This window comes from Lactuca sativa, chromosome 4, assembly GCF_002870075.4.
Source record: "Lactuca sativa cultivar Salinas chromosome 4, Lsat_Salinas_v11, whole genome shotgun sequence".
In the NCBI taxonomy this organism is placed as follows: Eukaryota; Viridiplantae; Streptophyta; class Magnoliopsida; order Asterales; family Asteraceae; genus Lactuca; species Lactuca sativa.
Genome location: NC_056626.2, coordinates 226,854,171 through 226,926,259, shown reverse-complemented (window position 1 = coordinate 226,926,259; position 72,089 = coordinate 226,854,171). Strand labels below are relative to the sequence as shown.

At 35.7% G+C, this 72,089-nt stretch overlaps 2 protein-coding genes across 3 annotated transcripts; one reads left to right on the top strand and one right to left on the bottom strand.

Annotated features, from left to right (window-relative positions):
• The first annotated feature begins 54,493 nt into the window (after positions 1 to 54,493).
• On the top strand, positions 54,494 to 60,485 carry LOC111890312 (uncharacterized). Its single transcript, XM_023886455.3, has 2 exons — positions 54,494 to 54,998; positions 59,801 to 60,485. The coding sequence occupies exons 1-2, from the start codon at positions 54,626 to 54,628 to the stop codon at positions 60,415 to 60,417; spliced, it is 990 nt and encodes a 329-aa protein (XP_023742223.1). The 5' UTR covers positions 54,494 to 54,625; the 3' UTR covers positions 60,418 to 60,485.
• A 644-nt stretch (positions 60,486 to 61,129) lies between these two features.
• Positions 61,130 to 63,116, bottom strand: LOC111890314 (uncharacterized). 2 transcript variants are annotated; one of them, XM_023886457.3, is made up of 6 exons: positions 62,741 to 63,116; positions 62,536 to 62,643; positions 62,315 to 62,439; positions 62,016 to 62,116; positions 61,801 to 61,860; positions 61,130 to 61,326 (listed from the first exon to the last, which is right to left on the bottom strand). In XM_023886457.3, the coding sequence occupies exons 1-6, from the start codon at positions 62,982 to 62,984 to the stop codon at positions 61,242 to 61,244; spliced, it is 723 nt and encodes a 240-aa protein (XP_023742225.1). In that variant the 5' UTR covers positions 62,985 to 63,116; the 3' UTR covers positions 61,130 to 61,241. The 2 variants fall into 2 exon arrangements, with proteins under 2 accessions (XP_023742225.1, XP_023742224.1); XM_023886456.3 differs by having other exon boundaries at positions 62,315 to 62,442; positions 62,741 to 63,114.
• Between the last annotated feature and the right edge of the window lie 8,973 nt (positions 63,117 to 72,089).

Genomic DNA, 72,089 nt, shown 5'->3' with positions numbered 1-72,089 from the left:
CACAAATCTTAGTATAAAAACAGATTTACGTGTTAAAATGTTCGTTTGTTCTAGTATATGAAAGTGACTTCTTGAAAATTGTGTTTCTAGTATGTAAAAGTTAGCAAAATTCTCGTAAAGCTATACCTATTATAGCTTTCTTAAAAGTGTGTCTCATTTGTTTTGAAATCCCTAGAAAATGAATCACTTGATGTGAAAGTATAGATTTTTATAGTGTCTAAGATAGACACGTATACATATAATCTAAGCAAAATGTTTAGTTTATACATGCATTACAACAATTTATATTTCAAAAGATAGAATGCTATTGTAATATATTTTATATACGAGAGTTCCCTATAAAGTTTATAAATCACATATGATTCTATTTAATAAAAGTGTATAATAAAACTTTATATATAACACCCGGTAATAATCGTGTGTTTTACTTGTATTTCCCCCCCCCCCCCCCCTGAAAGCATATAAAAGCATTTAGAATATTTAAAAGGGTTGATTAAGGGGTATGAACTCACTTGAAAGTTTGAAGAAAGCGAGATGGAAACTGAGCAGAATTTCGTCTCGGGAAACGGATTTTTCTCGGGATTCTCGGGAATCTCGGGAGTAAAAACGATCTTCGGGACTTGAGCAAAATGACCAAGGCTTCGGGTTAGCACGGGCACGGAACACGAGGCAAGAACGCAAAAGAAATGAGAGAAATGGAGCCCTTGCTTTGGAACCCTCGCATCCCTTTTATAGGGGCTGAGAACCGCCTCGGTACGCGGGGCGTACGCGTACGCCATGCATGACCGAGTCCTCGACTGCCTCGGACTTCGGATGGGACAAGGCTAGTTTCGCATAGACCAGGGCGTGGATGATCCGAGGCCTTGGCTTTGAGTACGTGTGGCGTATGAGGGTACACAGGGCGTACTTCGGCCCTATCTGCTGACTTCTCTTCGGATATTACCAAGAGTTTATAATTAAATTTATATTTAATTTAATTAATAAACTTCTAAAATTCATATCTTCTTCATACGAATTCCGTTTTCGATGGTCTTTATATCCACGCGTAGGTGAGACTACGTTCTACAACTTTCGTTTAGATTCCATCGGCAAATTTTGAAATTATTTTTATTATTTATTTTTAAAAGGTCGTGTTTAAGGAATTTCTTTAGAAATTCATAACTTCTTTATCTGACGTCGGTTTTTGCCAGACTTTTTACTGCTGAATTACCATTGTCGAGACCTTCAATTCTCGTTTAGGTCATTCCGGCCAAAAGTCGTTCGATCTTCGATTCGAGTTTTTAGCTGTCTGCTGCTAAGCCGAACTTGGAAAAATCATAACTTCAATATACGAAGTCGGATTTGGGCGTTCTTTTTACGAACGATCACGGTTTAATGACATCTATCATAGTAGGTAATTAAATAGAAACTTTGTGGACATTTTATTTTCGAAGTTAATTTCATTATCACAAAAGTGGTTACAATAATTGACGTTTTAGGTCATTACATAGAGTTGAAATATCAGGTTGTCACATCATCCCCCCGTTAGAGGGAATTTCGTCCCGAAATTTAAAGTAGTAAGGATACTAGTGAATATGAAAAAGGTGAGGGTACTTTTGTTTCATCTGATCTTCGCGTTCCCATGTGAATTCAGGTCCCCGCTTGGCGTTCCAACGAACCTTCACGATGGGTATGCGACTTTGTTTTGTTTGTTTGACCTCTCGGTCCATGATTTCTACCGGTTCTTCCACAAAGTTGAGGCTCTCGTTGATCTCGATCTCGTCGAGTGGAATAACAAGAGTCTCATCGGACAGACACTTTTTCAAATTCGAGACATGGAAGGTTGGATGTATGTTACTAAGTTCACGCGGTAGGTTAAGTTTGTAAACCACAGGGCCGATTCTAGCAAGAATCTCGAAAGGCCCTATGTATCTTGGATTTAGTTTCCCACGCTTCCCAAAGCGTATTAAACCCTTCCTCGGTGAGACCTTCAATAAAACGTGGTCTCCTACTTGGAATTCCAAAGGTTTCCTCCTTTGGTCAGCGTAGCTTTTCTGTCGGTCTCTGGAGGCTTTCAACCGTTCACGAATCTGAACGATCTTCTCTGTCGTTTCCCGTATGATTTTCGGACCAGTGAGAGTGCTTTCAGGAACTCGTCCTCTAGCTAACTGGGTATCGCCAAATAACTTACAAAAAAAAGTGAGGGTATTTTCGTCCTTTGCCGATAGATTTTTTTTGTCCTGTACTGTTTTGTACTTTGTAGTGGTTAAGAAACAGGAAGATATGATTACGTAAGTATGTGTTAAGAACTACTTTGATTGCAACAACATGGTGGATTGGTTAAAAAAGAGAGCTGGCTACCCAAGGGTCATGTCACAATTGGTGTCACATCTAGTGCATATATCCTTGACAAGGTAAAATAAAACGCTTAGGGCTGGTTTATTCATTTGTCTTTATCAACCGCAATTTTAAGAATATCAATGATCCGGATCCATAAGTTGTGAATCTAAAGTAAAAACTGATGTGTTATTCAACTCAACAAAGGATACAATCAAATTACACTTTGACTGGAATTTAAAGAAAGGATATTGCAAAAAATAGGAACTACCAGCTACTTGCTAAAGTATAAGGGTTCTTCGTCAATTGTAGGGCTGAATAAAAGGACTAAAAAAGGGTAAATTGACATATGATGCATTGTTTCCTCATGTTACACATTCAATACACAGACATACCTCCTCTCACAGATCCATTACAATTTTCCTTTCATACATTACCTCAAAGTATTGAAAAACATATTTCCAAGAATGCATGCACCGATTTCATACCCCTAAAATTTACCATTCTATTGAATTTCTTCATATTTGATACATCCTTTTCATAGAGAAAATATACTTATATCAGGAAAAAGAAAAGTAGAATGCCTTAATTGGTAATTTTTTCAAATTTTATTGCAAATATATTGCTAATAAAACTCTTTAAAAACATAATTGTTTCCTTCTTTTACACCATGAATAGACACACATATGCCACACATATATTAAAAGAAGATTAGTCTAATTACAATCATAACCCAAAAAGCAGTTTGTACATAAGATAGAGATTAGCAGTGAAAAGAAACCAAGAATAATCAATGTTTGAATACTGAACACCACGAAGAGCAATACTGCCAAAGAGAATCCAAAAAAAAAAAGCAAATTCAAAAATATTGTTGATTCAAAAAGGACAATCTGAAATCACTTTTCAAGCTTTGGTATTAATAGACTTGTGTTTCCATCCACCTTGGAAATCAATCGAGGTACTTTCGTCGACGAATTCACATTATCATACTCATCAAAATCATTGGTATCTCTAACGTTTCATTTTTTTACCATTGGTGGCGAATTAAACTTGAACGGACTTGTAGCTTCAGATTTGTCAGGCATGGAAGGGGTCAAATTATCACCAGTCTGTGAGATCGCGTCCTTAAAGAAAAAACATGAAATAGCTTTAGTATTAAAATATTAACAAAAAATAATTTTTAAAAGACATTTATATAAAATTAAATAATGTAGGTTTATAATATAACTTTTAACGACTTCGTTTCGTGAGATGCGATTTCTGTATCATCAGCATTTCCAGAATTACCTGCCTGCTTCAGAAGTTTAAAGATTTATATAATTTGTGAGATTAAGTTTTTGTTCCATCAAGATTTACAATTAATTAGTGAAGATCGTTAAATAAAAGTATGCATCATAAAAAGTAATATTTAAAAAACAAATAAAAAAAATATATAAATACCTCAAGAGCTAACTTTTTTCCAAAGCATTGATGATGTTACTATCAAGCGTATAGCCAAGTATCCCAAACCTATTGTAGTTATTGGATACGTTAAAACTATTAACATCTACCTTGAATGCCATATTTTATGCTCCAGACATTTGAGGTTATAAGGATACAATCTTGGATTATCCCCAGCCTGAAAAAAATGTGTTAGATAATATTGTTATGGTTAAAAGCACATTAATATAAACAAAATCCAATAAATAATAGAAATTAATAAAACAAATATTATAATTATGTTATACCTGGTTGATTTTCTCTATAAGATCACTTGCACGTTTTTTTGACGAGTTTATAAGCATCTCTATCAAACATAGTTAGTGTGATTGTTCCAGAATCATCTTGGACACGAATAGGTATTTTATACCTATAAAAATATCCCACATAAATAAATATTAAATATGTTAATGTTTAATAATGTATTTAATTTCTCCGGTTGAACTTTTGTTAAATGTAAAAAACCTTGGAACAGAAGATATCTCCTTATTTTTACACTTATCATTATAGCATTCAACAACCGCACCTGCATCACCACTATCTGGACCGCTAAACACATTTCTTGGATCAACTTTCTTTCCACAGTTTGAACACGCATCATAATACTAATCAATATCTTGTTGGATACCATAAATGGTCCCAACAATGATAAATTTCCCAACCTAAAAATATAAAATACAAAAGGATCATCAAAAAACAATACAATTATAATATACGTCAAATAGAAAACAAACTCACATTAAGACGACTAAATTATTCACATACCTCTTGTGGTTCTAGCAAATCAACAACATTTTTAACATTGTTATTATTCAAAAAGTCATCATATTCATTGTATGATTGAGAGCTATCAGTAGTCAAAGAAGAAGAAGGGTTTTAAAGTCCTCGTAATCCAACCAAGCTATTTTTTATTTGGGATATTAATTATAAAATTAGTAAAATTATTAAAAAGAAACAAAAAAACAATGAATTATTAAAATACTTTGTTACCTATCTGTGAAGGTAACGATATCAGCAAGATCAACATTTATGAACATCCGTGTTTGTTCAAAATAACTGTTAACGGAAGGTATTCATAATGAAACAAAAAAAAAATAGTCAAAAGAAAGAGTAATATAAAAGCCTAAAATAAGGAAGGTTGCCTTGTATAAAAAATGTGCCGTTATAGACATTAAGTCTTGAAAACTGCAAAAGAACAATCACACGACCAACTTGTTTATGAGCTTCAAGATAAGAGATCAATTGGTATGCAATATCTCCAAACAACGTCACGTTAACTTGCAAACCTCTGCAAAAATAGTAATGGTTAAATGAATATATATAATAATAAAATAACACATGGTAGTTGTAAACTAATGAATATAATATATAATATATAATAATATAAGATATAATATATAGAAAGGTTATTGTTACTCTAGGTTTCTGATTTGTAAAGTTAGCCTATGTCGAGATTTGTTGTCATCACGGGAATCAAACTTTCCTAATGAAACAATTCACCAATAACATCTACAAAATGAGAATACAATATGTCAAAATGATGTAAAATTAAAGAATTAAATATAATATACAATCAAATAGGGGGAAAATTACCAATTGAGTCATTAGATGTAGTTGTTGCAGAGATAATGCTTTCAAACAAAACACAACAAACCCATATGTTGTTTTGGATTGAAGTTGTAGACACTCATTCACAGTTGTTCGTCCATACAAGTTTAACTTGGAGGTTACATCACTTATTTTAAAATTGTATCTGTTAGGAACGATAGTGGGGGATCGAATGTAAACAGCTTGATCTTCTTTCAGTTTCGACTCAAACCTTTGGAAATCTCTTGGATAGACACTTGCTCGGATTTTATTACACTATTCACATAGGATAAGAATATTATATATTGTTAAACAATTGTATTTTAAAAAATATAAATTGGTCAACATTAAATCAGTTATTCGACCATGAATGATTTTGAATAATATTATTGGAAAGAGCAAATACACAAAACAATGATTTTGAATAATGTTATTGGAATAACATATTTTACCATCTCATCCATCAATATCATCTCTACTGATTTGACAATAGTAGGGTTAACATTTGAAATTGATCTCCATAGCCAGATGATAGACACTTTTAGTGTGTAATCATCCCTCATATTGTCCAAGTCTTTAATCAAAGTGATGTTTCTATTTCCATTGTCACTATAACAGAAAGACAGATACAATAATAAGAAAGAAAATGGAAGAAAATTACACAAAGAAAATATAAACACAAAAATAATTACCATTATGTCCCTAGAGTACTAATAACTTAAAAAGAAACTCAATAATCCAATAAAGTATATTAAAACATTTAAACAAAGATAACAAAACAGAAAGACACAAAAAAACACAAACTATATACCCCTGTACAGAAAATTACCATTATGTCCCTGTACAGAAAAGTACCATTATGTCCCTGGACTATTTTAATGGTATTTAAGTTTATAAATAAATTCAAAAAGTAAAGGTTTTTTGTAATATAAATCAAAAGTAACATGAATTATTACATTTAAACTATAGTTATACAGATAGATTAACTAAAAATATATACCATACATTGTTGGGGCAAGAGCAAGGATGAAAGTCAGTGAACTTCCAAATTTGACCTTGATGAGCTTCCACCTGTTAATCAAAAAATACACATGACGATTAGCATCAAAAAATTGGGAAATGAAGATCATGATCATAGTCTTTCAATTGCGATGCCACCAAGTAATGAAACATAGTTATACAGATAGATTAACTAAAAAGATATAAACTCAAACTTGATTTACTAAATCATATGCATATATAAATGGATGTAACGATTATGTGAATGTTGATCATGTAGGGTTGTCGGAGCAGTCGTGATATTTGTTGGGCTATCGTTAGTGATATTGGGCAAGAGCGAGGATGAAAGTCAGTCAAATTCCAAATTCAACCCTGATGAGCTTCCTCTTATTAATCAACAAATACCCATGACGTACTAAATCATATGCATATATAAATGGATGTAACAGTTATGTGAATGTTGATTATGTAGGGTTGTCGGAACAGTAGTGATTGTTGTTGGGATATACTTAGTGATATGGGGGCAAGAGCAAGGATGAAAGTCAGTCAAATTCCAAATTTGACCTTGATGAGCTTCCAGTTGTTAATCATAGCCTTTCAATTGCAATGCCACCAAGTAATGAAACATTTGACAAAATTAATGGAAAACAGAATGATTAATTAACAGGTTAATTATTGATGAGGGAAAAATACGACACAAGTTGGTTGTAACACTAATTTTTCTATCGAATATATTGCAAATAAATTATGTATACGTATGAATCAAAGATAAATAGCAACAGCAGCAGCAAGGGAGCAACACTGGCAACAACAACGGAGCAACACTGGGAAATATGGGCTTAAAAAATACAATTTCATTCATAGAGATAAATAGAAACAACAAGGGAGAAACATTGGCATGGGTATATCAAGAAAATAAATACATATAGACATGAACATAAACACTTAAGCAGTCACACACACGCATGCACATTGAGAATCAGAAACTGATGTGAAGAAAACAACACACACATTTATTAACAGGTTAATTGTTGATGAGGGAAAAATACGACACAAGTTGGTTGTAGCACTAATTTTTCTATTGAATATATTGCAAATAAATTATGTATACATATGAATCAAAGATAAATAGCAATAGCAACAGCAAGGGAGCAACACTGGCGTGGGTATATCAAGAAAATAAATACATATATACATGAACATAATGAGTTAAGTAGTCATACACATGCATACACATTGAGAATCAGGAACTGCTGTGAAGAAAACAACACACATTAAAAAAACACAAGAAACAAAAGACAAACAAACAAAAACAAAGTAGGTTGTTTATAAACTTACCAAAAGAATTTTACTATTGAATATCCGATTTTCAAGTGTGATGATTCAAAACCTTGGAAACACGATGATGTAAAGAACGATCAGTATCATCTGTTTCAAGTATATATTGAGCAGAATACGATCAAATTGACCTTAATAATTAAAATTATATGTAATTGATAGCATTGATATCATACCTTATATACCAAATCGAATACCATAATAACATTCTAGTAATCGGGTAAGTATTGAAATGAGTTAATATGTACAACTGTTATGACCGAGTCAAAATTGAAAGTGAATAGGGCGTTATATTGATACGTGGATAGGATATCGAATTGTATGTGAAACAAAGAAGGGGTATAATAAGCATTTAACTTAGGCCGATCTTAGATGTTTTGAAGGGACACGTGGACATTTGGTTTTGTTTATATATATATATATATATATATATATATATATATATATATATATATATATATATTAAATGGTCAATATACTAGAATTTCTTATACATCCAACCCCTGTTAGATTTTGGAATGATTATTTGTTGTGTCAAGTTTAGGTTTCGGACCAGTATGTTGGTTTAAAGGTTGTTCGGTTTGCAATTGTATCTAGATTAGTTCTGTTATGATTTCAGAGTCATTGTATTGTGATTTGGTATGTTTCGATTTCAGAGTCGCTACTTGTTCCCATAGGTTGCAATATCGGAACTAGGTGTGTAACATCCTATTTTTACAGTTCCGTAGGATTCAATATAAACTATTGTTTATAAAATTCGAAATAGAAATATATTAATCTTTAGCCCAAGTAATCATCATAAACACATATGAAGCTTTGATACGATTTTCGTAGATATATAGAATGCGTAAATGCGACTTCGTATGAAGAAGTTATGCTTCTTCGAAGTTTTGCGATTAAACCGATACAATTCATCGTATTGTAAAAGTGAATTTTTGATAAATCACTTTTTAGCCTAAGAGATCTAAACAAAATTCATAATAGTTGTTAAACCGAGAGCGTGCATATAAAGAACATCCAAGTCGGACTTCATGAGAGGAAGTTATGATTTTTCGAAGTTTCAACGTGGAACGCGAGCACATAAATCGAATCATAGATCGATAGATTCTTTGGAAAGAGAATCTAAATGAGAATTAAAGACTTTGTCAATATGATTTTGTTAATACAAAGACAGTAGGAAACAGAGTCCGTATATAGGAGTTATGCTTCCTGCATCGATCTCTAACAGTCTAAGCCTATCAAAAATATAATTTTCTGATAGAGTGAGAATTAGCTATTGGGGTCAAAAGGAAAGTTGCAGATCTTGTCAAGAGCTTTACGAAAATATAAAAAACGTCAAAAACAGAGTTTGTATGAAAAAGTTAAGCCATTTTGAAAATCTGGAAAATAAAGCACGTGGCGTGCGTGATGGGGTAACACCACGAGAGAGAGCCACGTGACCACGTCGGGGGAAGCCCCTTTCCTCCGAGATGTAGTGGCGTGGCTCCATGAGATTTATACATGTGGAACCATAGGAACGTGACATGTGGAAAACTTTTAGAAGAGTCGATGTGGACGAACCCAAAAGCAACATGTGGCAGAAGAAGGCTGGAGCCAACACCCCTATAGTGTGTGGCGCGCCCGTAAATGTGTGTGACACGCTTCACTTTTCTTAGCTATATATGGAGCTGTCTGTATATCCTCTTCACCCATTGCCTCCACATCCCTTCTCTCTAAGATCTCCTTCTTGTAGTTTATTTTTTCGTTCGTTTCTGGCTTGCGGCGAAGCCTTGTGACACCATTGCATGCTCAGTTAGTTGTAATCTTCGAGTAGGAGATCCCAAGTCAGAGTTCTGCTCGCTTAGTTCCTGATTCTCACCTAGAGTACTCTGTAAGTGATATATACTTACTTTGCTTCCACGTAATTTATGATTATATCCATAAGTCGTTACTATGAACTTATAATTAAGATATATCAGTGATTCCAACTCGTAATACTGATTGTTCTACTTACGAGAGAGGTATCTAGAATGGTCACCTTGGCTTGGTTGTTGGATTTCAGAAAGCCTATATGCCGAAATGGTCCCGCCTCCCAATTGTCCAGCCTGACTAATCCTTATTTGATAGAAATATCTGATATGATTACGAAAGGCAGACACTTAAGTTCGATGTCGGGTCCTGATTACGAATGTGAGAGCTCTGAAAAGGCTGTTGGATGCAAAAGGGTTGTGAGAAGAATGATGGTTACGATTGGATGTGACTGGTTGCGAACGATCGCAAGCCATCACAGTCTTTTGGTTGCGATTCTCCAAGTGTGATCCGTTGCGAACTTTGCAAGGCTATCATATGCGAAATTCGAAAACTTTAGTTGCGATTCTTGGAATGATACTTGGATGCGATTCTCTCAATGAGTCCAATTGTGATGCGAACCTCGAAACCTATTGAGCTCGCATTAGTTCTGCTGCTAGTGCTGACATGTTGGTTCCAATGGGCTGATGCAAGTTGTTAGGTGTGAAGGCTATTTGGGATCAATAGTACGATGGATTTGCATGGTTAATTATGTAGGCTAGAGCTGGAAGATTCTAGAGACGCTTTAAGTTACTTTTAGCCTTTATTTAATAGTTTCCTCTTTATTTAATAGGTTCCTTTTATTTATTAGTTTCCTTTTATTTTGTAATCATTGATAGGCTATAAATAGCCCCTTTCTCAAACATTTTTGAAGTATGATTGAATGAACTGAAATTTGAAGAAATTTGTTCTGTTGAGTTACGTACTCGCCCCTTTGTCAATTCTAAGACGTGTATAATAGGTTGATTCAAATTCAAATCAATAGCTCTTGATTTGTCTTCAGTGATACTCAATCTATAGGTCTAGATTGTTTATCAAATCTATCATTTTCTTGTTTTCTTTTCGAGCAAGTTATCATTGTTCTTATATTTATATCGTTGTTCTTATCTTCGGTTGCGTCCATAAAATCAGAAAACCCAAAACGAAATCAACCTCCCCCCCTGATACACATATCATATGTGGTATCAGAGCTCAGTTTTGATCGACCAGTTCGTGAGTTTGTTTAATTTCATTCGTTGTAAAGAATTGTTGTATTTTTGAAATCGATTTGGTGTTACGGTTGTTTTATTGTTACTTTTGTGTAACATCCTAAAAATCATGACCAAAAATTTCTGTAAAAAACATTACTAAACCATAACATTAAATCATTTCAAACATACTAAAAAGGGTTATATGACAAATCAGAGTATTTTTCCCAAAACACATATTCATTTTATCAGAGTAAACATCCCAGGCTAAACTTCTTGGTGTGTACCATGCGATTATCCCGAGCTCTTCTTTCCGCTATCGCAAGTACCTGAAACAAAAACTGAAAACCGTAAGCATGAAGCTTAGTGAGTTCCCCAACCTACCACATACCATACATATCTACTGATCCAAACATGCCATATACATCTATGAGCGCATAATCACATACTGGGCCCCCGCCCGCTGCATTGGGTCTCACCTGCCATCAGACCCCGTCCGTCATCAGGCCCCACCTGGCATCGAGCCCCGCTCGGTACACAAATATGTTTCCTTTAGGCCCCGCCTGTCTATGGGCCTCGCCCGCCATACTCATACATACGACCAAATAACATACTAAAATATACATAAACATTCCCTAACCATACCTGGATCTAAGGCTTCACCTAACTTGGGCCCCGCCCCTGGTCTGCTACTGAAGTAGTGGAACCCCGTCCATACTCCTACTAGTAATGAGATACGGGCCCTCGCCCACCCTCACATCCTTCCTATCACGGGCCTCGCCCCTGTAATTCAAGAGTACGCCCAGCGTACTTAGGTGCAGGGTCGAGTCCCATCGGCTGCAAGCTCTACGACTAGCTAGACCCGAGTCCTAAGCCATGACGCAAAGTTACGCCCAGCGTAACCGAAGTACGCCCAGCGTACTCCGGTGGTACGCCCAGCGTACTCGCGCCTTCAGCCCTATAAATAGAAGGCATAAACTCCAGATTTTGGCACATCTCTCTCAAACTTTCACTCACTCTCACACACTCTTACGCACCAAAGGCCATCCTGACACCCTCGGTTCCACACTCGAGCCCCCGACGAAGGTTCTACACTACCGAGATCCCCGAGAAGCTCGAAGACGCAGCTTTCCACAGGTGAAGTTCTGCCCGACTCTAGCCTCACTCTCTTCAAACTGAACAAGTGAGTTCATACCCCTACTATTCAAGTGTTTTCATGTTTTAGGGGGGGATACAAGTACAATACAAGAAAACATATCACTTTATAAATGCAACATCTATTTTATTGTTATTTCGATACCAACATCTTACTTCATCAAGTTTAGTATTTCACCAAGTTATCTTCCCCAAATGGAACAAACTTTTAGAAAAACTATAATGGGTATAGTTTGCGAATTATTCATATATTCTTACGTATACATCTTGAAAAACGAATTACTTTCATCTAAAGTGAAATAGAGTCTTTCTTATCGTAAATCTATTTATACTAAGTGATGTGAGATAATCAACTTCAACGTACTTTAAGTATGCATTTCAAGTCCTGTATTATAAGCCATAACCTCTTGGAAGGAGAACGTGATACTTGTGTATAGATCTATACGGGATTGACAACCCCGCACCTAAACCGTTAGCTACAGTTAGACCGGCAGGTCTGGGGTGACAATTGTCATAACACTACAACACCTGAAGAATGTTGTTACAGGCAGTCTGTGTCAATAGTATGGTTATAAGACTCACATGAAAGTATAAAAAAAGCTTGATTTACAAGATTCATACATGCATTCAGTATTTACATTATTTTGAGTACAAAACTTATCTTTATCATTTAAATACGAAAGATACTAACGCCCTCCAACCTTGGGAACTTTTCAAACTATATGTGGAAAATATTGGATTTTCTGAAAACCACGTTCATCGATTTTCTTCCAAAAAGACATAATTTTTCAGTACAAAACACTTATGAACTCACCAACTTTATTGTTGACACTTTTTCGAAACCACTTGTATTTCTCAGGGAATCAGTAATACAGGTAACTACGAGCTTTTGAAGAAGGAACGCTAAAGGCGTTTATTATCAAACATTTTAAATCATCATATTGTAATATTCTTTTGGAAACATGTATAATGCAACAATGTACATTTTTATTATATATATGATGGTTGTGTTACTTTCTTTACGATATTCAATTGTTATGGTACTACGTGAAGTCATCCACCCCCGAATGCTTCCGCCATTCTGGTTTGGGGGTGTGACAGATTGGTATCAGAGCATTGTTTATAGTGAACTAAGTATATCGAACCACATAAGATATACAAACTATAAATGAAAAAGGGACCAAAAACCCTCTGACAAAACGTTTTCGTAAACAATATATTTTCTTTTAAAAATATACATTTTTACACGCATGCATCGGTCTCGTATCATAACAAAGTTTTCTAAAAAGTATTAATACAAGTTGCAACACTACGATTGGACCACGAAGTATGTAATCAAATCGAGAATAAATATAGCCTGATCAACTATATTTGTCCTGGATTTGACCAACGTACGTCGAGGAATGGTCGTAGTGGACAACAAGTCAAAAACTTACCAAATAAAATTTCTAGACTCGCAAATTTGAAATACTATCGGAGTATTGTTATAAAATAATAGGACAATGAAAAACCTGCACACCATAAGATATAGTTAAACTTAGGATGCCGTTAAATAGAAATTTCTTTTCTTATAAAATTCTTATACCTCTATCCCAGTACAGACAAAATGGACGGATTCCATATACCGGGAGATCCCTACTACCCAAACCAAGGTAACGGTGGATGGATAGAAGAAGATCCAGAAGAAGACCTGGAGGAAATCAAAGAGGAAGTCGAAGAGGAATTCGAAGTCGAAGAGGAATTCGGAGAGGAATTCAAAGTCGATGAAGAAGTCGAGGGGGAAGAAGATATTACGGATGGAACAGACTCCGAGCCGGAAGTAATCAACCCTCCCGCTCCCCGTCCTCCCGAAGTCAGAATAGGTTACCAAGGTCCCATTCCCATTTGGGAAAGCCATCTTTACCATTGGAGCTATCAACTAGGTGTACGCCCTCCCTTTGGCATGTGTCGGGAGTTTTACAATGGCAGTGGGGGAGGCTCAGCTGATCGAGCACTTCCCGTTATTGTGGGCATAATAGCCACCCAGAACTACCAGTCGGACATGCAAGCGGCCAGAATTCGTGATATCAATGCTGCTACACAGGGTAACGCCGCAAACATCCGTCGTCTGGACGGACTACACGAAGTTACCCAACTCCACACAGGGACGCTTCAAAGCCAAATGGTGACAGCACTTGCATAAATAAGAGAGATGAAGGAACAACAAGCAGTTCTTGAAAGGCGCTTAATGGGGGTCAAGCAATCGGATGCCGAGTCTAGCTCCAAACGCACAACACGCCGCAAGTAGGACTTTCCCAACTCCAACAATTTTGATATAGAATAGGACCTCGGATAAAGTTTTTCTTATCTTCTTTGAACTTGTAATCGGAGACCTCTAGATAGGTCAAAGTTTTCCTAAACACGAAGCATAATGTAACGCACCGTATGTGTGACATATATATATATATATATATATATATATATATATATATATATATATATATATATATATATATATATATATATGAAGTACTTCTTTACATACGTCTCGAAACTATTAGGATTATCTAAATTGCTATATCTACTTTGAAACCATAAACTAAAGTCAAAACAAATTACAAGATACAACTAACCCTCTAGTGCACGATTGTCAAATCATTAGAAACTTATAGTGTTCATTATTATTTCTCTACCAGAACATGCCTCCTCATAGATCATCACACAGAAACTCAGCTCCAACACCACCTCCACCACCCCCTCCAACTATGGATGCAGCTATGTTCCAAACTGTTGTAACAGCCGCTGTAAACGCAGTAATGGCACAAATGAGTAACAACGGGTCAGGAGGAGGAATAAACAGCTTTACAAATGGCCAAAGCCAAGGTCGTTCTGGGGTATGTACTTACAAAGACTTCACCAACGGAAAACCTATTCCTTTTATGGGACTGGGGGAGTGATGGCTCTATCCCAATGGATAGAAAAAATGGAAGTTGTGTTCGAAATTTGCGCATGCCTTGAAGAAAGCAAAGTAAAATTTGCCGCCTTTACTTTCTCCGAATGAGCCCTGACGTGGTGGAACGGCCACGTCAAGACACTAACCCTAGTGGTGGCGAACTCCATGGGTTGGGAAAACCTGAAACGAATGCTCCTATGAGAGTACTGCCCAAGAGGCGAGATTCAGAAGCTCGAACAGGAACTGTAGGGCCTTACAATGGTAGGCTCGGACATCACAGGCTATACCAACAGATTCAGTGACTTGATAATACTTTGCCCAGGAATGTTGAACCTAGAAAGCCAAAAGGTGGAAAGGTATATCTGGGGACTATCACCCCAACTTCGAGGGAGTGTGTTAGCCTCCAAACCCATGACATTCGACAGCGCCAAGGAACTGGCGCAATCTCTCGTTGATCATGGTGTTTATCAAGGCGTCACGACCGTCTTCGCTAAACTAACCAAAGGGAGCAACAACAACGACAATAATGCCAACAACAATAGCAAGAAGAAGTTCTGGAACAAGAGAAAGGGGCAAACTTCGCAAGAACCTTCAAAGAAACAAATGGTGGCGGTTCATGCCGCTACTGTTCCCACTACAACTCCTGCTACCCATGCGCCAACGAAACAATATGTTGGGAACCTGCCAAAGTGCAACAAATGCAACTAACATCACCACGGTAATTGCCGCGATATGCACTGTAAAAACTGCGACAGGAAAGGGCACACTGCCCATTTCTGTAAGGCACCGGCGCGACCAATCACTCAAATTCCTGGTACTGGAATAAGTCAGGCATGTTATGGGTGTGGAGAAACTTGGCACTTCAAGAAGGATTGCCCCAAGGCAAAGAATGTTGGCGGTGTTGGGAGAGTGCTGGTGATAGGACAAAATGAAGCAATAGCTGACCCCATGGTGGTTACGGGTACGTTTCTCCTCGACAACATTTATGCATGCATACTCTTTGACTGCGGTGCGGAGAGAAGTTTTGTGAGTCATAAATTCAAACACCTACTTAATCAAAAACCCCAACCACTCAATAAAATATTCACTGTAGAAATGGCAAACGGTAAAACGGAAAGCGCAAGCGATATGTACATCGGGTGCACATTAAATTTAAACGAGCACTTATTTCAAATCAATCTTATGCCCATTTCGATAAGAAGTTTTGATGTCATCATCGGTATGGACTAGTTAAGCCTTCACCATGCCGATATACTTTGTCACGAAAGGGTCGTTCGCCTCAATCTGCCAAACGGCGAAACTCTTGTCGTTTATGGTGACAAACCTATTACAAATTTACAAATCATCTTTTATGTTAAAGCACAAAAATATCTCCGCAAGGAATATCATGCCTTTCTAGCCCACGTAGTAGACCAGAAACAAGAATCGAAAAACATTAAAGACATTCCGAAAGTCTGCAACTTCCCAGACATCTTCCCAGAAGATCTTCCAGGGATCCCACCAGAACGCCAAGTCGAGTTCAGAATCGACTTAATTCCCGGAGCTACTCCAGTAGCAAAGTCGCCTTACCATCTAGCCCCAGCCGAGATGCAGGAACTGTCCAGTCAATTGAATGAGCTGCTGAGCAAGGGCTTCATCAGACCGAGCTTCTCACCATGGGGAGCACCGGTCCTATTTGTGAAGAAGAAGGACGGATCTTTTCGCATGTACATCGATTACCGGGAGCTGAACAAACTCACGATCAAGAACCGATATCCCCTATCACGCATAGACGATTTGTTCGACCAACTACAGGGAGCAAGCTACTTCTCAAAAATCGATCAAAGATTTGGTTATCACCAACTGCGAGTGCTGGAAGGAGACATCCCCAAAACGGCATTCCAAACACATTATGGTCACTACGAGTTTGTAGTGATGCCCTTTGGATTGACAAATGCACCAGCAGTGTTCATGGACTTGATGAACCGAGTATGTTGTCCCTTCCTGGATAAATTTGTGATCGTATTCATAGATGATATACTCAGCTATTCAAGAAGCAAGGAAGAACACAACCAACACCTCTGCCAAGTCTTGGAAACATTGAGGGCAGAAAAACTATACGCAAAATTTTCGAAGTGTGAGTTTTGGATTCAGGAAGTAGATTTCCTAGGTCACGTAGTAAGCAAAGAGGGGATACACGTGGATCCTTCTAAGATCAAGGCAATAGAGAATTGGACGATCCCAAGAACCCAAACAGAAATCCGACAATTTTTGGGACTCGCCGGGTATTACCGAAGGTTCATACAAAACTTTTCGAAGATTGCTAAGCTACTTACCACCTTAACTCAGAAGAGTGTGACCTTCGACTGGGGAGAAAAACAAGACATTGTGTTTCAAACACTAAAGCAAGCCTTATGTAGTGCGCCCATCCTAACCTTACCAGAAGGAACGGAGGACTTCGTGGTCTATTGTGATGCGTAAAACCAAGGTCTTGGGTGTGTCCTGATGCAACAAGGGAAGGTCATCGCCTACGCCTCAAGGAAACTAAAGACGCACGAAGTAAACTACACAACGCACGATCTCGAGCTAGGAGCAGTCATTTTCGCTTTAAATATATGGAGACACTATCTCTACAACAGAAAATGTACAATCTTCACCGATCATAAAAGCCTCCAGCATATCCTCAACCAGAAAGAACTCAACATGAGACAAAGACGGTGGGTAGAACTACTAAATGATTACGAATGCGAAATTCGATATCATCCCGGAAAGGCTAACGTGGTGGCCGATGCACTCAGCCGGAAGGAATACTCGGGCCGCAGAGTGAAATCTCTAACTATGACAATCCATTCACACCTGTCCACACAAATAAAGGAAGCCCAAATAGAAGCTTTAAAATCTGAAAATGTGGCAGTTGAAGCCTTAAGGGGAATGAATAAGAAGCTTGAAGTCAAGAATGATGGAGTTCGTTACTTCATGGATCGGATTTGGACATTGAAGTTTGGCGGATTCAGAGAAGCCGTCATGAACGAAGCCCATAAGACACGATACTTCATACATCCCGGTTCTGATAAGATGTATCTCGACCACAAGAAACTGTACTGCTGGCCGAACATGAAAGCCGAAATTTCTACCTACATAAGCAAATGTCTGACGTGCACCAAAGTCAAGGTGGAATACCAAAAGCCCTCGGGATTGTTACAATAACCAAAAATACCCGAATGGAAGTGGGAGCAGATAACCATGGATTTCATAACCAAATTACCCAAGACGGCAAGCGGACTCGACACCATCTTGGTGATCGTCGACAGGTTAACTAAATCATCGCACTTCCTACCAATCAAAGAAACGGATAAATTGGAGAAACTAACTAGAGCATACCTCAGAGAGATTGTACGGCTGCATGGTGTGCCCATATCCATTATCTCAGACCGAGATAGTAGATTCACATCAAGGTTCTGGCAGTCGCTGCAAAAATCTCTAGGAACAAGACTAGACATGAGTACTGCTTATCACCCACAAACTGACGGCCAGAGTGAGAGAACCATACAAACCCTAGAAGATATGTTGAGATCTTGCGTAATTGATTTTGGCAAAGCATGGGACACCCATCTACCATTGGTTGAGTTTTTGTACAACAACAACTACCACACTAGCATCAAGGCTGCCCCGTTTGAAGCCCTCTATGGCCGTAAATGCATATCACCTTTGTGCTGGGCTGAAGTGGGTGACACACAACTAGAAAAAGGACAAGCAACATACAACACGCTTGCTGGGCCAGTAATCATAAGGGAAACTACGGAGAAGATTGTTCAGATCCGGGAATGACTGAAGACATCAAGGGACAGACAAAAGAGTTATGCGGATAAAAGACGGAAACCCTTGGAATTCCAGGTAGGAGACCGTGTCCTACTAAAAGTCTCGCCCTGGAAAGGATTAATACGTTTTGGAAAGCGTGGGAAACTGAACCCAAGATACATTGGACCATTCGAGATCCTTGCCAGGATTGGTCCGATGGCATACAAACTTCGATTACCTCAGGAACTGCTCAACGTACACCCTACCCTTCACGTATCAAACCTAAAGAAGTGCTTGTCCGATGAGACCCTTGTCATCCCTCTGGACGAAATCGCAATAAATGAGAATCTCCAATTCGTAGAAGAACCAGTAGAGATCATGGATCGGGAAATTAAAAGAACTAAACAAAGACGCATACCTATTGTAAAGGTCCGCTGGAACGCCAAGCGAGGACCTGAATATACCTGGGAACGCGAGGATCAGATGAAACAAAAGTACCCGTATCTCTTTCCTAACCCGTAAACTCAGTCTTAGATTAAATTTCGGGACGAAATTCCTCTAACGAGGGGATGATGTGACAACCCTATATTTTTCCAAAAGCAATGTAACACTCAAAAGTCAAATACAACGAAAACTATTTGGAATCAACGAACTTAGCCTCAAAAGTAAAGTGTTCAAATATCTAAATTGGGATGCATCAAATGTTAGATATCATGCCAAGGTTTCCAAAAACATAAAGAACATTCGAAACCGGGTTATATTGAATAAACTATGACCACTCAAATATTCACGACACTCCCGATAAAACATTATTTAACGTAAAAAGTGAAATTCCAATAAAATGCATTTTAGCCTTAAGTATCTAAACAAAAGTTGTAGAGTTCGTTAAACTGTACACGTACATAAAAAGATCGCCCAAATTGGACCTCGTATGAAGAAGTTACGAATTTTCTAAGTTTCGTAACAGCGGTAGAGAGCTAAAAACTCGAATTAAAGATCGATCGATATTTAGCTAACGCAGCCTAAATGAGAACTGAATGTCTCCACAATAGGAGTAAGATGATAAAAAGACAAACGAAAACAGACGTCGGATAAAGAAGTTATGAATTTTTAACGGACTTTAGCAGTCCCGACCTATTAAAAACATAGCATTAAAAATAAAGTCAAAAATAGCCGACGGAGTCTAAACGAAAGTTGTAGAGCATAATCTCACCTACGCGTGGATATAAAGAACGCAAAAAACGGAGCACGTACGCAAAAGTTACGGAATTTAGAAGACGGAAGCCAGAATTACGCCCAACGTAATTCAAGAGTACGCCCAGCATACTCAGGTGCAGGGTCGAGTCCCATCGGCTGCAAGCTCTACGACTAGCTAGACCCGAGTCCTAAGCCATGATGCAAAGTTACGCCCAGCGTACTCCGGTGGTTTGCCCAGCGTTCTCGCGCCTTCAGCCCTATAAATAGAAGGCATAAACTCCGGATTTTGGCACATCTCTCTCAAACTTTCACTCACTCTCACACACTCTTACGCACCAGAGGCCATCCTGACACCCTCGGTTCCACACTCGAGCCCCCGAGAAGCTCGAAGACGCAGCTTTCCACAGTTGAAGTTCTGCCCGACTCTAGCCTCACTCTCTTCAAACCGAACAAGTGAGTTCATACCCCTACTTTTCAAGTCTTTTCATGTTTAGGGAGGGAATACAAGTACAATACAAGAAAACATATCACTTTATAAATGCAACATCTATTTTATTGTTATTTCGATACCAACATCTTACTTCATAAAGTTTAGTATTTCACCAAGTTATCTTCCCCAAATGGAACAAACTTTTAGAAAAACTATAATGGGTATAGTTTGCGAATTATTCATATATTCTTACGTATACATCTTGAAAAACGAATTACTTTCATCTAAAGTGAAATAGAGTCTTTCTTATCGTAAATCTATTTATACTGAGTGATGTGAGATAATCAACTTCAACGTACTTTAAGTATGCATTTCAAGTCCTGTATTATAAGCCATAACCTCTTGGAAGGAGAACGTGATACTTGTGTATAGATCTATATGGGATTGACAACCCCGCACCTAAACCGTTAGCTACAGTTAGACCGGCAGGTCTGGGGTGACAATTGTCATAACACTACAACACCTGAAGAATGTTGTTACAGGCAGTCTGTGTCAATAGTATGGTTATAAGACTCACACGAAAGTATAAACAAAGCTTGATTTACAAGATTCATACATGCATTCAGTATTTACATTATTTTGAGTACAAAACTTATCTTTATCATTTAAATACGAAAGATACTAACACCCTCCAACCTTGGGAACTTTTCAAACTATATGTGGAAAATATTGGATTTTCTGAAAACCACGTTCATCGATTTTCTTCCAAAAAGACATAATTTTTCAGTACAAAACACTTATGAACTCACCAACTTTATTGTTGACACTTTTTCGAAACCACTTGTATTTCTCAGGGAATCAGTAATACAGGTAACTACGAGCTTTTGAAGAAGGAACGCTAAAGGCGTTTATTATCAAACATTTTAAATCATCATATTGTAATATTCTTTTGGAAACATGTATAACGCAACAATGTATGTTTTTATTATATATATGATGGTTGTGTTACTTTCTTTACGATATTCAATTGTTATGGTACTACGTGAAGTCATCCACCCCCGAATGTTTCCGCCATTCTGGTTTGGAGGTGTGACAGATATGGGCCCCCGCCCACACTCCGCTAACTAAGCTGCTAATGAATGCTACGGCTTAACCGCAGACTTACATCACTTCCATCACTGACTCGCTGCTGGGGAATGTTGCGACTACCCCCACAGCCTTATATCCCGACTAAACTCGCACCTGCCAAAGGCTCTCCGACCTAGTTTTCCCGAACTAACCGTCAACTATTCGCGAAGACGCGAACTCAAGGTTGGAAAGTTTCCCCAACTTCCAATCTAAATGCTCCTCAATCCAAACAGCCACTTGAGCTGCTTCCTTCCTCACCAAGACTGCGGAACCACCCCAGTCTTGCACTTACTTCTGTCTCTGGCCCCACAAGTGGCTCTCCCCCACTTCGATTCGTCTAGCTCCTCATAGATTACTGATGAATCAATGAATCGAGTAAGAAATGAATCAGAGTCAAAATTGAAGAAAATATGTGAGATTGAACAAAGGATGTAAATAAGATCTCATTTCAGCTCTATTACGCTTTCGTGTTTTCAGAGTACAATAGACACGTGTGTGAAAACCCTTATCTAACTCTAGTAAATGATCCTTTTTATAGGATACAGAAAGCGTACAAAAAATATACTAAACATACTTTGACTAATTGCAACAAAATCAATCCTTACAATCTCCTCCTTTGTAATCATAGTCGAAGACTTCAATTAGTAAGAAGCTGGATTGAATACAGCATCACTCTTCGTATCTCGATATACCAGGATATGATCTTCTTAATCTCATTCTTATCTCCTTCGTTGTTCTTCTTACAATGATTCATACGAACAATTAAGTTCGTATATTGTGATGTAGAATACCTCTCCACTTCACTTGCCTGGAATAAAAACCGTTTAGAATTTCCAGCTTTGTCTTTTCCTGCGAAGACCAACCCAAAAGGCTACAAACAGATCTCCCCATTTGCATACTTCTTTAGTTCAGCCTGGGTCTTCGTAGGTGCCATTGGTGCTTTAATTTCCATACCCTTAGTAGTTGCTAACTCCACATCAGTTAGTGCCAAGCACTCATAGTAATTTTCAATGAAAATCTTGATGTGAGCAACTCCAAGCTTGAATTCTTCTGTATTGGTATTTTGAAGATAAGAAAAAGATCTATCTTTCAAAAGCAATGCAACTTGTATAAGGTCATACAAGTTCATTAATGGAAAATCTGCAATAGTGAAATCACAAATATTTCCATTCGACCTGGCCACAACATATTTGACATTATGCACAACATTCTCAAATACCAAATCTTTCTTGATACTGGTGACCTTGTTGATCTTCATCAGTGACCACACTTCTTTAGGAGATTTTGCAAGAACAGCATGAAAACGAATTTTCATGTGCGTACCTTCATCTTTTTCTTTAAAATTTCCTTTAGCTTTAAATTGAGGCATGATAAGCATAATCTCATTCATCGGAAAATCCAATTGGCTTGCATCTGTATTTGTTACTATGTAACTCTACTTTGGCTTCTTTTTGAATGAATACATATGATTGAATGCAACCTTGGCCTCGATAGTTTCATAGTTATAATGCTTTGCTGGATCACCTTTATTCAGACCTGGAGGATCACTTTCTCGTTGTGTCATTATACTTTGAATTATTCTCATCCTTTCCTGTTCATCTTTAGCCTTATCTTTCTTTTCCTCCTTCGACTTCTCAACCAAGATAGTTTTTCCTTTGTCTTTCGAAGCTGAATCTTCTATCACTACATTTGTTTTCAAACCACTTCCACCAATATCAGCAGATTTACCAATCACAACACCTTTCAAAATTGGTCTTGTAACTGGCACAGTTGTTACAACTGTTGAAGTAATCAGCCCAGCAGTTGCTATGATTGGTTTTGTCCTTAGGATCTTTGAGGAAAACACCTTTTCCACAACCTTCACATCTTCACCACCAGCCTTCATATCTTCACCCTTCCTTTCTCCCCCTTACACTCTTGTATAAACAGGCGGGTCATCTGTTGTTGGAAGAAGGCTGGATATGCAAGAAAGAGGAGCCAATTGTTTGAGGAGTAGATCTTCGAATTGAGAAAATTTTTGTGATAGAAATTCTGAAGTTATTTGAGAAGATGAGACTGGCTTGGTAGATAGTTATTTGAGCTCCGTTAACAAAGTAATCACCTCCATAAAATTTTTATTTTCGGTTGTAGAGAGTTGAGTAAGTTGAGGACTCAAACTTTCGTACAACTTTACGAATTTCGTTACTGCATCACAAATGATGTCAATCTTCTGATTGAGCGATGCATAGTCCTGTCGAACCCAAGCAATCTATTTTTCCATGTCTTGACGAAGCTGTTGAATCTTCAAGTTGACATCCTCACGAACCTTCTTGACATCTTGAATAAACCACACATGTCGTTCCTTGGTCATAGTTCTCAATTCCTTCAAGTCTCCCTCAAATATCGACTTTTGAGAATTAACCCTCAACTCATTATTTTGATCACAAAGATCCACCTTCTCTAAAATTCGAGCCTCAAAATCTCGAATCATTCTAGATACTTTCGAACTAATTCTTCCTTCAACCAATTTTAACAACCCATCAACCTCTAAACTTGAAATAGAATGACCTTCCCCAAGATCTTCTTGAGATTGAATAATAGAATTCAACTTTGTATTCAAGATTTTAGACTGCTTCATCGTCATAAGCGTATGATCTGGAAAATCAGCTTCGTCTTCATCAAACACCAAATTTTCAAAAGTTCCTCCAAAACCTTCATTTTCATTATCGGTCTGCATAGATTGATGAACAGGTGAAGTGGTTTTTGGTGGATCAGTGGATTAAGAAGTGAAAATAGAAGTAATGGGTCGATTAAGGATGTTCTCAAATATGGATGAGTCTGTGGTTGAAGTTCTTGGTGTGATTTGCGGAGGTAATGAAATAAACGAATCAGTGTTACCTTTAGCTTCTTTCTTCGAATTGTCAACACCCATACTGACATTTATACCCGCATTAGATATGTTTATATTGATGTCTGAAGTTTGTACCTCCTCAGAAACTGATTTGGTTATCGAGACTTCGGGTGCAATGACAATTGTCTGCTCAGGAATGGAACTATCTGTGTTAAGATTTGCTTCAGGGGTTTCTAGAATCCGTTCATTGTCATCATCTGTGGATTCAGTAGAAATTTCCATCTTTCTTGTCTTTTTCTTCTTCTTTGAAAGATGTTTAGCCATATCTTCAGCCCTTCGTTACTTTGAAGATGGAGAAACAGGCACTGGTATTTCACGAATTAGTACACCCTGATGAGTAACTTGCGGCTTTCGAACCACATTAGTTATTCGAGACTTGCTTTTATGCTTCAACTTCATTTTGATTCTTCGAAAAACACCAGTCTTCGAAGGAATAATCTCTTGCTCTTGAGTTTCTTCATCAACATGCTTAATTATTTTTGTGGTAGCAACAGAAACGTCATGTAGCACTACTTCTTCAACTGTAATTGGCTTCTTCTTTGGAGACTATGTAGACTTAGACTCCTTAATTGGCTTTTCAGAAGAACTAGATTTATTCGTCTTCGAACGTCTTGACTTAGTCTCGTCACTTGGCAATAGAATCCTAGTTTCAACAGTAGTATCAATAGTTGTCAAGTAAGCCACCAATACTGAATTCGTAGGATCAACTCGTTTTAGCATCACATCAGGGATACGAGCTACGATAGGATACTCCTTAGCATCACCTGTTGCATCCTTCAGACAGATGTAAATGTGAAAAACAGCTTTTTCCACATCATGGGGTACCAAGATCCCCTCATTTTCATAGAAGTACTGCGAAATCAAGCTCCAATATCTTGCACACGAAATGCCATGAAGAGCATTCATGTTTTCTATGCTCTTTTGAAATTCTTTCCATAATTGGGTAGAATAATCCACCTGCAGATCATAGTATAGCCCAGCAACCATGGCATATGCCTCCATTCGACCCTTGTCAAGCCCAACAATTCTTCCAGTTAAACACCTCAAGAAAATACTAAATAAAAGATTCCAAACTCTGAGAAGACCATTCTTCTTGAAGTCACTAATCTTTGATAGTTGAGGTTGATGGCCCATCTCATTGAACATATGAACAATTTGAGGGAATGAAAAATCGACATACGGTGGTGAATTAGGGATTTCCAAAATTTGACAGAAAAGTTTCTTGGACAGTCTGACCTTTTTATCATTCACCAGATTAAAAGTAACTGCATCAAAAACTTTGGCGTATGTAGCATTTGATCATGCTTGAGAAAACCATGAAAGTGGAACAAAAAATGAACTGAACATAGCTTTTGACAGTACAGAACTCTTCAAAGCAATAACTAGCATCTTGAGTTCTTCAAGGTATTGAGAAACATCAGCCTCCACTTGATAATTAGTACCTTGAATCTTCATAATAGGTAAATAAGTAACATCATCAGTGGTGTGAGAAGGATTAGCATTGTGATGAACAAAAGTCACCATTGTTAGGGTTTTAAAGCTTTGTGAAGAACAAAGAGTATTTGGGAATTTTTGTGTTTGAAAGTGTAAACTGATGATTGACCCTTGAATCCCCTTTTATATGTAATGCTGATTTTTGAATTTGAAGCGGGATGTGCATTAATTGAATCCTATGTGGCACCTTGAAACTCGCGCCATGATGACGATAAATTTACCATGCGTGAAAAAGTAATCGTCACGTCTCCTCAAAACCTGGACAGAATACAAAACGTCCCCTCAAACAGGCTGGTTTGTTTGCCCCAATGGAATATAACCGTCGGAACCCTTCGTATGGAAGTAAGGCTCTTTTACTTTTGGGTTTTAAAGTAAAGTCATTTTCCAGATGTTCAAAATCATCATCCTGAGTTGGTGTTACTCAGAACCTCAAGGATTTCATGTGTGCAGTGTTCCAAAAAATTTAGATGAGAAGCAATAAAAAGAAAAAATTGGGATTCTGTGATGTCAAAGTTTCAATTTGACACGAAGGCAATTGAAACCTCGGGCAAAGGTTGCTTTGTTAATCATCAGGAGAGATGATCAACATCTTGTGTTTGTTCCCGTGAAGTACAATCAAATACTTGTAGAGAAGTATCGAACGGCTTCTTTTTAAAAGGCTTCATAGGTGGCTTAATGAATTTTGTTACATATCAACCTAAACATAAGGTGAGTAATTGTAACAGAAATTACTTGTTTGACCAGTGTAGTCAGTGAAAATTTTTCTTTGGAAAACTTTTAAATGACTTTAAATTTTGAGTAAAACTCACACGAAAATCATATTCATGAAAAAAAATGTGTGTTGGATCCTGTTGGGTAATAAACATCGTTGGTTTCAAATGTTTGATCATGACCACTCATAAAAAATGAATATGATTTGGAGTTTCGAATGTAAGTACAAAAACAAATGTTTCGTTAAAATCTGGAACATAGTTCCCCATCAATTCCTTAAATGTTTAGAGATGTGGGTTTCACTTTCATCACGATCTCATGATGTCAGATCATAAACACAGATTTTTGATATGTCTAGGGTTCGATTGGTTTGATCAGATACCTCTTGGACATATGTCTTCGTGTGTGATTGTGTAAGAATTTTGAGATGAAAAAGATTGGTAGTAGACACAAAATGTACCTCTATTATATTTGGACCAAACAGTCAACTCTTAACTCATGTGAGAAGAGTCAGGTAGCACATGAGACTAATGTGAATACAAGCCTGATTGGGAAGAAATCTTCGTATGAAAATTTTCATTAAGTCTTTTGAACACACACATTGAGTCAGTGGAGGCTTTGGTCAACATGTTGCAGCATGCTTCTAGGGACATCTTAACTAGTTCAAAGTATTCGAAAATACACGTGACCCTAGAAGTGAAATCATTACACCATATGAATCAGCATGTAAATCTGAAACAAATTACGAAAAAGAAAAGAGAAACAAAATATTTTTGTCGTTTTTGGATTTTTTTCAAAAATAAAATGATCAATTGAAATGTACTTGTTGCAAACATAAGAAATTTAATCAATCCCTGAAAAATGACAAATTTACGAATTTGAAGGGGTCGAAGAGTTAACTATGAACAGTAACCTCTTAATACTGAATGACATTCCTTTTTCTTTTATTTAGTGCCTCTAAACCATTCTTGGTTAACCATCATTCTCCTTTTTCGCATGGAAGGAGTTTCCATCGATCATCCCAAGTCCTAAAATTCTTACAAACGACTTTTCATCTAAAGGTTTTGTGAAAATATCAGCTAACTGATTTGTTGTTTTCACAAAATGCACTTCAATATTTCCATCTTCCACATGATCCTTGATGAAATGATAACGAAGAGCTATATGTTTAGTCTTCGAATGTTGCACAGGATTATGGCAAATTCTTATGGCACTTTGAGAATCACAATATAATGGAATCCTTTTCATATTAATTGAATAATCATGCAATTGACTTTGGATCCAAATTATTTATGATGTACAGGCAGCAGCAGCCATATATTCTACTTTAGCAGTTGAAATTGATACACACGTTTGCTTTTTCGATTGCCAACTCACCAATTTACCATCAACCAACTGACAACCACCACTTGTGCTTTTTCTATCAAGATTACAACCACCCAAGTCTGCATCCGAATAATCTTGAACAAAGAACCCAGTTTTTGAAGGATACTGCAATCCTAACGAAATTGTTCCCTTAAGACAACCAAATATATTCTTCACAGCAGTGAGATGTGGTTCTCATGGATTTGATTGATACCTAGCACAATTACACACAGAAAACATGATATCAGGTCGAGTAGCAATAAGATAAAGCAATGAACCAATCATGATTCGGTAAAGAGTTAGTTCAACTGCAGGTTTATCTAACGAAGGAGTCAGCTTTATGCTGGTTGCCATAGGAACTCGTAATTTCGTGCTATTCGTCAATCCAAACTTCTCTAGTAGATTCTTCGTATATTTTTCTTGATTGATAAAAATACCTTCTCTGTTTTGACGAATATTCAACCCAAGAAAATTATTGATTTTTCCCACATGCTCATTTCAAACTTGCTTTTCATCAAAATTTTGAATTCACTAGACAAAGCAGGGTCAGTTGAGCCAAAAATTATATCTCAACATAAATTTCAACAAGCATTAGATGATTCCCAACTTTCTTTCGAAATAATGTGGGATCAACTCATCCTTGTTTAAATTTAGATTGTTTTAAAAATGAAGTAAGTGTTGCATACCATGCTCATGATGCTTGTTTTAAGTCATAAACTGCCTTACTAAGATATAAACATGATCAGGATGTTCTTCGTTAATAAAACCTGGGGGTTGTTCCATTTAAATAGTTTCTTCAAGCTCCCCATTTAAAAATGCACACTACACATCCATTTGATAAACATCAAAGTCTTTGTGAGCTGCATAAGCCAGAAATATACGAACAGCCTCCAGTCTTGCGACAGGGGCAAAAGTTTCTTCGTAATCTTTTCCTTCTTGTTGTGAATAACCTTTAAGGATTCTAGTCTCTAGCATGGGAACCCAATGGGTTGGTATAATATCAGGGAAGGAAGATTGATGTATCGGAGTGGACCAGATTTCAAGAGTACTCTTCAAGATTTCAGAGGATGAGCGATCTTAGGGTAGAATGGTAATCGATCATTAGCACTGGTAAGCGCTGGTCGTCAGCAATTAGATTTCATAAGGTAAGAAGGATTGGGAATCCTTCAATTCTCACATGCCATAAAGACTTAGTCGAATCTAAATGGGGGAGAATCAATCAGGTATTCCGGAGCAGAAATAGGTATGGAACTAGGATGGGTTTCGCATCCTTATCAGAGAGGGAGGAGGTCGAGTGGCTGTCTAGGTTGAGGATTGGGTGAGTTGAGAGTTCAGAACACGTTCCAACATGTGGTCTACGTTTTCCCTTAGCATCAGATAGCAGGCATTGGGAAAATGGTTAGGGGTCCAGTTAGGACTCGAGTTAAGTTGAGAGTTAGGTCGAGTACGTGTTCAACTTAAGATGAGTATATATGGATTGGTGGTAGGATCAAGGTTGGCAGATAGTGCTAGAGTTTTGTAAGTCTATGGGTATAGCCGTAGCGTTCACGAGGTTAACAGATAGTGCTAGAGTGTTGTAAGTCAGCGGGTGTAGTCGTAGCATTCACGAGGTTGGCAGATAGTGGTAGAGTGTTGTAAGTCTGCGGGTGTAGTCGTAGCATTCACAGGGTTGGCAGATAGTTTTAGAGTGTTGTAAGTCTGCGGGTGTAGCCATAGCATTCATAAGGTATTCAAATAGTGTTGGAAGTGTTGTAAGACTGCGGGTGTAGCCGTAGCATTCACAAGGTTGTCAGACAGTGAGTGTTGTAAGTCTGCGGGGGTAGCCGTAGCTTTCACTAGGTTGGTAGATAGTATGTGATTGATGTTAGATCATGGGAAGAACCATAGCACCCACTAGTTCTGGTACACCTGTGAGGGAGTGGCAAGTCCATGGATCGGTTTACGGATTTCCCATAGGAATTAGACCTGGATGAGCCAGTGATAAGACCATGGGAACACCACATTAGTCATGGGATCAAGGAAGCGGTGGACCGTATAAGGTCGTTTGTGATATAAGGCTATAATTGGTCTTGTATCATTCACTTTTAGCCTTGGGTATGGTGATGTCAGGATTCGACATATGGAGCCGATCAGTTAGATCAGAATGTCGTTATAGCCACAGTGGCAAGATGACTAGTGGCAACTACAGACAAATGAGGATTTCGTTCGGAAGTCGCAAGGGGAGAATGTATGGGAGCCTTCAGCTTAGTAACCAGGTAGGGACCCGGTATTTCAGATGTCTGGAAAAATGAATTGAGACCAGGAAGGTCTCAGTGGATTTTGGAAAGCAGCCAGGAAGTAGCATGGTGTGTAAGGCAGTTCAGTGTTTCAAGAAATTTAGTGTTTCAGGCAAATCAACATTTTAGGCAGTTCCAATGTTTCGGGCTATATTGGTATTTTAGGATTTCATGAACGGATGGTGTAACTGATTGATTTTGGAAATGATAATTCACTTGCAATGGGATTAAATAATCGAAGAGTAGTTGGTTTGACTCTGTTGCGCAACTCTCGTATGAGTCTAACCGTTGCAGGGATGAATCTTCTACTCAATGGATTATATGAGCCTTCTGTCATGTATAAGTGTTCAGTAGTTGTGTATAGACAGTGACTTGGTTCCCTTTTCAGCAGTAGTGTAATGGGTGACAGTTCGGTCTGAGGGATCTGACAGGGAGCCATACCACTGAGACCTTAGGGTTCAGATTCCATGGAAAGTAGGATCGGTTTTACTTGAGAGATCGAGGAGTCATTCTTCACCGAGTTTGAAGAATTACTCTAAGGATGGTTCTAGTAGATTGGGATAGGCTGATAAAAGAACAGAGTTGGAAGGGTTGTGACTGTTCTGCTAGCAGTTGAGGGATTGACGGAGAGTTGTTTCTGGTTGTTTCAGCATGGGCGAGCTATCAGGAAGCCATGTTATGATAGGTTTCAGGTCTCAGAAGGTAGAAGATGCTTGAAAGGGTTGAAGGTTCGAGTGATATCTCCATGAAAGAAGTTTCAGTTGCCTTGGGAAGGCCATTGATCGCGCGGGGTGATGCTTGTACCCTCAGGATGGCAGGTGTCAGTTCTCGTAAGAAACATCAGTTGGTTCATGGCAATTGTTGGGAGCTGCGAGCTTATCATGTGAGCCATTTTCGGAATAGGTGATTGTGGTAGACTTCGAGGACGAAGTCTAGTTTAATTTGGGGAGAGTTGTAACATCCGGAATCTAGAAGACTTATAAAAGAAAAAAAATAAACTTCATTAGAAAGGGTAACTCGTCGAGTTCGGGGAGGAAAACTCGACTAGTAGGAATCATTTGGGACGCGAGATTAGAAACCAACTCGACGAGTCAGGGAGGACCAACTCGACGAGTTGCACTGGGTTTGGGAAACCCTAAATCCAGGATTTTGCACCCAATTAAAACAACTTAACTCTAGGTTGTTGGCCTCATTTCCAGCCTCCAAGCCCCAAACCCTAAATCTTAAAAGCCTAACGCACTGTGAGAGTGTGTGAGCCATTTTTTAGTGAGTTTGTGTGCATTGAAGCTTTTGGAAGAAGGAGAAGCTTGGGGATTTAAGAAGAGGCTCTTAGATCCAGAAACAACTTCCCATTCGCAACATTTTCAGGTAAGCAAGTCCCAACTTGCTCAATGATTTCTTAGATCTCTTCTAGTTTGATTTATGGGTCTTTTGACCCCATTCTGGGAAAATGATACCCTCCATGGATTGTATGTTAAGGATTCCCACTTTTCAGTAATATTTGGCCCTTAGAATCATAAAAAGGGTATTAAACCCATTTTTGTCCAAGAAAAGGGCCATGTTCATGGAAGTAGATTGCTATATCCTGAGTTTGGGTCCATTTGAGGCGTGAAAAGCGATCAAGTTGTCAACTTTACAAAAATAGGTTATGGAAATAATATGGATCTGTATTATGGAACCTTAGATCTAAGGAAAAAGCTGTATAGTCTAGGAATGCAAGGGACTCAACGAGTTCATAGAGGAACTCGACGAGTTCGGTAGAATATTCCCGATTCTGTTCATGGAATTCGGCGAGTCCATATGGGAGCTCGGCGAGTTGAGTAGTTATGTCCCGATTAAGTTTAAGGTGGAACTCGACGTGTCTGTAAAGGGAATCGACAAGTTGACTCACTTTATCGTTGATATGGGCATATTTAGTCATATAATTCAAGCATTATCTTAATACTTTGTGTTGTTGTTGTCTCATTTACTGAACAAAAGGTGCTTAATTAGTTTATAATTTCATTTTTCAGCAACAATTACATGCTCGGATGGAAAAGGAAGCGGAACTAGCGATTGGAAGCTTGGATCTTGGATTTTGAAGAAAGAAGGATGTTGCTCGACTGCTTGACCCCTCGTCATTGTTTTGGCCATATCTCATGAACTGTAACTCCGATTAACAAGATTCAAAATGTTCTGAAAACTAGACACAATTTTGGACGACTTTCATGTTTTGAGAAAATGTTGATTCCAAACAGACTTGACGAGCAGGCCATAAACTTGACGAGTCACTTCGAACTTTCGTGATTCTTGACGCGCTGACTTGCCGTACACTTTTAAGTGACGGACTCGCCGAGTAGGTCACTGGACTCGACGGGTCACCTTTTTTTGTGAAAATCTATATAAAGGGACTTTCAGATCGATACCCTAGCATATAGATGAACCCTTGGAGGCCAATTGTCGACTAAAGGTGCTGCTGGAGCGTGGGAAGCTAAGGAATCAACACTACATTCAACTTTAAGGAGAATCAAGTCAAAATCAAGTTTAATCTTACCTCATCTCTTGTTTGAACTATGTTTTTACCAATTGATTTCGTTTTTGAGATTGTTTCTGCTGTAATCATGAGCTAAAACTCATAACTTCTGTTTAGGTAGATGAATTTGGGAACATGGATTGATTATTTGATTAGGATTAATTTTAATTGGTGATTATGTTTTATTAAGCTTGTTAAAGAACCTTATGTGTTAACAATAACTATTCTTCTGTTAATAAATCAGTAATTAAGTTGTAAGATCATCTCTTATTTATTAATTTCATATGATTTATTGTGACCACATAGTTGTATGCCTAGGAATAGCGAATGTGAAACCAGAATTAACTAGAAGATAGGTAAGTTAATGTGTGAGCTTGTTTGATGAACATCGGCAAGAGGTTAATTGAAGGGCCAATTTAATTAACCATTACAAGTCTTATTTAACCCGAATAATAACTAGGAAATCCGTTAATTTAGACAACTAGCCACTGCTTGAGTTAATTTGTTTCCTAAGGATTAGTAATAGCGAACGTGAAACTAATCATATTAGTCAGTAGCCAATGAAGAATTAATCTGATACATTGAAATCATCCATGGGAACAAATGAGTCGAACCTAAACAGAAGTCCTCTTTATTATTGAATTTAGTTGATTTTTATTTGCTTAGCTCTTAGTTTCTTAGTTTAAGTTTTAGTTAATTGTTTAAGTTTCTAGTCTTGCAAAACTAGAGAAACTCCCTTTCTATTACTTGTTTTATTTAGATAATATTAGCATTTCTTTTAATTGTTTACCGTTCCCTATGTTCGATACCCTACTTACCTGAACTAAACTGCTAATCGATAGGTACACTGCCTTTCGTGTGTTCGTCTTTGTGTTTAAGTTAGTAGGATTAAAACTAGTTCGTTTCACACACATCAAGTTTTTGGCGCCGTTGCCGGGGAACGGTTCAAATAGTTAATTTTATTTGCTAATTGTTATAGTTTTTATTTTATTGATTAGTTTTTTTATTTTTATTTTTATTTTTATTTATTATGTATTTTCCAAATCTCAATGCTTTTGATGCTTTTCTATAGGAAGTAGTGCAGGAAATTGAGCAGGAAGATAAGGATTATGACTCAGATGATGATTTGAAGAAATTTGGAAGATTGTTAGATAACTTCTTGTCTAACGATCAAGAACAATTTGAGTCACAAGAGCTAAAGTTACAAGATGAAGAATTTAATCCAGAAAGAGATTTGGAGGAGCTGGAAAGGTTGCTAGTAGAGAGGTCGGATGAAGAACAAGAACAGGCTGAATTGCAGGAACCAAGTTGTGGTTTAACCATTACCACGACATGGCCCCCTGTAATTTCAGTTTGTGTTTCAAAGCATGGGGTGACGATTCCAACTTTGGAGAAAGTTCTGAAGCGCGACCCATTTCTGATTAGTATCCAACCGGTTCCAACCCTTGTCAATATTCTTGGGTTTTATGAATTCAAGCTCGTTTGGCCAATTTTTGAATCAAAGAGCCAAATTTTACAATTTTGTCCAAAGAAAATATTAAATGCAATGGATGGATGGGCATCAAATTTATTAGAAGTTTATTAAGTTGGGAGTCCAGCTAATGACTCGCACAGAAAGAAGCGCTTGCGAGAGGCAACCCGTCATTAGAGTTGGCTTTTCTTTTTCTTTCTAAACTTCTAGTATTTAGGGATAATTTAGGATTTTTATTTTGATGTTTTTTTAGTACTTGGTATTTGTTTTTGATCTTTTCATAATATAGGGTGAGGGATAGAATGAACGAATAAAGCGTGAGGAAATAAAGTGAGGGGTCGAGTCGTAGACGAGAAGATTAGAAGATTTGAGTGATTTTATAAGTCCGATGGTTTTAACGGTTAAAAAGGAGTTTCGTCATTGAAGAATATAAGGAGGTGTATTACCTTAATACCCTATTTCACCTCAAAAACAGACCTGAAGCAAAAAGAAGAATTTGAACGATCAGAGCCGAAAACCCGTCGAGTGCACCCTTATAACTCAACGAGTTCCAGCGAAATTTCACGATTTCTGCCCATATGACAATTCAACTCGACGAGTCTCCACATAAAACTTGACGAGTTGCTCATTCTTTTATCTTTGAGTTGACGATTTGATTCAATTCAAGGCGGCAATTGGCTATATTTTTGAAGACCATTTCTAGGCGATTCCAAGATGCTTTTTCCAACATATTTAGAGTTGTCAACCCCACGAGATTTGACGCCCAAGGCATGGATGAGCTGTTCATATGCCTAAAGTCAGCTGAAGATAGAGCTAAATTGAAGATCACCCTCGTCACTACTATCCCAGAGGAGTTTGTTCCAATTCTCTTTTTACTTTTATGTTATTTAATTGTTTTAATATGTAATAGAGACATTGCATAAATTAAGTGTGGGGTAGGGGGTTGGTTACATTAGTTAAAATTTTAGTTAAATTTTGAAATTTTTGCACTAAAATTGCTAGGGCTAATTTAGAAAATTTTGGTAAAGCAATTAGGATTATATGCTAGTGTTAAGTTTGATGATTGCATGAACACCCAAATGTTTAATTGAGCCTATATACGTTACAATACATTTGTGGCTTCCCTTATTCTAGTGAAATCATGGGACAAAAACACGACCCTGCTTAGTTTGAAGGATGCGATAAGTTTAGCATCGTGTACCAGAAATATATCCAGGAAAATTATTATCTTTAGCCAATATAGGTTGAAGTTGAGCGCCCTTGCTTAAGCATGTAGGTTTTGAGTAAAAAAAAAGTGAGGTGCATGTAAAAGAAAGGAGAATTACAAGAAAAGTTGTAAGAATTTTGGAGCAGTCAAAGTGAAGATCAAAAGATCAAAATTCCGAAGATTTAAAAAGTTGAAGATACCAAAAATCAAAAAACAAGGTGGTGAATTCAAAGAAATCAAAGATCAAATAACAAAGAAGTGAAGAATTCCAATAGCTCCATAGTGGTATCGAAAAGTTGTAATTTTCTAGATTATGTATGTTTGGGTTGCTTGACCAAAAATACCTTGAGGTTAAAAAGTTTTTTGGGGATGGATTCGGAGGGATGCATAAAATGAGCGTTGTTCAAAGGAAGTGGGCGAGTGTTTATGAGGATTGTAAGTATTTAGAATTGAGGGGGGTCCTTAGGAAAAATTTTAGACACAAATGCATGCGTTGCGGTCCTGACATAATGGATGGGTTCAGTTGGGATTATCATATGTGATATTGGTGTGCTAAAATTCAGTTTTGCTTGGGGGCAAGCAAAGGTCAAGTGTGGGGTATTTTGATATGGGCATATTTAGTCATATAATTCATGCATTATCTTAATACTTTGTGTTGTTGTTGCCTCATTTACTGAACAAAAGGTGCTTAATTAGTTTATAATTTCATTTTTCAGCAACAATTACATGCTCGGATGGAAAAGGAAGCGGAACTAGCGATTGGAAGCTTGGATCTTGGATTTTGAAGAAGGAAGGATGTTGCTCGACAGCTTGACCCCTCGTCATTGTTTTGGCCGTATCTCATGAACTATAACTATGATTGATGAGATTCAAAATTTTCTGAAAACTAGACACAATTTCGGATGACTTTTGTGTTTTGAGAAAATGCTGATTCCAAACGAACTCGACGAGTAGGCCATAAACTCGACGAGCCACTTCGAACTTTCGCGATTCTGGATGCACCGACTTGCCGTACACGGGTTTTAAGAGACGGACTCGCCGAGTAGGTCACTGGACTCGACGAGTCGCCTTTGTTTTGTGAAAATCTATATAAAGGGACTTTCAGATCGATACCCTAGCATATAGATGAACCCTTGGAGGCCAATTGTCGACTAAAGGTGTTGCTGGAGCGTGGGAAGCAAAGGAATCAACCCTACATTCAATTTTAAGGAGAATCAAGTCAAAATCAAGTTTACTCTTACCTAATCTCTTGTTTGAACTATGTTTTTACCAATTGATTTCGCTTTTGAGCATGTTTCTGCTGTAATCATGAGCTAAAACTCATAACTTCTGTTTAGGTAGATGAATTTGTGAACATGGATTGATTATTTGATTAAGATTAATTTTAATTGGTGATTATGTTTTATTAAGCTTGTTAAAGAACCTTATGTGTTAACAATAACTATTCTTCTGTTAATAAATCGGTAATTAAGTTGTATGAACATCTCTTAGTTATTAATTTCATAATATATATTGTGACCACATAGTTGTATGTCTAGGAATAGCGAATGCGAAACTAGAATTAACTAGAAGATAGGTAAGTTAATGTGTGAGCTTGTTTGATGAACATCAGCAAGAGGTTAATTGAAGGGCCAATTTAATTAACCATTACAAGTCTTATTTAACCCGAATTAATAACTAGGAAATCTGTTATTTTAGACAACTGGCCACTGCTTGAGTTAATTTGTTTCCTAAGGATTAGTAATAGTGAACGTGAAACTAATCATCTTAGTCGGTAGCCAATGAAGAATTAATCTGATACATTGAAATCATCCATGGGAACAAATGAGTCGAACCTAAACAGAAGTCCTCTTTATTATTGAATTTAGTTGATTTTTATTTGCTTAGCTCTTAGTTTCTTAGTTTAAGTTTTAGTTAATTGTTTAAGTTTCTAGTCTTGCAAAACTAGAGAAACCCCATTTCTATTACTTGTTTTATTTAGATAATATTAGCATTTCTTTTAATTGTTTACCGTTCCCTGTGTTCGATACCCTACTTACTTGAACTAAACTGCTAATCGATAGGTACACTGCCTTTCGTGTGTTCGTCTTTGTGTTTAAGTAGTAGGATTAAAACTAGTTTGTTTCACACACATCAATCGCGACCATGAGTAGCCAAGGAACTCGGCGATTCAGGGGGTGACTCGACGAGTTGGATCGCGATTCACGGATTCTGATTCATGGAACTCGACGAGTTGATGGACTAACTCGGTGAGTTGAGTAAACCAAGATGTTGACTTTGACTAGAATGTTGACTTTGATGTGGACCTTGACCAAAGTTGACCCTTGGAGGGTTATGGAGTACGAAATGGATTCTAAAGGGTAGTCATATGTAAGAATTTGGGCCTAATTTGGAAAATTGGACTATTAATGGGCTTTCATGGATTATATCGTATGGACCTCGATGGGTCGGGGGTGAAACGATCATTTCACCCCAAGTAAGGGTTTTGGATCATGGTTTGAGACCAAATTGCTAATTAGGTGATATTTTGTGTATTGATAGCTCGAAGAGTCCCCAAGGCAGCAGCTAAGGAACTCTTGCAATGGATTTCGGCAATATGAGATGATTGTCTTTGTGGTAATTGTTTGGTATTCCACTATCTGTTATGGTTTATGTGCTAGTATGTTATGATATTATGTGATAGTGGTAGGGGGTCGGTTAGACCTCATAGTTGGCTAAGATAAACCGGAGGGTAGGTCAGGCACCTAGATATGTCTGACATTATGTTATGCTATGTTATTATGTGGTAGTGGTAGGGAGTGAAATAGTCCCTGTAACCGGTTGAAATAAACCGGAGGGTAGGTCGAGCAACTAGATATGTCTGGCAGGGTAGGTCGAGAACCCAGATGTGCTTGACAGGGGTAGGTCGGGCACCCCGGTATGCCTGAAAATGGTAGGTTGAGCACCCAGATATGCTTAGCAGGGTAGGCCGGGCACCCATATATGTCTGGCAGTATGTTTATTGTATGGTATGTGGTATGATGGGGGAACTCACTATGCTTCATGCTTATAGTTTACAGTTTTGGTTTCAGGTACGTCGTTTTAAAAAAAAAAAAGAGTTGTCACGATCGCAGCGCATCACACTATGTTTTCCGCACATGAGATCTTTGGGATTATACTCTGATATTGTTTTATGATGACATGTTTTGATTATTGATATAGTTATTTGACATGGGATGATATTATGAATGATTTTATACTATTGGTATTTATAACAACTTATTTAAAAATGAAATTTTTGGTCATAAATTTTCGGATGTTACAAGTTGGTATCAGAGCCTTGGTTTAAAGGATTCAGACACACCTTTAGGGTGTTTGGACTCAAATCGAGGGTTTGAGAGATTTTTACAAGAACAATAATTTTTCAAAAAAATTAAAACTAAGGGTTTTAATAAAGAACAAGGAGTGTAATGCGTGCAATCAGCCGAGCTCAAGTAAGTTTTCCCCAAGATACTCATACATGTTATGTTATGTTATTATATGAATTGAGAATATGTGAACTGCATGCTAGATTAGGGGTAAGGATCTAGGAGGGATGCATTATATTCCTATTATATGTGCTTGTAGACCTTCATGCTAGTACTGATCAGTCAGTGATAAGATGGCCTGTTGTAACAGCTCAAATTTTCAAATAAATTTTTCGTTAAAAACAAAACATCATTATTCGACAAAAGGGTTTATTCCAAGTTTGTTTCAAAATATAATTAATAAATCTCCAGGATCTTCAACAGTGGCAGTGTGTACGTGTCACGCCGGCGCCTTTCCACGGTCATCACTAGTACCTGAAAAACATAAACACAACTAGTAAGCATAAATGCTTAGTGAGTTCCCCAGTATACGACTTACCCACATACGCCTTCCGGCCCGGACCTTTCGGTCCACATAACATTGCCTTCCGGCCCGGACCTTTCGGTCCACATAACATTGCCTTCCGGCCCGGACCTTTCGGTCCACATAACATTGCCTTCCGGCCCGGACCTTTCGGTCCACATAACATTTTGCCTTCCGGCCCATGATAGTATAAAACATAACACATGTAACATAATACTCATAACACATAAATCATACATCATACCGTTCTTTCTATCACATAAAGTCTCGCTTTCCGGCCCGTATAAGCATACATCACATATAAGCACACATCGCATATAAAGCATCTACCTCTCTAGACATAGCATGAATATAACACACACGACCTTCCGGTCTAACAGTCAAACCCTTCCGGGTGAAGTATAGTGAGAAGACTCACCTCGTAGTACGCAGGCTATAACCTCTTCGAGCTACTCGCACACAATCCGCTAGTCCGCAGGTTCCCTATAATACCACAGCCTTAGTTAATGATCTTATCAAACAAAACAACCGACCCCTCTAAGATATATACAGGTCAACGGTCAATCTTGACCGGACTCGTCGAGTGCAAAGGGTAACTCGACGAGTATAGACATCCTGACACCACTCGCCGAGTCTGAAGAACGACTCGACGAGTTCCAGTAGATCTTCAAGCTACTCGCCGAGTCTGAAGAACCACTCGACGAGTCCTAGTGAACCTTCAAGCTACTCGCCGAGTCTGAAGAACAACTCGGCGAGTTCTAGTGAATCTTCAAGCTACTCGCCGAGTCTGATCATTGGACTCGGCGAGTCCTCGCCATGCAGTCAATCCGCTGCCTCCTGTATTTCGCATGATTTCGAAGTATATAGCTATAGGGCTTCCTGGACTTTCACATATACTATTACAGGGGTTTTTTTTAACACTTATAACAACAATATAATCTAACTAACCCTTATTTGGGTTTCCTAAACCCTAAACTCGCATACAACGTAAAAGTTACAGATTTCGATCCGAAGATTACCTGGAAACGTGTTCCCTGTGTCTCCAAACCTCCAGTACTCGATTCCTTTGATCACCACCTTGCTCCTCCTTGTCTAACAATCTCTTCAAGCCTTCTCAAGTCCTCTCTCTTGCTTCAGATGCTCACTCACTCCCAGGGGATCTTCAACCGGCCAAAAGACGCGACATGATGGCCATAAGATCGTTATATACGATCAGAAATGAAACGGCTAGGGTTCAGCTGAACGGCGTCGACTCGCCGAGTCCCTTATTGGACTCGTCGAGTCCAGTCGCGCGTCTGCGACCAAGACCATGGCCCTACTCGGCGAGTCGTGCACCAACTCGCCGAGTCCCCTCCTAAATGTGCCCCAAAAATAATTTAAAGAAATACCTGAAATTCCGGGCTGTTACACCTGTTTAGGTTGTGCTTGATTGTATGATATTATGTGATAGTGGTAAGGGGTCGGTTAGACCCCGTAGTCAGCTAAGATAAACCGGAGGGTAGGTCGGGCACCCAGATATGCCTGACAGTATGTTATGCTATGTTATTATGTGGTAGTGGTAGGGGTGAAATAGTCCCCGTAACAGGTTGAAATAAACAAGAGGGTAGGTCGGTCACCTAGATATGCCTTGCAGGGTAGGTCGAGCACCCATATGTGCTTGACAGGGGTAGGTCGGGCACCCTGGTATGCCTGAAAAGAGTAGGTTAAGCACCCATATATGCTTAACATGGTAGGTGGGGCACCCAGATATGTCTGTCAGTATGTTTATTGTATGGTATGTGGTATGATCAGGGAACTAAGCTTTGTGCTTACGATTTACAGTTTTGGTTTCAAGTACTTCATTTTCAAAGAAAAGGAGTTGGCACGATCGCAGCTCATCACACTATGTTTTCCGCACATGAGATCTTTGGGATTATACTATGATATTTTTTTATGATGACGTGTTTTGATTATTTATATTTTGATTTGACATGGGATGATATTATGAATGTTTTTATATTATTGGTCTTTATAAAAAATTATTTAAAAATGAAATTTTTGGTCATAAATTTTGGGATGCTACACCGCAACAGCCAAGGAAGGTTGAGGACGTCAATGTGAAAGAGTTACCTAAGTTCGTTGGAGGATTCGATCCACAAAGTTATTTGGATTAGGAGGAGAAGATTGAAAGAATTTAAAGTTCTAAGGGTTGGATGATAAGATGAGCTGCAAGTATGTGATTCTGAGGTTTAAGGGAGTGGCGTCCATTTGGTATAAAGGACTGAAGGCCAAAAGAACTCGTAAAGGAAAGGAGAATGTCATGGGAATCCTTAAAACGAAAACTTAGAAGAAGGTATGTTCTAGCAAATCACCCAATCACAACTTATCACAAAGCTTCTGAATCAATATAAAGAAAATTGGATGTGATCGATATTGATGAATCATTGGGAGAAACCGTTTTGATTGAAGAGTCTACCATTAAAGAATCTACTTTTGTGGTTGGGAAGTATGTGAAGACGAAAAAGTAGACGATAACACCTACATCTACAACGTTTCACTCTAGTACGAACCCTAAAAAGGCATTGACAAGATTTCAATCTCCAATGCTGAAACAGAAGAAGAAGATGAGTCCCCGAAGTAGGTTGTTGTTGATACATCAGTGGGAAAGAAGAACTTATTGAAAAATCTACTTTCATGGTCAAAGAAGAAACTGTCGAAGCAATTGTGGAAAAGGAGGCAGATGAAGAATCTGAACCTGTCTATGACACCGAAGATGAATGCTAGATGTTTGATGAAGAAATTGGTAAAGCAATTACGAAAACAATCAATCTTGCTGATGTGAACGAAATTGTTGAAGACTCTACCCCTATCTACGATACCGATGGGGAAGAGAAAAGTGAACAGGAAGAAATTAATTTCTTGACTAGAGACGAAATTATTGAAACAATGATGGAAGTAATCGATTTTGCTAAAGAAACCGAAAAGGAAATCAATTTTGTGCTTGATGACGAAATTGTTGAAGCAATGGTGGAAGGACTTAATTTTAGTTAATACGAACAAAATTTTTGACAATAAGGTTGAAAAGGTTAAAGAAGTGGAGAAGATGGTACGACAAGAAGACCCAAAGGTGAATTTGCTCAAGGAGTATCATGGTGCGACTTTGTCTGATAAGGTTGCATGTAACTGCGATCCGGAGGAAGCCAAGAAGTTGCGAAAGCAAATTGGTGAATCCTTCAAGATGGGTAGTGATCATGAAAGTTCTAGCACATATGTTGTTCCAAGTCCCAAGTATTCACGTGTGAAGGAGTTTATGATGTTTGAACTCATATTCTTTTAGTGTGCTTTAAATTGGGAAGCTTTGATAATGGGACATGTTGTTCATCACTTTACAAATACGAACCATGATTTGTTCTTTCAAAAGGCTGTTATTTACTATATAGATTGTTACAAGGTTAATTTGTAGGTTTCTAGTCTTATTCATGGGAATATACAAAGATGGTTTTTGATCCACAAACAAAATGCACGATCAACAAGCTCTTTGAGTTATTTGAAGAAGAGCAGGTGTATGTGGAGGAGAAACTTATTGGAGAATGAGTTAACATTGTTGCAATCAGAAAGAAGTCCACATCGTTGCGATTGGTTACATTGTTGCGATTAGATGCGTCGTTTCAATCATGTTACTTGTGTCGTTGCAACTAGGACAGTTGCATCGTTACGATCCAAGGGAACTCACTATCATTGCGATTGGCTAGATATGAAGTTGTTTGGAGTGAATAAAAGGAGTATGGTTACTGATCCTACGTTATTATATTTCAAGTTCAAGAACGTTGATTGTAGGATGATCCTTTTGTACAACACCATATTTCATGCAGATGCTCGTTATGTCCATTATTAGCACTTTTCACATGTGTTGAAATTATTTTTGAGCAGGTATGTGATGATATATTTGAGCGATGTTTTCGTGTATAGTCGAAGTGAAGATGAGTATTTGTAACAAGTGTTTGAAGCCCTTAGAACAGAACTTAATATTTTCATTTTACTTACTTCTTTTTATAGTTTATTTTAGCATATTTCATTCATAATTTAGATAATCATCATGCATATTTTCCTTTTTATTATTTTATGACTATTTCAGGTACTTTCTAGTTTATTGAGCATAATTGCAGATTTTAAGGAAACTAGTAGTTTGGGAATGTTTGCGGCCTTTGGGAAGCAATTGGAATTGGAGGACAACAAGGATTATGGGCTTGATAACTACTGGAGATGATGTGTGGAGTGGGCTTGTGATCATGGAACACTAAAGAAGATGAGCTTGTGCTTAAAAGAAAAGTGGAGGAACATCTGTGCATTCGGAATTAAAATGATCGGAAGAGTACACGAGCTATAGATGACTTGGAGAAAGTGAAATGGGCTAAAATTAAAGAAATCTTAAAGAAAAATGACTAAAAATAGATTGGACTCGTTCTGGGCTAGTGCGCTATATCATTGGAAGCCCAAATCATAAAGGAGCCCAAATCAACAGCGCGCGGGCTACCCGCGCAACAGCATGCGTATCGCACACAACGCTGAAAGGACAATTTTGGGAATTCATATTTTGTTATATATGGGGAAGGTTTTATGTATATTTTGCACACTTCTACATATCCAAATTTTGGTCAATTCTCTGGAGATTTGGGAGGTTTTGGAGCACTTGAAGAAGATCAAATCATCATCTTTTTGCTCTTGATTCTTACTACATGTTGGGTACTTTTAACTTTTATTTTGTTATCTTGAGTTTAGCCATGCTAGGCTAAACTAATATTGGTTGATTTTGGTGAAATCATAGATGCTTAGTTATTTAAAGACTATTATGAACTTGTGGTGATTTTTATGAAAGTGTTTTGCATTTAAACATCTTACCATATATATATATATATATATATATATATATATATATATATATATATATATATATATATATATATATATATATATATATATCATTATTCATGAGTTTAGATGTATGTTTGGTAATTAGTTGGCAAATTTCTTGATTAATAGATCCTCAAATTAGCAAGCAACAAATGATTCTTGTGTTAGTTTTCACTACACACAATCATAAAAACACTTTCTCCAACGTGGTAGTGAAAGCATATTGACTCCTCTTGGATTTGGTGACTTTTTAGTCCTTAATGCTAGTTAATTTTCATTAAGTACATGCTTTATGGAAATTGTGACTTTAACTAAGGAAATATGTTATGAGCTTCTCTAGCTATTTTACTAACTAAGAAAAGTGTAGGTGACCTCAAGCTGCTTGGGTTGTTATAGCCAAGTTAAAATGAAATCACAAGTCTTGCACCATAATGTCTAATGATAATCAACTAATTGTCCATGTGATTAAAGCCAAGTTCAACCATCATTCTCTTATTGATTTTACATCCAACTCTTTTTTTGTTGAATTGTCTCTTTAAATCTTAGTTCAACTCTAATTTTCTTTTAAACATTTGAAAAGACCAAAAAACCATTTTTTTATTTTTATTGTCATTTTACAAGTATTTTTACAATGAGGTTTACATTGAGTAACAAATTGAACCAATCACCGTGGATTCGACCCCTTTACTACTATACACTATTTTAGTGTACAAGATTTAGGTTTATTTATTTTTTGGCCTCGATAACCACCAAAACTCTATGGTGAGAAAGTTATTTTTGTATGGCAAGATGATGCTAATTTTAAGAAGGGTGATGATTTGAGATATCGTTCATTTGAAAGAAGAGACCGGATTGAAAGGATCGTATGGAAGGTTCAGATAAATGAACAACTATTTGAAGTCCTTGTTGAATTGAGGACAATTCCTTTCGAAGGGGGAGGGGATGATACGATTGCGAAAGGCAGCCGCTTAAGTTCCAAGTCGGGCCCTGATTACGAATGGGAAAGCTCCGAAAAGGTTGTTGGATGCAAAAAGGGTTGTGAGAAGAATGATGGTTGCGATTGGATCCAGTTGGCTGCAAAATGATCGCAAGCCATCGTAGTCTTTTGGTTGCGATTCTCCAAGTGCGACCCGTTGAGAACCTCACAAAGTTATTAGATGCAAACTTCAAAACTGTAGTTGCGATTCTTGGAATGATACTTGGATGTGATTCTCACAATGGGTCCAATTGTGATGTGAACCTCAGAACCCATTAGGCTCTCAATGGTTCTGATGGGTTGGTGCTGACATGTTGGTTCCAATGGGCTGGTGCAAGCTGTTGGCTGTGAAGGCTATTTGGGATCAATGTTACGATCAATTTTCATGGTTAATTGTGTGGGCTAGAGCTTTGAGACGCTTTGAGTTATTTTTAGCCTTTAGTTAATAGTTTCCTCTTTATTTGATAGGTTCTTTTTATTTATTAGTTTCCTTTTATTTTGTAATCATTGTTAGGCTATAAATAGCCCCATTGACGAACATTATTGAAATATAGTTGAATGAATTGAATTTTGAAGAACTTTGTTATGTTGAGTTGCATACTCGCCTCTTTGTCAATTCTAGGACGCGTATTATAGGTTGATTCAAATTCAAATCAATAGGTCTTGATTTGTCTTCATAGATATTTAACCTATAGGTCTAGATAGTTTATCAAATCTATCATTTTCTTGTTTTCCTGTCAAGAAAGTTAACATTGCTATTATTTTCTTATCGTAGTTCTTATTTTTTGTTGTGTTCATAAAATCAGAAACCCCTAAAATAAATCCCCCCTCCCGCTCGGTACATGTATCAGTATTAGTATTCATTGGGATTAGTGATAGGTCTAACCCACATTTCCAAATTTCCCTAGTATCTAATAAGCGGTAGTATTATAGGTTAATACTCGTCGAGTACATTACCGTTAGTTGGATCGTCAGTAGATTGTTGTTAGTTGTCAGAGAAACTGTCCAGGTGAGTTCATCTCATTGTATTATGTATTCAAGTATATATTTGTGTATATTAGGATATAGAAATCCAATAGTGTACAACCCATTCTATAGTTTTCTATGTGCTTGTAGAGCTAAATATGTAATATCTATGTGTGTGGTTGTTGATGTGCTTATAAGTTATTACGAATTAGTTAGGGGATGATGGCGGAATGACAAATAGGTGTGGAGCCTATAGGCTCATGTGTTAACGAAATGACATGTAGGTCGTAAGTACACATTAACATGTGTTAATGAAATATCATGTTGGCTGTAAGTACACGTAGACCTGTGTTGAAGACGAAATGGCGTGTAGGCCGTAAGTCTAAGATATACATATTGTTACCCCATTCAAGCATAAGACCCTCCATTCATAACCTCATCCAAGAATGGACTTTTGAATATTATATTCAAAAGTATGGACTATACAGGGGGCATGGGGAACATTACGATGGAGGTTGACAAGCAACCTCCATGTTCCTTACAACTTTCGGCCATATGGCCAAAATAATAAAATAATGTTCACTAATCCTTTAGCCATGGTAGAGTAAGCTTTTGATTTAATCAAGGTTAACCAAAGTGTGCAAAACTTTGTACATGACTTATTATATGATACCTTATCATATAAAGACTATTTTTCTACTTCTTACAATATTGCTTTCATAGAACAATAATTTTTCTCTAATTCAATATAAGAGTTGAATTTATCTATTAATATCAAATATATAATAAATATTCAATAAGTGCCAACTTGATTAAGGTGTGACCCTATAGGATCATATGTCATTAACAATGTCACTCAATAATGATTCTTAGGCATATAGATCCAACATTTATAACCTGCATTGGTCACGTCGTGATCATTTAAGTGTCACGTCGTGACACTCAAATGTATCCCGATTTCGCCACGTGTCTCGGTGAGTCACCACATGTTATGTCATGACATAACTATTGTCACGTTGTGACAAACATAATTTCACATCGTGGTGGTCAAAATTTTACCATTGACTTTGACTTCCGTTGACTTTCTCAAAATAGCAACGCACTTTCATCTCAACTTCAAACAACCATAACTTTCTCATATGAACTCCGCTTTCAACAAACTTTATATCCATGGAATCCTCATCACACAAACTTCAAAATTCATTGACTATCTTTTGTTAAATAATATTTCTTAATTTAAAGCAACTCAAGGCTTTATTTCATCTGTTAATCTTACAATGATCTATCTCTCTTAGGGTAGTGCATGTTTTATGAAAACATGTATTACAACATGAGTATGAGAAATCCTTTTATAACAAGTTTTCTAAATGTGTATAGATCTCCATGTATGTATTCTTTCTAAAAGAATCTCTTACTACTTATAGCCTTGCTATAGAGATGAATATTGACCAAGCTGATACTTGATTATTAAACATGGATTACATATTAGTTTTTATGACGCGAAGTCATTAATTAGGTTCAAGATCTAATAAAGCATTTTGGTAGTTGGTGGATTTGCAGAAACCATTAATAGGAACTCACCAATGAAAGATTCCATATTTCTCATATGAAGGATGATTTCTGCCATATATGCGAATAGTTTGTGTTAATGAATAGCTATTATTCATGTTCAACGATTCCTTGACGAAACTAGTGTTAAATGCTGCTACATCAGGCTATGGTTTTTTAGATGCTTTAAGTTCCATCTGCCTTTCACTTGCTTTGTCATTAGAAGCTTGCTTTCTGATAACCCAACATTTAGAGGAATAAGAGAAATTATTCTTGGTGGGTTTGTATAAATAATCTAAATAGCCTTTTAGAGTATTGTACAAATATAAAATTAGTATATTTCGAGTTTAGAAGCTTTAGTCTACATATGATTCAAATACACAAAACTTAAAGTAAGAAAATGATGGAGTTTTTCCATACGAAATCTTATAAAGGGTTTTATCTACTCGTCATTTGGTATAATTATTTGAAATAAAATTGATATTGATTAATGTATAATCCCAAAAAGAATAAAGGAAGATAATTTCCACCGATTAGAAAGTAAACAATACCAAATAAGCTTTAGATCATCATCTATTGTCACTAAGGCATTAGATGGTTCTACTGGTTTGTATCTCGACTTTATATTAGAAAATTTTCGACAAAGATTTCACAACTATGTTTTAACATGTAAAATATAATTATAACTATTATAGTTGTTAATAAAGTTGATTTGGTATCTTGTGCTAAATCTTAGACATTCATTAGAAAAGAAGTCATGCATCACAGTGTACAGTTCCTTAATAATTATTTTCTCTAAAGTTTAGTGAAAATATCATTAGGAATCTTTTATATATAAATAAGATTCACATATATCAAATAAGCTACATTATTTGCCTTCAAAAATCCATTTTTTAAAGTTGAAATATGTGTATTTGATTTACATAACAACTATAACAAAGTCTTAGATAAGTTTGATTTAAAACACGTTTAAGTCGAAAGTATTTGCGTATAGAACTTATTTTATATAAAACATTGATATTTAATTTAGAATTCTATTAATAGAATTCTAATCGTTAAATAATATGAAGGTGGTCGTTATAAAAACGATTAAGTAATTAATCAATCATTTATTAAATTAACTGATATATATATATATATATATATATATATATATATGTATGTATATAGACAAATTAAATTAAAACATACATTGTTCTAAAAGAAATATTGTTTTAATTTACAAGTACTTTATGTTCTAAGCATAAATTATAAACTAAACTCCGAGAGTGTAGTTCCAACTTGTTTGTGCTCAGCTGGTTACTATTCTGTAAATATCTGCAAGCCATTTACAAATACTAGATTAATATTAAGTTCCAAGTAGTTGACTATTAAATAAAAATCGAAAGTTCTATCTAGTAGATACTTGAAGCACTAGTCTCTCAAGACTTTCTTTTCAGATAAGAGGGACAGTTCCTCTTTCAGTGTCTTGTTTCTCTATTAAAGTAACATTATCCATCTATGTGAGCCTTCTTGGACTTCTTGGTCTTAGAGGTGTCCATTCCATAAACTATGGGCCTTTTAGATCACACATGATGACTCTTTTCAACATTACATTATTCCATTGTTTGAACTGGCTCAAAAGAAATATCATTGTATTGTTTAAATATCTGCTTAAACTGTCATAACATCTGATATACATCTAAATTATCCAATACTTCCTAAAAGTCAGGAAAAAGTTTTCCTAGTTATGATGTTAGAAACATCTTCAGCATCATGGTGTTGGCACCGGGTATCATGTTTAGGTTTTCTACTCAAAGTAGGTTATGTAGTAATAGGGCCTTTATGAATGTTATTATCTCAGTAAGTGAAAAGATGATGCATGGTAATTAGATTGAATTTTGTTTTTCAACTACAAAACTTTAAGAAAATTTATTTTGTATTTTCGGTATTTAAATCTTCAATAATTAATAGCCTTTTAGTTTCTAAAAATATTAATTATCAAAGTCTAGCATCGGAGTTGCAAAACAAATAAAATGGTTAGTTGACCTTTATCTCATTCATATGTATCCAACTAGGTAGATATCGATTATCAATTATATACTCGTATATAATTCCTAGTTTTATGGGATCGCTGATAAAAAATTTTAATAGACATGTTTGATCTCATTTATGTCTCGTATCTATTGTTTAGGTGACCTTTATCACAATATATTTTCGATCAAATCATATAGTTTGAATAACTTGTGTAATCGACCTATAACTAGGTTATAAAAATTATGAATACACCCCCGACCATAAAAAGATAACACAGTTAGGTGGTTCTTATCTCACTAGTGTATATAAGAGACATGCGAGTGCTATTCAAATAGGATTGCATAGATTTGATGTCTAGAAGGGTATTTGATATTTTTATAATTCTAGTTTAAAATACATATTATATCATGGTTATTGCATGCATCCAATAAACCATAGTATAATTTTTATTTAAAATAAATTTTAACATTTTCATTTAAAATCACATTTTAATTATGCTCTTTTATAAAATTCAAATTCTATATATTTGATGCGGTCAAATTTTAAATTTAATACCTCGTATTAAGTTTCACCGTTTGAACGTTTAAGATCATTTATAAAACTTTTAATAAAACTTTATTTTATAAAATATGGTTTGGAGTTTGATAAGTTTATGAAATCTTAATTTTAAACTTATATAATTTTAATCCCAAAATTTGTCGTTTGCTAGTTTTAAACGATAAAACTTATTTTATTTTTAAAACTATTTTTACCACCTTATGTTAAAAGTTAATTTTCATTAAAACCAAAATTTTTGTAATGTTATTAATGTCCAGAATATTTAATACATGTGAAATCTAATTTAACAATAATAACACAATATCAACATAAATTTAAACAACACAAACATGCAAAAACATATGTGCATAAACCAACCATCTAGTAATATTTTTGTAAGTTATATCATAAAAATATCATGTTCATTCCTAAAAGGACATTAAGGGACCACAAATCTTGTAAAGATCTTCATGCTCCTACTTGATTCAATGCCTTATAGCAAGTTTATTAAAATAATTTTCTAAAGTTTGAGAAACTTTAATAAAATCAAGTTCATAAACTTTTGATCTTCAAATGACCGCCATCTTCATTTTTGTTACATTTTTATAAAAATAAATTATTTCTAAAAATCGTCTGCTAGTTACAAAAATATACAAAATGAAAACTAATCTATTTAATTACTACATGTCATATGAATAATTAAATATTACAATCATTTCAACAAATCAACACAAACACATTCACAAGAGGTTCATAGCTAGTTTATGCACATTATATATATATATATATATATATATATATATATATATATATATATATATATATATATAGACACACATACACATACTGAAAATTATATAAAACAACACTTTCATTTTCTAAGCTAACTTTCGGTGACAAAAAATACATGTAAACTTTTGTCACTAAAAAATAACAATTATAAAGTTGTCATAGAAAATATTTATGGATTTTCTTAGAAAAAAAATCATCCATGTTTTCCAAACCAAAGATTATAACATCTTATCAAATAATCTAACCAAACTTGCAAAAATAGGTCTAATATCAATTGCTAGGTTTTATTAAAAAAAAGTCTAATTATAGTGTTAAAAATGACATGATTAGCAATAGAAGCATTTTAGATTTTAATTAACTAAAACTATTTTACCCACCAATGATCATTTTGCAAAGCTTAGGATGATTAAAACAACCATAGAGAGGGAAGAGTTTATAACCTTTAAAGACTTTGGCTCCTTTTGGCAATTAGGAAGTTGATGAAAATGGAAAACTAATCAAAGAAGAACTTCTCTAGAAATATCCACCAAGTAAGAATCAACCACCAAATATGCTAGTATTCACTTGTATATATGTTGTTCTTAAACTTTAATATTTATACCAAATAAACCTTAAAGGGAAGCAACATATATGCTCTTAATGTAAGCACCAAATGAAAGAAGAGGGGGAGAAAGTGGGCCAAAAGGTACGATTTTGGCAGCCTTTACAGAGGTGATATTAGTTCCAAATCTAACTCAAAACAACTCAATACACTAGCTTATGAATCAGACAAGCATGAGAAGTGACCATACATTCTACAAAGTCAAAGCATAGTACTAAAGACAAGTGTGTAAGCATAAATGAAAGACAAACAAGCAATCTATTTGTTCCATATACCTTACGGTTTTGGTGGAAGAAAGTCAAGACATGGAGTATGTTTCACTCAACCATGTAACTAGTAGTTGGAGACTTACTTTAAGTGTTCAATATGTTGTACACAACATATATATTTATACCATATAAATATAACTAGTTTGATGTTCTATTTCTATTATTATTTTCCAGAAACAATAATTCTCAATATGTTGGTAGTATATTATTTTCATAAAATAATGTTTTCCTAATTAAATACGAGTATTGATATTTATTAATAATCAAAATTACTATAATAAATAACAATTAATAGTAACTTGCTATCAGATGTGATCCTATAGGATCATATATCATTAATAATCTCATCTATAATAACTCTTTGACATAAAAATATTTCAATATCTCCTCCTACAAGAGTATAATTTTCATTTGCTTGGTATCTCACACGATGCTCAAATTTTCTTTTCGATATCGTTTTCTCCCATCTGTCTTTGCTTTCTTTTATTGGTGAGGAGGACGATTTCGATGACGTTGTCTACTAGTTCAGGAGGTTGTGAGGTTGTGGATGTTAGTTTCTTCCTTTTACGTTGCCTTCGTGGTAGTGAGTCAACATGAATTGCCTCCATCTCGTTGTTGAATCCGGGTGGAAATTATGCACCCGAATAGGTTGTGTAGGCCTTAGAATCAAATGTTTGGTCCAGGAGGAGGGCTATTGTCACTAGATTTTTTGAGGTGCAACCATTTCTTAGGGAATTTAAAATATCCCAAGCTGCCTCATGTGGAAAAGCTTTCATTTTATAGAGCGTTTGATACTCGCTTTGTGTCGACTTTAAAATATCAACCTCTGTTTTCCGCTAGCCCGACTATTCATCTTTTGATTGAAGATGTCATTGAAATTGTTACATTTTTTTGCAGATCCTTCCACTTGGAGTTACCTCCTACTTATAAATTAAAATGATCTAAAACTCGCTCCCAAAAAAAGCCTCTAATCTTTGTTGATTGTCATATTCCTTATCTTCTTATGTGTCAATATAGTACTTTTTTAACACCGCTTTTCCTTTTAGATCCATTTTTTTTTTAAATTTTGTTTAGTATAAATTGTTCGATCTTGCCTTAGGGTTCAAGTTTATTGCTTGTTTCTTTATTGGGTTTGATGAATGATAACAAGTTTGTCGATAGATTATTCGCATTCTAGGCTTTGAGCATCATAAAATTGGATTCTTCGGGAGTTAAATATTGGAATTGGGTTTCCGTAATAGATTGTGAAAAGTAGGGATACTGATTATAGCCAATATTTTTAAGGAAGTCGAAATTGGTTGTAGGATTGTTGTATTGATAGTTTGCTGTATTGGAGTTGATATGGTTGGTATTGGGGATAATGTGACATTTGGGTTTCGGGAATGAAATATGGAAAATCTTGAGAACCGTGTTCAGTTTCGTTGTGTTGGCTATGTTTTTCTCTTGAATCGACCTTTTTGGATTTGCCACAAAAATCCATTTAAAATTGGATTGGATAAAGTGAGAATGAAATCTAAGAGAACTGGAATGGAATTGAAGAAAATGGAACGGAATTGTAACGTATGTTTGGTATTTGAAATGATAGAGAGTTGTATTTATAGTGGGTAAAAAGGATATATATATTTTTTTTGAAATTTGACTATTGGTCAAATGGTCAAGGGAGAGAGAGAGAGAGAGAGAGAGAGAGAGAGAGAGAGAGTGAGTGAGTGAGTGAGTGAGTAAGTGAGTGAGAGAGAGAGAGAGAGAGAGAGAGAGAGAGCATCCCCAACGGTTTACTTAACTTGTGAAGATCCCCATTTGGCATTACCTTCTCTTCTTGGAGCCATATAGCCCACGGTACTTGTAGTATTGCTGTGAACCAGCCATCAAATCCGTTCGACTCCGTCCATCTTAAAAAAAAACTAATAGTTTGTGGGACATATATATTTGACATATGTCTAATGTCTCATCAAAAAGTATTATTTGATTTTACATATGAAATTGTTACTAATTATTTATAATTTTACATACAAGAAATATCAACTTACTTTAAAAGATATACATGAGCTCCCAAACCAATACCAAACAAACAAAAAGATAAGTTACATGAAAAAGATAGCAACTATCGGTTAACCCGACCCCACACGGGTATTGTTATAAGATGAAGATGATGATTGAAATATGTTATATATGGTTATGAGAAGTTAAATTTGTTCTGTACTTGATTTATACAATTACTACACATTTTTAATTTTACCCTATAAAATATTCACTTCATTTGTATGATGTGTTATGTTGTTGGATCGTCTCTTGACCCTCTTCTACTTGATATTTTAGTACATTAAAATATCCAACGACGAAAAAGTATATCAATAGCTAATTGTTGAAGTAGTCCATAGCATCCTAATTCTAACCACCTGAAAACCACATTCTACAACAAGATCAAGACAGCCTGTCTTTACACCATTATCACCACCACCAACCATTCCTATTCCCAAAACAAAACAAAACAAAAACTGTACTTTATCACTTCCATTTACTCAAAACATGACGTCTCTCAAGATCTTTCCACACCACTTGTACTTGACGCATCAGCACTTGTAACCTCAAAATAATCTCACTCTTATGGGCTCCATTGATTTGAAGCTTACTTTTTTCAGAGTGTTGAAGAATACCAAAAGGTATAGCAAAAATGGGTGGCCTTCGTGGACTACTTCACGACCCTATGCAAACAACATGGATACGATTTAACCATTTGGTTTCATTTCAAATTTCAAGTGTATTGTGTGGCTATCTCTTTTTCCCTTATCCCTTAGCTATAAATTATATATATATTTCCAACATTACCCTTCTTCTTCTCTATCTCCCTCTATTTACTCTTTCAAAACCCAACTGCCATAAACATGGCGTACGAACAAAATGGCAGACTTCCCGACCACCAAAACTGGCCGCGGCCGGAGTTGTTGTACAGTGAAGCTCTCCGGGAGCTTCATGCAACGATTGAGAGTGATTGGGACTCGGTTAAACGATCGGCTTGTCAGACGGCGGCCGGAAGGGCACTTTGGAAGCATGTTGTGAATGATCAGCTGGCGGAGTTGTTCGCCGGAGAAACGTATTTGACCAATCTTTATGAGAAGATTAAGAATGACCGGATGAATAATGCGAGAGAAGTTTCTGGGGTGATTCTTGCTGTTCGGACTTTATGGTTTGAATCCAAGCTCGAGGCGGCTCTTGAGTCGTTTGGCGGCGGAGCTCAGGTCGTTCTTCTTGGTGCAGGTTCGTGATCGCTTCTTCTTTTTTTTTTTTTTTTTTTTTTTGAATTCTTGGGTTAGTTTGTACTGATCGCATAACAATTTGTACTTTTGTTTCTAATTTAATATGCTATAATTGGCATAATGATATTGACACGGATATCTACAATAGTATGAATATGTGTTGGAGGGGACGTTATACAAAATGCTAACTTGTTATGTTATGTTAACTCTATTTTTTAGAGATTAAACCACTAAGAAATTTTGGTATGGTTTATTGTGCTAAATATTGTATATGATGATCACTAGTTATAGAATGCTAAATTGATATTTAATGTTGTTTATTATGCTAATAAGTGTTAAGAATTTGGGCAAAATCTAAAAAAACATAAGCTACTTTAATTAGTCTCTTAATTTAACTATTAATTATTTCTTTCGTTTCTTTTTTCATTCTTTTCCAACTTTATTCTATTTATTCCTCTATTTTTTAAGAAATAAATATTATAACAACAAAATATGGTGTTATATTATTCATTTCTTCTAAAATAAGAATGAGTTATCAGCTTTAGTCTTTTTTTTTATATTTATACATTTTTAGTTTATTTTTATCTATTAATAATAATTAAATGTAATATTTAATACTTAGAATATTGTGTTATATAAAAATTTATATTAATTAATTATAAATATAAAGTTTGTTCTTTATTTATCAAATTCATATAAAACTTTAAATATATATTAAAATTGTAAAACACGATGACGTATTTTACAAAAACTTATAATTAAGTATTATAAATATAATCTTATTTATTTAATATTATTGCAATGAAAAAAATATAGATTATATATTTGTTAAAACCAAAATAGTAGAAAAGGTGTGTATGATAATTTATATAAGTTGGATTTTGGAAGATTAGAATATATATACTAGCAATATATCTTTTAGAGGTAAAAATGGGGTAAGAAATAAAGTAAGTTTGGAGATGAAACATCATTTATTCTATTTTTTATTTCATTTTTTTGGGGAAAAAATAAAAATAGATTGAAGTTGGTCTAAAGTATTTACTTCCTTAATTAAATCATTAAAAGTCTAACATGTACTCTTAAATTATGACAAATATTATAATAATTAAATATAAAATATATTAATATTCTTCATAATAAATTCATTTTATATTAAAGTTGTTCCAATTTAATATTTATATTACATCAAATTTTGATATCGATCCAATAAATAATACCAAATTATAGTTTTATGCTATTTATTAATATCAAATATATTAAGATAAATTGGTCCTTGGAACATCGTTATTTTTAGTTAGAGAAATTAAATGTTTTCATACCTTTTGTTTTTATTTTTTTCCTATCTATTTAAGATGATGATAAATGTATAAATTGAACAGTCCGATCAAATTTAAATTAAATTAAATGATACTTGTCACCATCTAAAATAAATAAGAAGATAGTATACACAAAAAATAGAAAGATATTTAATAGTTTATTGTAAGCGTAAACTAATAAATATGCGGGTTATGTTTTAAAACTATATAAGTTTTAAATAAAAACAAATATACATCTAGAATATATATATATATATATATATATATATATATATATATATATATATATATATATATATATATATATATATATACACACACACACACATACACACACTAAGGGTAATGACTTAGGGGTGTTTGGATAGGAAAAAAAGAGGATGTTTATTTCTTATTTGCTTATTTCCACCACAATAAGCTAAGTTTAAGTGTTTGGATAAAATCTTTAAAAACCAACTTATTGTGTTAGGAATAAGCTAAATAAGCTAATTTTTATAAGCATCTTCCACTTGCTTATTGCTTATTCCCACAAAAAATAAGCTAATAAGCTAATCCAAACACCCCTTAATCAGGTAATGGTATTTTTTATTTTGTACATATCTAATCATTGAATATTTTTTTTTTCATATTTTGACTATTTGACTTGTTTTTTTTCCTATATTTGGTCCTTATAATCAGTTACTCCAAGTTAAACCGAAAAAAATGACTTAATAGGGTCATATAGTTTTCAGTTTGTATACATTTAGTACTTATGACCGGTTTCTTCAGGTTTTGTTCACGACATCCTACGTGGGACAATTATTAATGAAGTGTTTTTATACATTGTTTGCCCCTTATATCAGTAACCTAATTCATGATTCAGTCAAATAATGTTAGTGTCTTAGTTTTCTTCAATTAGAAGCTGTCTTCGGCTTTAGTTTCATCTATCTCCATATCATACAACGATATTCCTTGTCTTGAAAATGCAAATTCGAGTTGGGAGGAAGCAATTACATAGAATCTCGTTGTATGTTATGGAGATATAAGAATTCTTTTGCTAATATGTTCTTTTGCATTGGAAGTGCAAATTCTTTTAGTGTCTTCCTTAATTCTTGTATTGGTAGTGAAAATTTGAATCGGGAGGAAGCAATCAAAAAGAATCTCGTTGTCTGCTATGAAGATAGATGAAACCAAAGGCGAAGATATCTTTTGCTTTGAGAAAACTAAAGTACCAACATTATTTAACCGATTCGTGAATTATATTACTGATATAAGTGAGGAACGAGCCACATATGAAAACACATTTTTAATGATTGTCCCATATAGGATGTCGTGAGCACAACCCAAAGAAATGATTAAATGTGTACAAAAACATTAAAGACTAAATGTGTATAAATTGGAAAAATATATTACCCTATTAAGTCATTTTTTCGGCTTAACCTAAAGTAGTCGATTATAATGACCGGATGTGTACAAAAAAAAGTTAAGGGGTCAAATCTAGACAAAAAATTTCAATGACTAAATGTATACAAAATAAAAATATATTACTTACTGAGATAATTAACTTTTCGGTTTGTTCATATCTGGATAGTTATGTTTTTTTGTATACATCTAGGTAAGAAACTTATTGGAAGTGTTCACATATGACCATTATGACCTACTATAGCAAATCATAATGATCATATGTGAACACTTCCAACAAGTTTGTTACCTAGATGTATATAAAAAAAATAGTTACTCAAATATTAACAATGAAAAGTATGAGTAAATTACATGTCTGTGTTTAGGGGGGGATTTGTGTGTTTAGTCCCTAATTTATTTTTTTAACTCGGATGATCCTTATTGTTTATTTTTGTTGCATGTTTGGTTCCTACCTTACCTAAAAAGACTATTGTGCTCTTATTAATTTGTTTATTTATTTAGTTTTTCTTATTTATGTATTTATTTTTTATATATTTAAAAAAATTTAATAGACCCCACATATTTGTACCTACTTACCCTAAACCTGAAACCACATTTGAAAATTTTAATCTGGCTCCCACCGGTCACTATCTCATCTTTCATCCTCCTCAACTTCTATTTCTTTCTCATCTTCAGTGACATCGATGTCTTCAACATCCTTTTTTCTTCGGTCCTTCAACTCTAGTGAAGTAACACCACAACCCATTGTCTCTTCATCTTTAGTGGGTTGTGGATCTTTAGTGGGTTGTGGTGTTGGCTCGCCGGAGTTGACGAACCAAAAAAAAGGGATTATGAAGACGTCAATATCATTAAAGATGGAAATGAAATAAAAGTTGAGGAGGATGAGAGATGAGATGGCGACCGGTGGGACCCATATTAAATTTCTCAAACATTGTTTTAGGTTTATGGTGAGCAGATATAGATATATAGGGTCTATTAATTTTTTTTAATATATAAAAAAAATAAATACATAAGTAAGAAAAATTATTAAAAAAATAAATTGATAAGGGCACAATAGTCTTTTTAGGTATGACAAGGATCAAGCGCATAACAAAAATAAACAGCAAGGACCATCCGAATTAAAAAAATAAGTTAGGGACCAAACCCACAAATCCCTCCAAACCACAAGGACCATCCGTGTAATTTACTCTTACTTTTCGTTGTTCATATTTAAGTAACTATTTTTTTTACACGTCTATGTAACGAACTTGTTGAAAGTATTCATATATTACCATTATGACCTGCTATAACAGGTGATAATGGTCACATGTGAACACTTCCAATAAGTTTGTTACCTAGATGTGTATCAAAAAACATAATTATTCAGATGTAAACAAACCGAAAACTTAATTACCTTAAAAAGTAATATTCCTTTTATATAATTATTATCAACTTGATGTAGAAAATGGTATTAAGAGGGTATTTGAGATTGCTTTTTGAAACAACTTATTATTTATTGGGGTTTTCAAAAAGTCAATAAATTAAAAAGATGTTTAGACGGAGAAAAAGACGTTTCGATTTGAATTCTTGATAAGATTGAAAACGCAAGTTTAAAAAAGTTTCAAATAACTAATTTTTTGAAAAAATCATAAGTTAATAAGTCATTTTTGTGTCATTTTACATATAATAGCTAGTCAAACATTTTTTTAACTTATTGACTTACTAATTTTTCCCATTACAAAAACTAATTCAAACATTTTTTTTATAAAAGCATTAAGAAAGTCATAAGTCATTTTACATTTTATAAGCTAGCCAAACATTATTTTTACTAAAAACCCCTATGAGTTGATGATCTAAAAGGCCATTGTTTGTTGTAAATACTAAAAACACACAATTTATTTTTACTGTTTTATCAATTTAACCACTAACTATTTTACTGGTATAAAATGTACTAAACAACAACTTGGCAACATACTTTCACCTGTTTATCGAGCGGTTTATTGATTTCACAACATACTTTATGATTTAAGTCTTTTAACACTAAAGTATTTTTAAAAAATATATAAATTTGGGCAATATTCATGTTATTTTGTCTGCATACATACAGGAATGGACACAAGGGCATACCGATTGAGCTGCTTAAAAGAAAGCGATGTTTACGAAATAGACTTCCCAGAAGTCTTGGAAATGAAAGAGACATTACTTCAAACAGCAATAAACAACTCCATAAACCCACAATCGAAATCCCTCACAAGAATAGCAGCAGATATGAGAGAAGAAGACTGGTTCAAAAAGCTTCAATCATCAGGCTTCATCCCCGAAAAAAACACAGTCTGGATTCTTGAAGGAATAATCTATTATCTCCCTCATTCACAAGCCATGGGAGTATTGAAAACAATAGCAGACAATTGCAGCCTCACAAAAACCGTTTTGTTAGCCGATTTCATGAACAAACAATCAACAACGCTTTCGAGTTCTAACAGCTTTCATTTCTACAGTGATTGGCCTGATCATTTGCTACCTACTTTAGGGTTTTCGGAGGTGAATCTTTCACAAATTGGGGATCCGGATGCTGATTATGGGTTGTTGCATGATCCGCTTAATTTGTTTAATAAGTTGCGAGGGGTACCGAGGTCATTTCAGAACCACCCCGATGATGGAACGCCTTGCTGTCGGTTGTATTTGGTGCAAGCTTCTGGTTCACCAAAAACTATTTCTTCGTGAATCTTTTTTTATTATATTTATATTTATATTTATATTTATATTTATACAAAGTTTTTATATTTATGTTAGGTTTGTTGGTGTTGATTCTTTGACGGAGTAATGAAAAAGATATAATGTTATCCACAGTAAACAAACAAATATGATATCAATGTTGAGTTGAGGCATTTTTATAACATCAAATTACAATGAACCAATAATCTATTAATCATACATTAAATGCTAAGTTTATATCATAAATTGTTACACTCTAGTGTTGCAAGCTTGAAAAATCAACATGTTATATACGTATCAAGTGTATTATTTTCAAAATTTTAAACTAAACATTGTTGTCCCAATTATACATATATACCCATATAAAGAATTTATGCTATTTTCAAAATTTTGAACTATGAACTTCTATACTAAGAATATACCAAACTTAGCCACAATTACAACTTACATGAATGAGATGTCATAAATTAATAAGAAATCATCATGCAATTACAGTTTACATGAAAACAAATCATAAAATATAATAATGAAAGACAACGCAGTGCCTTATTACTTTATTAAATTAGCAAATCACAAAACAAAAAGGATTTGTAAGGAGAGGCAATTCCAAAATACAATTGAATTTGACTTACATATCTTTGGTGAATCTTTTTTTCTTATATTTATATTTATACAAAGTTTTTATATTTATGTTAGGTTTGTTAAGTTGGTGTTGATGTGATTCAGTAAAAATAATATAATGTTATCACAAGAAAGAAACAAGTGTGACATGAATGTTGGTATCAAGAGTTTCTTGAAAACATGAGGAAAATTCAAGAAAGTAATTGAATGAGTCAAATTTCAAGACAATCTTTGACACCCTGTTCGAATTTGTTAAGGGAAGATATGGTGTCCATTAGTGCATCTGCCACTTTTTGTCTGTAGAAAAGAGAAGAAAAGTAACGTATAGGAAAATAACAATGTACTTCACTAGTTGGGTATTAACTAAACTAACTATATTTTTATCCAATTTAAAGAAATAACCAAAAAAATGTCTGGGTTTTGAAAAATAACTACTTTTTCAATCATGCCCTATTTTGGACTTGTTCTTGAAATCCTGGAGTGTTTTTTTTAAAGGTTATGTTTGAAATGTTCATTTCGAAGTGTTTAATGTCACATTTTTTCAATCAAATGTTTGTTTTCAAGCCCTTGTATCGTTTATACTTTCCATTTGCTATGTTTCTTTAACTTTTTGTTAGATTTTAATAAAAAAACAAAGTATTTTCTCAAAATTCCAGAATACGGATTTGTTCTTGAAATTTCCGAGTTTTTTCTTTTCTGAAATCCGAAATTTTGGTACTTTTTTGTCTGAAAAAGTATATTTTTATTGTGTCCTGAATGTTTGAGAAATACCTGTCAGATACAAGCCGAGGGGAAGTACCATTTGCAACAGTATTAAGAGAACTAAGAGACCTGCAATTGAAGAAAGTAACAAACTTTCTCAAAAAAGAAACTAATTGAAAAAAGAAAGGACCAATATTTTTTTATTGTATTTAAAATTCAAGAAATATGAAAAAGTGAACACTTTTTTTTTTCTGGGAAGAAAAGAAATAATCATTCTGAAGTACCTTTCAAGATCAGTGAGCTTAGCCTCAGCCTCCACCTTTGTTGGATCAGTGTCTTCAAGCAGTGAAGCTGCATTTTTTAGGACCAATTTGAATGTGCAAACCTGCAAGTTGAAATATGATGATTTCATTTACTTGAAGATTATAATAAGCAATTTGCAAGCAGAAAAGAAAACGAAGGTCATATTCCATTAAAAATGGCGGATCAATCAAAAGCTGTATCTCCTTATAAACTGAAAGTAACAATGAGAGATGAATAGTTCAAGTATCGAAGGGAAGGAATTAGGGATATAGAGAAAAACCTCAACGCCAGTATTAGATTGAAAAGTAACAATGGAATTCCTTTCCTGAGGAATACAGTCTCTAGAAGCCGATATAAGCAGCCGTTGAACTTCTTCCAAGTCTTTTTCCGGTGAAGTTCCACTAGCTGCTGGCGAATCACAATTCACATTAATCAATTTCAGAACAAATTCAACTTCAATCTAATCGATACCAAAGAAATTAACCAATTTCAGAACAGTACTGATTATGAGGTATGCAGCCTGGAGACTGTTGCGAGAGGCATCAATCGGAGCTAATAGATACTTGGATGCCTTCTTCTTTTGTTCTCTCAGCCAATCCTTTGGTCCTGCTGAGATAATTTAACATATCACATCAATGAGTAGACAAATTGATCCGAAAAAACGATGGAGTAATCGAGAAGCGAGCATGAATCGTAGTTCACGTACAAATGCCCAAGGAGAATGCGGTGGCGACAGGAGGTTGATGGAGGAAATGGATGAGTGAAACTATGGATGTTAGAATGACGCCGGCGGCAGCCTTTCTGCGGGTGGTCGGAACGAGGCTGAGAGAAGACGAGGATTGACTTTGTTTGGGGTCGGAAAGTGATGATGATTGCGGGGACTTTGGCGGAAATACGGCGGTAAGAATGGTGGTGGAGGGGATAAGGGTGGATATTGGCGGTGGTGACATCTTTGCGGGTGGTGTTATAAAATATCGAATTATTTATTTTTGGAAATTGATGGATATTTTTTTGAAAAAGAGGAGGTCGACAGTTTTCAAAGTTCACTTATCATCCATTCTACATTGCAATTATTGATAAAAGTTTTGGTTTTGTAGCTAGAAAATCAGCAAAATGTTTCAATAAAGTTATATATTGTTTTGAAATAGAAAAGTCATATTGTTTTTGAAAAAACCATACAATTTGTCATTTGATGGTGAAATATAAAAAATAATTTTTTCGTCAATTTGAACAAAATATTAAATAATTAAGACTTTTCTGTTAAAACATCATTTGATGGTGAAATATAAAAAATAATTTTTTCATCAATTTGAATAAAATATTAAATAATTAAGACTTTTCTGTTAAAACAAAGTTGTGATTTTATTGAAGTTTTTTTCAAAATTTTAGGATTTTTTTATAAATTTCCCTTTGTAGCTCTTTAGTTCTTTGAATTCAAAGTGTATTAAATCATGTTTTAAAGTTTTTAAGATGTGTTGATTTAATCATTGGACATCTATCTCAAGCTTTATGTTGCATATAGTTTAAAATATAGAGAAATTTATTCGTATCATTTTCATATTCTTACATAATTTAAATATATATATATATATATATATATATATATATATATATATATATATATATATATATATATATATATATATATATATATATATATATATATATATATATATATATATGAGAAAAATGAATATATATTACAGCACACCTAAGCTTAGGTATTAAATCTCATAAAAATATATTGTTTTACTGTATAAAAGATTGTGGTTAGATGATTCATGAATAACACTTGAGTCTTAGTTGGGCCGAGAACCCCTGCTTAGGGCTTTAATTGGGTCGAAGACCTTTTAAGTGGGCCGAAAACTCTCTTGGACCAAGGCAAATCGAAGCCCACCATTTTAGGCCATCATGTGGGCCGAGAACCTCCCTAATCGGTTGGCCCATTTATTAAAAAAAAAAAAAAAAAAAAAAAGGAAAATGACTTGTGTAATAAGAGAGGCCACCTCAATATAGCACACCATATAACAAAGGTTTTGTCCCACAAACACCCATGCATCTCACATCACACCATAGGTCAACTCCTACCCCCTTTCCCCCTCTTCTCTACCTCCCTGCCACTATCTCCCTCTCCACCCTGATTCACAGCTTCAATTCCAACTCATTTCCTCTCAACATTCAACATTCTCTCATCCTCTCTCTCTAAGATTTTGTGTGAGTGTGTGTTCTTCAAAGAAGTCTTCATCCAAGGATCACAAAGTTTGTAAGTTCATGTTTGATTCAAGTGTTTTTGCTTCTGTAACGCCCGCAGATCCGAGCTAGTCAATTTAGAGACAATAAGCATCAAAAATGAGTTTTTGATGGAAGATTATTTAGAAGGATTAATCTTAACCAAGTTGTATTATATATTACAAGGATTCAGTACATATAAAGAACGCCGAAATCCGAGTTATAACAAAGAAGTTATAACCCGTCGAAGTTTTTCGGCAATACCAGCACGGCACTGGGAGACGTAAATAGTGAATTTACGATAGATGACTTTTTAGCCTTAGTAATCTAAACAAAAGTCGTAGAATATGTTAAAATGAGAGCGTCCATAAAAAGAACGCCCAAATCTGACTTCGTATGAGGAAGTTATGAATTTTCTAACATTTGACATAGCAGTACACGGTCCGAAACTCGAATTTTAGTTCGAGCAGTTTTTAGCCTACGTGATCTAAATGAGAGTTGAAGATCTCATTAATAGGAACTCAACGGTAAAAAGACAGACGAAAACGGAGTCCGTATGTAGAAGTTATGAATTTTACGCGGACATTTAACAGTATAATCTCCTCCTAGTGTTAAATTTAAGATCAGTTGCGAATTAGCCGACAGACTCTAAATGAAAGTTTTAGATCTTATTTTTACCTACGCGCGAATATAAGGAATGTCGAGAGTAGAGCTCGTATGTTAACGATATGGACGAAATTTGGTCCCTACTCTTCGAGCGCGATAAATTCGATACAGTTTTGAAAATCTGAGACAGAATGAGAATTAGCTGACGGCGTCTAAATGAAAGTTGTAGTACTCGTAAATACCAATGCGTGAATATAAAGAACGTAAAAAATGGAGTTAGTATGAATGAGTTACAAATTATAATAGCATATTTATGTATTAAAATAAAGTATAAATCATATATACGTACACATATATATATATACAAATGTATATATCATTAGAAGGGTATCGATGATGCGGTTATTATAAGACTAGTGTTGAGTACATTTGATGTTAGTATAGTACAAATATCGTTAAATCTATTTAAAATAGTATTATGAATGGGTGTTTAGTCGTTTATATAACTATAAGGTCATTAAGTAATTATGGAGGGTAGTTTTTGTAAATTCAATTATTATAAATAAGAGGTTTGGACTCTCATATTTCTTGCACCATTCTCTTGATTCAAGAGTATTTCTCTTCTTATCCCCCGAGCATTTCGGTCCCTCGTGATTCGACTTCTGTTTCTGTAGTTTTAGTATAGTAAGGTGAGTGCTGAAGCGTTGCACGAATCTTTCTTAGAAAGATTTAGCGACAAAGTTCTGCCCCTGCAGATCCCGACTCCTAGCTAAAACCCCTCTTGTAAGTAAGTTATGCTTACCCTATTTTAATATAGCTTATATTTAAAATTAGTATTATTATTATGAACTTATAATAAGTATTTGAGCTATTATTATGACTTATATAAGTGTCGTTACAATATCCTTTTAACTACTCGCGGTACGGGGAATCTGGTTTAAAGGGCCGCATAGGGTTGTTGGATTTCAGAAGTGCTATATGCCAAAATGGTCTTGCCCTCCGGTGTTTTATTTCTGGCCCCTGTCTGTACATAGTGGTTGGAAAGTATTGTTTAAACGCTTATATAATAATAATAATAATAATAATAATAATAATAATAATAATAATAATAATAATAATAATAATAAGACTAATAATTAGTCACGGTAAATATTAGACTAAAATCTAGTGGTAATAATACTAGGTTTCGTCGAAGGAAATTATTTTAAAGTAAACGAAGCGCTGTCCGAGTACCGAGTCACCACCTTATCAAGTGAGTGTATGGTCCCTTTCATCTTACACATAGATATGAAGTATTTTATATCAATTACGTGCTATGTGTGCATATTATCTGGATACTTGTTGTCTATGCTGGATGAATGATTTTATATATGTTTTAAATGATTTAAACTACATATTTATTTTATATCTACAAATATGTTGGGATAAAACATGGGTAGATGAAATAGTTGGTGTGTGATGAAATAAAATGATGAGAGATAGGTGATGATAGGAAGGTGATGATAATTAGGTGAGGATAGATAGGTGATGATGAATCGGTGATGTAGGATGAAAGATACTATAACCTTGTCCGACAATTTGGAGATGTAGTCATCTACCAGAGTATAGATGGCGACCACGGACTATTATAAACAACCCCGTGGAAGCACCAGCAGGCTCATAACCTGTAGGTGATGAATTACGAGTTCAGGCAATGTTGTAACTACGTATTCATGTGATGATACTCTAACCCTTACTATGAATTACAAGCTCAGACGATGTTGTAACTACGTATTCATGCGATGATACCCCAACCCTTACTATGAATTACAAGTTCAGACGATGTTGTAACTACGTATTCATGCGATGATACCCCAACCCTTACTAGGCATGTATGGAGGGAGTAATCCCCGAATCATTGCTGTCTATGGGATGTAGGAGATGATCCTTAGGAAAAGTCCTTAGGAACGAACATATAAGGAAATACGATGTAAAGAAATGAGTGGTAAATACGATATAGGAGATGACCCTTAACATAGTTCTTTAGGGAATATTAAATGAAGAAAATGGGGATGGGTAATCGGGTTAATTGTTTGACATGTATTATGTGAAGAAACAAATTAACTATGTTATTGTGGGTTGAAAACCCTATGTACTCACCAAGTTTCCCAACCTGACCCACTTAGTTTAATTGTATCACAGGTGTCGATATAAAGCTACATTACACTGAGAGATTAAGGAGATGTAAATCACTAGTGATAATGAATGTAAGTTCTGTTTATGCTTATGTTTCTATATTGACCATGACATCCCAAATGTTTTAAAATGAATAAAAATACTTTTCTTCAGAAATCCTTTGATAACGTATTTATCATGTTTTACTGGGAACAAATTCCGCAACATTTTTATTAAAGGAGGTACTCTGATTTTTATAAAGCATAAACATAATCAGTCTTTTCTGGCTGTGAAAATGGGGATGTCACAGCTTCATATGTGTGCTTAGAACTTTCAATTTACACTCTTTGTTGTGTGTCAAACTCCTTAGAACACCCATATTTTTGAGATTACCCTCAAAAAGGCAAGCTAGGCTCGTAATCCTTCTTCATTTTCCTCTACATTTCAAAAAAATCCCCAAGGTGATCTTCATACCCCTTATTTTTTATTTTTCTTTATTTTTTTGGGGGGGCGGGATACAAGTCTAGTCTTGTGTAAACTCTTTGGATAATTGCATGTATTTATGTGTATGTATGTTTATGTGTGATGAAATGCTGATATTTCATGCTTACACTCCAGGAGCTTGAGATTTTGTTAAGTCTCAAGTTGTTGGAACATAGTTATCTTGGTGTTGTTTCATTTATTTTGGTGTTTTGTAAAACATGGAAACAAGTTGTTAGCTGAAAAATAGTTTCTCTTGATGTGTGTTAAAAATCACAAAAATATGTCCAAGAAAATGTTAAAACAATTTTTGGTTATGAAAGCTTGAAAAATGGTAAAATATGAACATTTACACTCAAAATGTTAAATTTAAATATATAAAATTTTGCCACAAACACTTATAAAAATGGGTTATTCATGATAATTGTGGTAAAAATGGGCTATTTATGATAATTGTGGTAAAATGGGCTATTTATGATAATTATGGTAAAAATGAGTCATTTAGGATATTTGTGGTAAAAATGGGTTATTTATGAAAATTGTAGTAAAAATGGAACAAACTCACTTTTCCACAAAATTTGTATAAATACATAAAATATAATGAAATTTTTTAAGTTTTATGTGCATTGTAGAATAATCGAGACATGTAAAAGTTATTATTATTATGGTGTATAGCCTATGGTAATATGTTATTTTTACACAAAATGTTATAAATATATTAGTTCAAAAATTGAATATTTGTTAAAAGAGTTTATAAATAAACCTACCAAAATGGTGAACTAATTAGACTTTTACGACACAAAAGTTGTATGACATAAACTGTCTGTCATAAAGGCTTCTAAACACTCTTAGTGCAATGTGTAAATTTACGACATGAATTATTGCCTGTCATAAAACATCAGTCATAAATATACACTAGGAATGTTATTTATAATATTCAATAATGGGATTCGAAAATTTGCGTAAATGTTGTTGAGGTTCTTGTGAGACACTCATTCACCGTACCTCTTCAGTGTACACCGTAAGTCTTGTAGTTATAACCAGAGTCTCCTGGAAGGAGAGCGGGATATTGTGTATAGATCTATACAGGGTTGACGCCCCCACACCTGAGCTGTTCACTACAGCTAGACAGGCCAGTCTAGGGTGACAAATATCTTATTAGAAACCAAGGCCTGAAGAACCTCAAGACACCGCTCTAGTTACATTAGTATGGTTGTAACGACTCACATGGAGAATAACAATATTATTTTAAAATTTACGCGGAATATACACTCTACTCATTTTATAAAGTACAAAACTATGTGTCGTCTATTTTGTAATTAATTTCACCACTCTGGTCTTAGGATTTTAAGACCACGACTTTTCGTATAACAAAAAACACAGGATTTTCTGAGAACACTCTCTCTCTAATTTCAAAATAAGGAAACAAAAGAACATGCATGCAATTATACATGATTTGGAATGAGACTCTCAAACTATTTTTACAAAAAATATTGGATTTTCTGGAGTTTTACAAACTATTACAAAGTTTTCTTAAAAATATGCTTATGAACTCACCAACATTCTATGTTGACGCTTTTCAAAACGACTCGTATTCTCAGGGACTCAGTAAGCAGGTTTTGCAGATATGGATTTTGGATAATTGTTGTATTTTTGAAATATCATACATTATGTTATTTTTGGATGTAACTTCATGAACAAATACAAAGTTGTAAACACTGCATGTTGGTATCTGTAATGTAGATGTTTGGTTGCTATGTTTCATTTATAATCAACTGTTATGATATTACAAGATGAAGTCACCCGCCCCCAGACGTTTTTGTCGTCCTGGTTCGGGGGTGTGACATCTTTCTCCCAAATCCCTCGATTAGTTGATGGTATCATCATCCATCTTTTTCTCCACAACTTCATCAACGATCGTTCCCCTCAATCAAGAACCACCAACCGAAATCCATGGTCTCCTCCGCCAATTGTCTCCCTTATTGATTGAATAGATTAATATTCATTATCAATTGATCATGTCGTCGTCAATCGTCACCCCATAGAATGAATCAGCAATCGGCCACCGGATCCTCCATCCCAGTTTCCCTTTCCTCCCCTCCATCTCATCAGGTATACACAAATTCTTTCTATCAGCGCATCACCTCCAACTTTTATTCCTCGTCTTCTCCTTTCGTTGTCAGATCTAGATCTACAATCGATCCAGATTTCCTTGTCGTTATCACCAATCGATGTTGAATTTGTATTACTCTAACGATCTAGGCTTCATTGTAACTGATCATTGTAACATCCAAAATTTCAAAACAATTAAAACTTTTCAAAAGCCACTCATTTTAATAATGTTGTTACAAAAGGTTTTCAATACATTATTTAACAGAGTATTTCCCAGGTTCAATTCATAAAACACCAACGCGAGGAACGGTACGATCACGCCTTTGCCTTGCTACAGACTCTTGAGAACCTGAAACATAAAACCACAACTGTAAGCCCGAAAGCTTAGTGAGATACCCCCAGAATACCAACCACATATACGCCTTTCCAGGCCATGACCTTCCGGTCCACATAGTAATGCCTTCCGGCCCATAACATATCGCCTTCCGGCCCATAACATATTGCCTTCCGGCCCATAAGCATAAAATGCATATATAACATAACAAACAATCATATAGCAGTTCATAGACAACAATCGATCAACAGATCACATATCATAGCATTACTCTAACAAGATACCGGTCTAGCCGGTCACTATCATAACATTACCCTATGAATCAGTCAACATACTAAATGCATACATACGCCTTTCCAGGCCATGACCTTCCGGTCCACATAGTAATGCCTTCCGGCCCGTAACATATAATGCCTTCCGGCCTGTAACATATAATGACAACTACCCGGATTTCCATCCGGTAAAAAGGGTCGGCCTTGGTGCCATAACCCTAACGATATAGTGAGGATAACTCACCTCGAAACTGCCGACTGAACAGATAGCTCAAGCTGCTCCGATCACTGATACGATCTCCACCTCTGGACAGTCACCAATGCACTGAACTCAAACAATAACAACAATTACCCAAAATGCCCCTGGACCACTGGTAAATCCTTGGTCAAAGACAAGGTCAAAGTCAACCCCTGACTGACCCTACTCGCCGAGTCAACCCTATGACTCGCCGAGTCCCCATACTCAGAATTTCACTCAACCCGCGATCTAACTCGCCGAGTCACCCCAAGACTCGCCGAGTCAACGACTCTGAGTCCACTCGCCCTTAACTCACCGATTCCTTAAGATACCCTTCCTACACATCGAGTATCCCCTTTTTACTCGACGAGTTCCTCCTGGAAGAATCGCGGGGCCACCCCGACTCAACTCGCCGAGTCTGAAGAACAGCTCGACGAGTCCCAGTAAACCTTCAAGCTACTCGCCGAGTCTGTTCATCGGACTCGGCGAGTCCATGCCATGCAACCTCTCAAACTGCTTTCTAATGGCAGAACTGCTCCGACCATTCATAAGTCTGGCCTTCCTAGACTGATCCATCACGTAAGGTCCTCATTTCAGTGCTCATGATACACCCCATGATTCATAATTCACATTTTGACCTAAGGCATAAGGATTCCAATCCAAAGCCTTCATCAATTCCCGAAATGCACAGGCATGGGACATTCTGGACCTACAAAGGTCCCAATACAGGGTTACAATCGTTTGGGGAACTAGGGTAACATTCAATCTAGTCACAAAAGGGGTTCCATAAACCCTAATTCCATGACACATCAACATAGCAGAGCATAACTCGAATTCTTACCTGAATAATGTGCCCTCTGTGTCCCCAAATCCTCAGAACGTGACTCCCTTGTTGTTCCTTTAGCCAAGCCCTTCTCTTCCTTGCACAACAACTCTTCCAAGATCAACAATGGCCCTTAAACTTTGCTCCAGATGTACCCAATCGATTTAGGGTTCTTCTCAGAAGGCTAAAATGAACAATGACGGCCAATAAGTGCCTCTTATACGTCCCAAACCTGAACGGTTAGGGTTTTCGCTAAACAACGCAGACTCGCCGAGTCCATATCTGGACTCGTCGAGTCCAGTCGCGAACCCGCGACCCGGTCTGCGATCCTACTCGGCGAGTCTAGGCTCCAACTCGCCGAGTCCCCTCTTAAAACACCCCCAAAATCATAATTATATCAATATTTGGAATTACGGGCTGTTACAACTCTCCCCCACTAGAACTAGACTTCGCCCTCGAAGTCTCACTCTGAAAATAGCTCCGGATGCTGCTCCCACATCTCACGCTCCGGCTCACAGGTCATTTCCGATCCCCTCCGGCGCTGCCACTGAACTAACACCAGAGGTATCTCCTTATTCCTCAGCACCTCGATCTTCCGATCTCTGATGACCACTGGTCTCTCAGCATAATTCAGGCCCGCATCCACCTGAATGTCTTCTAATGGGACCACTGCCGACTCATCGGCTTTACACTTCCTCAATTGCGACACATGAAAAATGTCGTGGATTTGTCTCAAATCCGTGGGTAACTCCAAACGTTAGGCCACCCGGCCTACCCCCGCAATCACATGAAAAGGCCCAATATACC

Coding starts and splice junctions, on each gene's coding strand:
- LOC111890314 (XM_023886456.3), bottom strand. CDS start 62,984: ATGTCACCACCGCCAATATCCACCCTTATCCCCTCCACCACCATTCTT. Junction 62,117..62,314: donor AATCTAATACTGGCGTTGAG/GTTTTTCTCTAT, acceptor TTCAACTTGCAG/GTTTGCACATTCAAATTGGT. Junction 61,861..62,015: donor AAGCTCACTGATCTTGAAAG/GTACTTCAGAAT, acceptor CTTCAATTGCAG/GTCTCTTAGTTCTCTTAATA.
- LOC111890312 (XM_023886455.3), top strand. CDS start 54,626: ATGGCGTACGAACAAAATGGCAGACTTCCCGACCACCAAAACTGGCCG. Junction 54,999..59,800: donor GGTCGTTCTTCTTGGTGCAG/GTTCGTGATCGC, acceptor GCATACATACAG/GAATGGACACAAGGGCATAC.